At 41.6% G+C, this 72089-nt stretch overlaps 1 long non-coding RNA gene across 2 annotated transcripts; it reads left to right on the top strand.

Annotated features, from left to right (window-relative positions):
• The first annotated feature begins 48355 nt into the window (after positions 1 to 48355).
• LOC115252011 (uncharacterized) lies at positions 48356 to 66016 on the top strand. Of its 2 annotated transcripts, none has more exons than XR_003890458.1 (3): positions 48356 to 48498; positions 64006 to 64115; positions 64203 to 66016. It is a non-coding gene; the product is annotated as an uncharacterized lncRNA (long non-coding RNA). The 2 variants fall into 2 exon arrangements; XR_003890459.1 differs by lacking the exon at positions 48356 to 48498 and adding an exon at positions 57367 to 57434.
• Positions 66017 to 72089: the final 6073 nt, after the last annotated feature.

The raw sequence follows: 72089 nt of genomic DNA, 5'->3' as shown, positions 1-72089 counted from the left end.
TGACAGTGCCGGCACGTCCTCGGTTTCTCTGCTGCGGACAGCAGGAACAGGTGGACGTTTCCTTCCAAAGCTCCCAGATGTTGCACATCCTCTCCTGTTTCATTTCCCAGCAGAATCGGAGGCAGCAGCTTTGCTCTGAAGCCCTCTCAAATAAACACAGCACCGAATCACACAGCTGGAAAATCATTTTCTACAGATGCTCTAGACTGGATCAGTGTTGCCTTGTCAATAGGCAGGAATATATTTCTCACTTCACTGACCAAAAACACAATAACAAACAATCTGTTGGACATCCTCGGCCAAGACGTTGCCACAGTGAGCAATATTGAGGCAAACAGACATATCAGCATAACAGATGCAATTATACATGTGCACAAATTAGCTGCTGGCAAGTTCCTCTGAAACAATCATCATGCACTTGTTAAGCTCCACAGGACCATAAGTAGGCTGTAATATTTGGGAAACAGCCTGGATAGATTGTTATCTCTCTTTTCCAGAATAATTCCAAACACACTGATGCTATCAGGGTTTCATGCTGGATGTTTTCTGGGGACTGCTGAGGTATGCCTCTTGCACATGCTATTTTTACAAGCTCTCACACACCATGATGCATTTGGAATAAAGATTTTTCCCCTCCAGAAACTCGACCTGTTGTTTGGCAGGTGCTCATTTCAGACTCCAGTGTTTCCTAAACAGTCAGTTCCATGGCTAACAGACTTTAAAATACATGCAGTAACAGGTTGGAGTGTGTATTCTCCTCCTGCAACATGCATCAAACAGTTTTATTCTCACCTTTTGTGTTGCCTGGAGCAGATAGCAAAGGTGGACAAACTGATCAGATGTGATTTCCTCATCCTCCGATAAAAGAAAAACTGCTCTTTCGTCAAAAAGTGCTTTGAGAGAACAGCTCTCTCCAAATGTCTTACTGCCATGATACACATCGGATGTCATTTATGAGTCTGCTCCTCTTAAAGTATGTAGTTTTAGCATATCCAGCCACCTGCTGGTTCTTCAAATATGGTTGTAGGCAAAAACTTTCCGTGATGTGAAACCTCCAATAGAAGGTGACTGTTGAGGTGATGAAAAGTCCAGCTTTTTCACAAAAGTCCAGCTTATTCAGAAGCAGCAGCTTAATTTTATCTCCAAAATGATGGAGCATGAACATAAACATATGTTAGGGGCTGTTTTTAAGTTATAATATTTATGTAAAATTTTATTCATAGTATTTTTTTCACAATCTTGTGCATCAAGTCACAGTTCTACGTAAACAGATAAACACGGATTTCACTAAACTAGTCATTTTGTATCTCACTACAGTTCCATTTGGACCACATTGAAGCTTCCAGAGGGAGACCATGTGTACGTCTAAACCAAACGACTGCATATGACGCTGCTGCACAGGTGCAGCTCATCAGTGACCTGTGTACGGGCACCACAACAAACAGGCACAAGGACATCAGTAACACCAGGTTTCTATCTTCATGGCTAAAGTCCAGCAGAACCAGACACTCCACCTATAATCGCAAATCCACGTTTCAAACACCTGCCTCAAGACAGAGCGTCCTGCTCTGGCACACTTTATAACTTCCTGTTGATAACTTGGTTCCACACATGATGTGACTCATCTTGTCCAGACATTTTGTGTTTGTCCTGATTAATCTGACGTCCAACAGCGAATCCAGTCTGTGCAGAAAGAGCAGCCCCATCACAGCAAAATAAGGAAAAATGTCTCCAAAGGGTCTGAAATCACATGACTTGCTATGAAAAGTGGATCAGAACACTTAGATGATGTTAGAGTTGGAGCACCGTGGCGTAAAAGTTAGATGGACTAGACTTCAGTGAGAAGATGTAGGCTCAGAAACTAAAATAATATTTTTGGTTGGGCTGACAGAACTATAAACCAGCAGGGTTTCTACAGAGGATTCTAAACCAAAGCCATCAGAAGCAAACAGACTCTTTGACAATCCAGCTGACTAATGGCGTCTTTGAAGAATGGGCCTTCAGAGATGTGATCTCTGGGAGCGTCAGGCAGAAGCCAAACAAAAGGATGAAGGGTTTGTCCTTGTAACTGATGCCTTGTTAGGAACCATCTGCCTCAAACGTGTCCTGGCTGTCATCGCTGATTGTAATCCAGCATAACTCAAGCCGATTTGAGCCAACGCTCAGGCCCAGCACGGCTCTGGTTACTGGGCCGACAACCCAGTTCAGAGAGGTGATGGGAAAAGTGAAAACAACTAAAAAAATGTTGGTCAACGTCAGTCTGCTGACTTTTAACCGTCGTTACCAGCTGGTATTGTGAAAATGGGCACGCAGACAGTGGTTAGCCAACACATCTGGATCTAAGGAAAACATTCATTTAGAAACTATTTTGCCCCAAGAGGCTGCAAATGCTACTAATGTCACAGGTTTAGTTGTATGTGATGTACCTGCTAAATGAAGTTTAAATATTAGGCATCAACAGAACTTTTAAGCAGAAAATGAGATGAATAATAAATTTAAAAAGAGTAACTGCTAATGTAAGAAGGCCAATACTAGAAATTAAATCTATTCTACCATCTTTTCCTTCACGCTCATTATTTATTCACCCACCATGTTCCCTCCATGCTCTAATCCAGGAAATATGATCCTTGTAATTAGGTTATACAGTAAATAGCTTACTTGCAATCCAACCTTTTTTTTTGGCACAGACAACACTGTCTGTAATTAGACCGAAACTAAAAATGGCATTTTCATTTAATTAATTCTACTTTCCTCTTGCTTTTGTTGCTAGTGTTGTTAGCAGGAATATCAGCATAAATAATAAAAAGAACTAGAGTAAGTAAAGTTTAGAAAAGAGCAGGAACTGTAATGAAGGCTCTTAATTGCAGAATTTAATGATGATGAGAATCTAAAGAGACTTAACGATGCGGTTAAAAGAGCAATCCTTTCTATGGTTTTTATCAAACTAATTAGTCTACAGAGACAGATTATATCTGAAAACTCAATACATTTCAAACTTAATTGTTTCTGCATGTGTTTTTCAACAATAATGTTTTACACCAGTGTTGTTGCTACCAGTGTTGCTGTAACTCGGCTGGAAATGTCATTGTTGCGGGTTCGAACTGATCAAACTGCTGGAGCAGCTTCATGTTGTCTAGCTGACCCGGTCGAGGTCATTTGGCAGCGTCTCAGTCGGTCAACGCAGTCGTCATGCCAAAATTATAGAATCATTTAGTTACAAATTTTAAAAAAAGAACAAATTTCTCTCTCAGCTTTGTCTCTCTTCCTCCAAAAGCTTCATATTTTAGTCCAGATAAAGGTACCATACAAGGTCAGCCGATTTGAAACCATTTGGGCTGCACTTGTTAAAATAAACTCGGCAGCAGGTGATCCTGCTTCATCTGGTTGGATGGCCTCCAGTCTGATAACTGAGCTCTCTGTCAAGTAACAACAGGTTAACTGCCATCTGCTCCCTGTCCTTGGCCTTTTTTTTCCAAAATAGTTAGAATTCTCAAGGCGCACAGTCCTCTAAAATCACATTTCGGTTTGCACAGCCTCGGAGGCACATTACTCAAAAAGATTTTCCAAGCACAAACTTTCAAGGCAGTTTTGTGAACTCTCAATATGCAGGTAAATTCAAATCTTCTCCATTGAAATATGTGTGATACCTGCGAGCTAAAATGGTGTGTTTCCTCGCAGCCGATATCTTCGCGGTCGCAGCAGAAGTCTGTGAACCTTCTAAGCAGTTTGCCATTTAACACTAATGCTTTCAATCACTGAGTGCTGCTGAAAACCTTCCCTCTGTGAGGAGTCCTGGCTAAGTGGATGCAACTGCTGATTACCTGCAAATGCGTCGTACAAAGGCACAGCTGTTTACTCTTGATGGGAGAGACAAGAAGGCTGATCACAATATAGGCTGAATGCAGCCTCCACATTATGGAACATGCATATTTTAGTCCAAGATCTGGTGTTTCTCCACACAATATTTGTAAGAACTCTTCTTTATTGCATTGTTACTTCTCAAAAAAAAAAAGAAAAATTCTGTGTGTAACCAGCTGGGCTGAACATACTGCAGATCCTGGGTAGCCCCAAGCAGTAGGTTAAGAATTAACTTTCCCAGAAGAGCTTACAGAAGTGTTCTTTATGGTTGTTTTGCTTGCGGAGAGATTCATTTTCCCTGTGCTGTATTCAAACATGAGTAAGCGGCCTCTCCAGGGAGCTGATGTTTATCCTTGGATCTCAAATTCCAACCTTTCCAAGCAGGGCATGACTGACCTGGAATAGTACAGATGCCTCCTTTATTCAGCAGCTTCAATCTCTCAGGAACGTTGCTGAAACAGCTGAAGAGATGTTTGGTGCTGCTGTTTGCATTTTAATAACACGTCTGGCTGGACTAGATCTGATGAATTCCCTTTAAATCGAGCAGTTGTTCCTCCTATCCATCGGGTTAGTGCTTAAACAAAGAATCGGTTATAAGTAACTATGCTTTTGCTCAACATGTGTGAGTGGATAGCTACTGTGTGCATGTGTATATGATCTGCCTCTTTGTCTTGAAAGCAAAAGCAACTCTTGTCTTTAGCTCACCATGCTGCTCATTTAACAGTCCTTCTGGCTGACTGTAACTGACTGGGATGCTGAATAAAGTAGCCAGTTATTGTCATGGCCATGTGGTTTATAGACTGCAATTTGCCACTGTATTCCAGAGAGATTTGGGCTGAACACAAAGATCCCCCCTGCAGAGAGGAGAACAAAAGGGCAGGTGCGACTTCCTTCTCATTCACTGCTGTTTAAAACTGACACTGCACCAGCCACAAACGCACAAGCTCTGATAGCAGGCAGCACAGCACCGGCGTCCGTGTCATCACATTGTGCAGCCAGACAGAGATTTGATTGAGCGAAATCCCCGACGACCACGGTCTCACGGAGCCTAAAAGGTGTTCACAACTTCTCACATGGGGCTCTGACCTGTTCCGCTGATGTCATCACCCTCAGGTCACGCTTGTTGATCAGACAGTCTGGCTCATGATGATTTATTCTAATGAGATGAATGGAAGAGAGCCTGTCTACAGGCTCCACTTTGTGCCGCCTACATCTCAGTATGCTGCTGAATTTCTCTTTGTAGGCTGTTGACATCTTTGCATATTTACATATATAAATCAATCGGAGGAAATGGCTGAAAACACTTTGAATTTGTTGGATTTTCCATTGTACTCCTTGTACTGCTGTGGCATCTTTAATGTGTCTGAAATTGAACTAAAGGGCAATATTAATGACAGATTAGACTGGTGACATTTTTTTTACTCCCGCCTGCCTCAAACAATCATGATGATTCCAGCTCTTAACCGGCCCACTCCAAAACTCCACTACTGCAGGTGAGAATAATCCATTTTTAACACACAAATCTGGCCCAGCTGCTGAGCAACATTTTTGGTGTGCTGGTCAACAGCCAAAGATGTTCAACATTTGAATCAAACCAAGTAAATAACTTGGGAGCTTAGGAACAGAGCTCTTGTGTAACAGCTGGCCATCCTCGGAGAGACAAACTTACAGTTAAACTAGCAAACAAACCCCAAAAATGAGCGGAACTCATCATCAGTTATGGAGGACATGTGGGTTTGGATCCATGATTCACAGCACTGGTGAGCAGCAGCTCTGTGAGCGACACTTGAGGGCTGCTGTTTTGTTTGAACAGCAGCAGGTGGTTCACGTCCTTGGCTTTTTGCTGACTGTGAACTGGAGCCTTTTTGGCTCATCAACAAACTCCCAGGAGTCTTCAGTGATCTGGTTCAGGTTGCAGCATTCACATTTAGTGGCATCATGAAGTGGCTGGTGTACATGTGACCCACCCATGGCAACAGGAGCAAAACAAAGCCCATTATCTGCTTTTACAGTATTATTTTGGCGACTGAAAGGTCTGTCTGTCACAAAAGTTGAATGTTATTCTCTTCTGGATGCAGAAGGGGCTCTGCAGTCACACCGGTGGCAGCAGGAGTTGGTTTTATTTGACAAACAGAAGCACCTCTCAGGTGCAGCCTCTCAGCATCCAGCCATCGCAGCTGCTGCTAAAATGCAAACATCTGCTTATTCGGAACCTCAGGCATGTACTTTAATTATAGAGGAAATAAAATATAAATATGATAGAAATGTGCAACATCTAACACTGGGTATACCTCTGAGCCCCCTCCCTATCTCTCCATTCATCTATCCACAGAGAGAAGGACATGGACACTTACTGTAGATATATAGATAAGGACATACATAGACATTTGCAGAGGACAAACCTCTGTTGTGCATCATCACACACTCATTTTACAAACATGAGGGGCCATCTAATCTTGTTCATTGTCAACAGATGTGGGTGAGAGTGTTACTGCAGCCCTCTCTGAGAAGTGGTGCAATTGTGACTCAACCCAGCTTTCTATAATTTGCATAGCTTTGTGCAGATTGTATTTTTCACTCATAAATGATGCAACACTTGTATGTAATAAAACAAAAATACTTCATTTGTACTGCTCCCCAACACCTCCCCCCCCCCCAGCTAACTCAGCCTGATGACCCATGAAACAAACACACTGCTGCTTGTATCTGTGATAATACAACAGCTTGTATATAAACTTCAGAGTAAGTCATTTTTCTTAATTAGCATTTTGTCATGCAGTCAGAATTAGCTCACATTTATATCCTTTCATGGAGTCTTTTAAATGTGCGTCACTGCTTTCGCCTTGTCTTCTCTTAATGCTGCTCTCTGATAAACTTGATGAACTTCAAACTTGTTCTTTAATGTTCAAATCTTCTTCTCTATTGAAATGGCTGGATTTGAAACTTGCCATTATTTGTCATGAAATGTCATTTCAGTCAACTGCATTTTAAAAGAATGAATTGAATGAAATTTATACAGCTAAAAATCCATTTTAAACAATAATGTTTCACGAATGAGCCACAGATCAGGCCCGTTGTACCAAATCTACATGGTCATCGTCATCATTACAACTGTCGGCAGGAGTTTGTGGTCGGGAACATGGTGATCAAGGTTTGTCACACTTCCCTCCTTCAGCTCTGACAGATGATTATCACACTGGGAACATCCTGACGCTGCACTGGTTGTTTCCCAACAACATAGGTGACATAACATCATTGAACTGGTGAACATCAATTTTGGAATTGCTTTTCCTAAACAACATAAAGGTGCTCACTACATTTGCCGCATCACTGACTTTGCCCTACTAACGGTTACTCATTACAATCCAGATCTGGGGGAAGCTCAGATCCAGGCGAATGATATATACAGATGTCATCATATTAACTTTACTTATGCATTTATCAAGTCTAACTTAAGCCTAATGATAGAATTCCAAGCAGTGGTCAATATTTACCATTTCATGCCTTTATATTAGACCTTACGTTAGTAAACCCACCATTATTGCTGTACATTATGGGGGAAGAAAATGGCCTCCTAACAGTGTGTAAGGATATGGCTCGCTGTTCAACCTCTAATCTTTTGTGTTCATCTGGGCTATTTACATTAACATGAATGCAGTCTCACAGCAGGAGCCTCAACTGGGGTTCACTAACACCACATGTGCTCATCTGTGTGCTGGTAATGAAAAGAAGGATTCTTTTCACTGTCTGAACCTTCTACTTTAACTATAATAATGTTTCTGTTAGAAGCACAGGCAGTTGCGCGGATGCTCCCACAGCTCAAAGAAATTTTTCATCCTCAATTGAGTATTGGGGGGGGGAAGTGGGTCACAACAAACAGTCCTTGTTAACAGAACATGTAAATAGATAGACGCATGCCCATGCTGAACTAATCAGAAAAACAATTACACTCCCATTTAAAATCTTCCAGCGCGCTGCTGGGAGGATGACAAGTCATTTCCCACTCTTTTATTTTATGTCCCTCAGCATCCAGATGAGAAGATTAATGATGCCTTTCACTGGGATTTACGGACGCCACCTATCAAACACATCTGCCATCATCGACAACAACAGTTTATTAAGTGGACCAGTTATTAATTCAATCCGTTTTCCGAATCATTGCAGCCCATAATCTCCTGATCTGATAAATGTAAACACACGCTTCAGAGAGACGACAAGCTGGTGCCTTTAGAACTTAGAATTGGAAAATATACTTCTGTGCCATAGGCTCTGTAATATTCCATTGTTTGTTGTCGCAACATCAAATAAAACTTCACCACATCAAATGGAAAAAGAAAAAAATCAGCGCGCCATATTCATCAAAAACTCAAAATCAGTTTGGGCTTTAGAAGCCGCAGGAAATCACAGCATGCTAAATCAATTTCTGCAATGTGATGAGGTCATGAATTTCAGCCTATATGAAATTGTCAGGCAGTGAGGATGCGGTACAATGTGGCGATAAAGAGGGGAGGAATGATGATCATGCATTTTGACTCGAGGCTGCCGAGACAGGAGAGACCCTCGCAAAAAAAGAAGGAGAGAGCGAGAGAGAGAGAAACGATAGAAGCAATGTTACCTCTTTGCCCTCCTTTTCAGCAGGGCAATGAAAAATCCATCTGCATTGCAGCACATCAGTTTGCTCATTTTCACTCTGCATCTTTCACTGGACGAGACGAGCTGGGGGAATATTACCAGCAGGCCGATGCGAATACCTCTCTCTTTTTTATAAAAACTTTGATTTAATGTGCAACTTTTCTAACTATTCAAATAGTGCTTGTTTATTCATTATACATCATAAAAACAAGACCTTATGGTGCACTTGATCAAAGTGCATCGGCATAAGTTATGCTAATCATTTTATACATATAATGAATGTAAAGGTTGTTTTATTGCATATGCTCTCTATGTTGTTATTGCCCTTTTCTTCCTCTGGGTTGTTTGCTATATAAGCAGGCGATTCCGATAAAGTCACGTTGCAGTTCTCAATGGACTCCTTTGGATGTCAGGTATGTCTGAGACCAGATGCAGCTCTTGTTAAACTCTCGATTACACGCTCCATGTTTGTCGGACTTAATTTACCAGCGTGACTTTCAGGGGAGAGTTCACTGGCATCTGGCCGAACAGCTGCATCTATATAATTGCCTCTCCAATTAATTAGCGGCAAAGACAAGACTTGAGCATTATGCATGCACTCCAAGAGAGCTGAGATACAAGGGAAGAGCTTTATTGTCCAGACATGTGGGCCTGTGATCAACTCTAATGGATGGTGTGTACTGCACAACTGCTTTGATCATTTCCTGCACACAAAAATCATTAATGTGTCATCGCCACAACCTCACAGTTTTTGGAAAGCACGCTACGTCCTCTGTGCAGTTCTCAAATAACTCCATGCATTTGAAGTGCAGTGTGATGGATTCATTGGGAAATCAGCTGCAGTCTGTTCAGAGGGCGCCTGTTTACTCCAGCAGTGGCTCCTACAGCAGAATCGCTCATCTACCCTAATTGACACATGACACTGACTGCGCGGCCTTATCAAAACATTAAAAGCAAATTAGCTGCAACCTCATTAAAAAGAAGTGTAGCTCAAAAAGGATGACATGAGGGTTCATCTCTCTCTCCTTTTCACTGCTTTTCACGGCCTCGTTATCATGCACAGTGTTGATGCACATTAAATCATTGTTTTCAATAGTCCTTTTCATAACAGCAGTCAAATTGAGATGATTTTACAATTGACACAGGTGTGTTTAACCAAACAGAATAAGGTTGCGAGTGAGGACAGTGGGAATGTCGCAGAGGCATGTGTCAAGAAATCATTTATCATTAAATTTAGCTTTCGTATTTAATGCGATATTTTGACAATTATCTTACTAAAAGCTGAAAATATTTATGATGTTAATCTATTTAATGTGATTACTATGCTATGAAGAGATGTGTGTGATTTCCAGATCGAGCTGATTATGTTAAAGAAGAATGAGTGTTGTAGACTTGGCTGTTACATAAAAACTAAAATAAAATCCAGCTTTAAAGGAGCCATTTGCACCTTTGTGGCTCCACCCACAGTACAGGTTGCCAGTTAGGTTGTTGGATCCGGCAAAAACATCTACGTTTGATCAACTTAATGTCTCAATTATGTTTCATTTTGCCATAGTGGCCGAGGAACTGCGTGTATGCTAGTACATGTTAACATTATTTATTGGCTGACAATTCACTTTGGAAATAATATTCTGGCTGGATGACTCTTGTCAGTGATATTTATATTATGACATATCGGGGCCATTTTATGATTAATTTAAACACATTTCTTTTTGCTGGACAAGACTCTCTCTTTGAAAATTGTGGCTGCAGCAGCCAACTTACATAATAGCACCTTGAAAAAAATGATCCTGCTATAAAATAGCTGTCGACATTATCAGTAACACTTGCTTTTGTGCATTTTAATTATTGTTCTGGGCCACAATGAGAAGAGAAGTCAAAGACTGTTTTCAATTAACCTCTGCTGATGAAACGGTGTGCCGTCCTGTTGTCACTTCAGAAGCAAGACGGACAGGATTACCTTGCTGCACAAGCTTTTTAATTGTGGGCCTTTTGCCTGTGGTCTTTTTTCAAATTTAAAACAGTCCAGTTTTATTTGTAGAATCCCCAACACCTCATCATTTGGACCAACCAGAGTTGTAACAGATGGTAATCTACATGTTCAATATGGAGAAGCTCATTGGGAAAAACACAAAGCTATTTTCTAGTTAGATTTTAACAATCTTCAAGGGATATCTTATAGATCAATACAGCAAGGGTGTGCAGGCATGGCTGCGTGCATGGTTATCTAATGCAGTGTGTCCAATAAAGAATAATCCACCATAATAACAACTGACACTGCAAACCCTGAAGTCTTCCAGCAGGGACGACTGTTTCACCTTGAATTTTTTTTGAGAAGAACACCGGTCATTTCTGGACCAGCTGCCCTCTGCAACAAAATATGAAAATTATAGTCAGAAACTGCACCCCCCCCCCCCCTCCTCTCCTGATTATGAAACATGCAATCACATGAGGCCCGCTTACCTGAGTGAGAAGCATCCAGTGGTGTCCCATTAGTCCCGTCCTCCCTATTGATGCTTTCACATAAATGAATATGTTGAACGTGGGCAGTCACAGCAAACTGCAGGTTTTGTGCTGCAAATCTCCCTCCTGCACAGGTCTCAATAACAGCCTAGCACATGTGTGTGCGAGCGCGTGTGTGTACGTTTTATACCTTCTATTGCTGTGATGGTGCAGTGTACTCAGAGGGACGCAACGCTGCGATGGACAAAGGTGGTCTTTGTGTGCTGTGGCAGTTTATTTGCAGATGTGTGACTGAGGTCACCTTCTGGAAACAGCTGTGTGATTATAAAGCTTTTCTCATCTCAGATCAGCAATGGCGGCCATCACTCTTCTTCTCTGGAGCTGAAGCCGACCGCTTATGTCAACAGCACAGAAATGAATGCTAACAATTTAATGACAGCAGGTTTACCTTTTTATTACTTGTAGTGTTAAAGCGGAAGATTATGACCACGTTTTAGACAGGGAAGTGTTGGTTCTGTGTCGCTGCTCTCATTCTGTGAGCTCTTTGTGCCATCTGCCAGACCCATATATCAATTGAATTGTTCTGGCAATTTGTTGCATTGCTATGTTGTTTGATAATTAGAATTAGCAATAATGGGCACTGTTTCCTGAGGGTAAAACCATGTGGATGAATTGTTGTTCGATTGTTCAAATTACAGCCCCATATCAACAAATGGAATCCCATCAAAAATAAACAAATGCTGTGCTCAAATATGAATTCATCAACTACACATATGTACAGCAGAGAGGGCTTTTTTCGACATGCATTACTCTATGTATCTCTCTCTCCTCTCTCACACCATTCTCGATACTAAATGTTTGTCTCTACCAGAGCGTCTTTGTGTTTTCGTGCTTTCGGCTTATTTTGTGTTTCTTTAAACTGGGGAGCCACGACAACACATGTCAAATCTCCCACTTTATATGTGTGTTTGTTGAAAGGAGCATCACCATGAGTGTGATAAAAGGCCCTTCATGCTAAGTGACACTACGCTGCTCACCTCCAGGATGGAGACAGCAACAATCAGATCATCAGCAGACACATTCTATCGTCGTTATACAACTACCTCCTAAATGTGCACTCTCAATGAAGCGTTGTTCCTCCATCCATCCAAAAATGACCATAAGATGAGACTTTATTGTCATACTTGTAGCAAAATGGAAAATACATTGAGCTCAACTGAAGTCTCCATATATTTACTGCAGGGAGTCTCTATCGATTGTTCAGCCAGGAGCAACAACACAATAACAGCAGCAGCAGCAGAGCCAGGCTGTGTGAATACATAAAACATATAGATCTTAATGTCAACACACAGTTCACACCGTGTGATTAATGTGTTACATATTCAGCCAAACAGAGTTGAAGATACACATGATAAATGTAAATCAAATACAAAGATTCTGGGGTGGGATAGAGATTATTATTATTACTATTATTATTATTATTATTATTATTATTATTAGTAGTAGTAGTAGTAGTAGTAGTAGTAGTAGTAGTAGTAGTATGTTGTTGTTATATTTGCCCGTTCGCTTCTTTATTCATATTATCATGATGAGCTCATCTTTGTTTTAGATAACCATTGATCACACGGTCAGTTTGTAGCATGTTTGTGTCACATTCATGTAGCGACACACACCTTCACACACCTTCTTCACTTCTCTCTGGAGCTCATTACATTGGAACAGCACTGTAAAACTCTGCCACCGGCATCTCTCACTGCTTTACATTTCGCTCAGGCGTAAAAATAATAAACCATTTAACGGAATGATTTTTTCATGCAAAACAGTTGCCAGAGAAAATATGAGCTTTCATCTGCTTCTCTCCAGACTGCTGAGACATTTTGTTTAACAAATGACGGCGGAAGAACAAATCCATTTGCAAGTATCAGCAAGACATTTGTTGGTTTATGTATTTATTTATTTTGAATCAACCCAGTTTTTATCCCCTCAACCCGATAAAGTCTCTATAATGGTTAATTAACAGGAATTAGAAGCATTACCGGTACTTAGAACCAAAGATATCTCTTAAGTTAAAGTGATATTGAGCTTTTGAAATTTCAAATGATGACCAATGTTCCAGGAAGGACCTGATTACTATACTGAAAACTTGTTAATACTCAATGACACTCATGACAATAATGTGTCTAAACAGGGTGCTTTTCTGCCGTCAGAAAATATAATAATTGGTTCTCTCCAAAGCATCAAAACACGTTTTCAGTGTTAAATCCTTACTTCCATGAAGTTAGCATGTGGCTGTAGTATGACCCTGAGAGTAGCAGAGAGGCATCTTGTCTCCACATCTGACACGTGTGCGAACATGCATGGTATGCCGCAGTTTTAGCGACTCAAACCCGAAAACATGTTTGATCAGAGGATGAATTAATTAACACGCATTTGGCAGATGAATGTCAGTAAATTTGGCCCTGGAGAGGCTGAAGCAGAGAAGCCTGTGGTGCCTGAAGTCCTCCTGAAGAACAAGACTTTTCATGCTGGAATGTTTGACAGGAAGTGTCTCTCCAGTTTAGCGTCTTCCCTCAGTGCCAGAAGCCTTCCTGCATGATACCAGGTCAAACCGCCCTGTAATCGGTCCGCACCATCATGTCTCCCTGTCAGAAAATCGGCCTTCAAAAGAGACGAGGAACAAGAAGAAGTCACAATGAGGATATTAGAGAGAGATGAAACTTCAAATGTTGAAATGTCTATTGGTAAGTATCCAGTATATATGTGGGTGAGAGGAGCAGGCAGTCGTCGCATTAATACTGTGTCTGATGTAAAAGGATGTATGCAATGTTGTTTTCACTCTGATGGTACTGAACAAGGAGAATATCATTCCAATCTCAGCTCTGTCTTATTACTTGTGCTGATATCAAAGCTGAAATTTAAAGAGAAACTCTGACTGACAACTTCTGAGCCTGCTTTGTAAAAGGCTGAGTTGTTCCTGTTTAAATTGTCACATTTAAAACAACCTGCAGATCCGACTGTGCAAATAATTGGATGAAAATGTATAAATTCAGTGTCAGTGTATTGAATTCCATTAAAATGTATGGTGACAAATAACCCAGGAGACAATTTTCTTCTGAAGAAATAGGTCACAGATTCAATTACAGTCACTGAAGCATGGACTCAATCTATCATGCCAAATTAAGTCCATTTTAGCAACCTACTTTTCTCTGGGAATTTTATAGACACATTCAGTCAAGTGGAGAGATTCTGCTCAAACTAAATTATATCAGCTTTTCTTTCTTTTTCCAATTTCTGCTGCTTTTAAACGGAATAAACCCCGTTGAATCCTTTTCTTCCTCAGAAAGCTGAAGACTGCTCCACCTCTGTTCTGCCTAGTTGCAACAGTGAAATATAAGATGGATATTTCTGTCGCTATGTTGCCCATTGCAGCATCAGACTGTTTTAAAATATGCTCTTCATCTGTTTACATGCACGCTAACACAGATGAAACCGGATGTAATCCTTCATTCTGTTCATAGAAACATAAAAATCAATTTGATTCAGTCAAAGTGAAGCACTGAGCATGTTAAAAAGTAATATTATAGCATGTTTCGGGGAATTTTATTGTTAAATAAACAACGTTATCTCCAACTACACTAGATAGCAATTTGAGGTCACTTTAATTATGTCCAAGATTGATATTTAAATAATGCTTACAGTAAATGATATTAAACCTGGCCCTTGGTTTAATTTTGCTGTTTGCAGGTTTACAGTGGAAATGTGTGTATTGAAGTATGAGCCTAAATTGAAACGCTGCCTGCAGCATTATGTGATTCTTAAAACTATTAAAACTCAATTTCTGTAAGAGAGAAAGCTGAAATGAAAGAATTTCTGCAACACTGATGACAAAAACCTTATCTCACTGTTAGAAGTTAATTGGGAAATTGAGTGAGAATTCAAGGAAGAGAGAATACAAGCTGAATACTGTAATTAAACAAGTCTCATTTAAAGGCCACAACTGGCCCTTAAAAATCCACCTAGTTTTCTTTTATTTGAATACATTTCCATGTGATATTGGTGCACAGTGTTAAATACGTCCTTGTAGCTGAGCTGGGGATTAAAGGCTTCAGTGTGGGTTTTATTATTCAGATCATATTCAAGAACAATATATGACCAGTGAATAACACACAGGTTGGATCATTTAGAAATAAACACACTATTCTGGTGATCACCTTAGCGCTGCTCAATGTGATCACAAGTAACTGTGTGATGTGCCTCAGTTATATACACAGTTCTGGCATCATTAACCTTTATCTGTTAAAGAGACATGATTTTTCTTCAGGAGTCAGTGAAGGATGAAGAGGAAATTCTTGCATCCTGAATAAAACCAGTCATGTATGAAGACTGAGCGACTGTTTCTGGTTCCACATTGACACGTATACCTACAGACATGCTAACGCACATCAGCTTTTTACCGCTCGGTTAGATTTTAGCACAATGTTTGATAAAACCTAGCCGGGTTAAAGCAACATCAGTTCTGGTCGGAGGACTTCTGCGTGGCTTTAGATTTCATATTAATAACTAAAATCACTGCTGATCTCTAAAACATGAACACAATAAAAACAAGTCTGGAAAAAAGAACAGGCTGAACTTTGCCAAACTACAGTATGCTAATGTGGCCATTCCTCTTCCAACCAAACAGTTGGAACTGCTCTCTGCATCACATTTGTCTCCTCTTTCTGCTGTGTTTGATCTCCAGCCTGTACTCTACTGAGCAGGATATTCTCCTCTGAAGAAAACTCCATAAAGAGAGCTTTAATAATTCATAATGCCAGATTTAGACTTGTGCTTCACTGCGCAGCTACTCAAAGTCTTCCACTGTGCTACTCTGCAGCCCTGCAGGTCTGATGTACAGTTCAACCTGCAACAAAGGCTTGCAGCACTGTTGATTACATAAATACAAGACTCACGTATTCAACGGTTGATTTATTGATGCTTCAATTCAGGCACGTTTTAAATCAAGAGAAATTTTATTTGGGCTATTTATGTATATGTACATTTATTTATTTACTTATTCAGTTTTTTCATTGAGGCATTTTATGTATTTATATGCATTTTTATTTATTTAGTTCGATTTTCTTTGTTGTTATATGCTAACTTCATGTTAGGCAGTTCTGAACTCAGCCTGAGAGGGTTTGTGGGCTGTAGGACAGCCAGGGCAACCAGACTGAAACAATCTTAACTTTACCCCTTGTTAGCATAGATAGACCGTCGCTAGCTACTTATGCTATCTCCAGGGATCTTAACTGGTGAATGTCTTGTAAAATAACGCCATTGGAAACCTACATAAAAGTGTTCAACCACTTTATTGAAGATGCGATTGTCACTCTTGCATGATGTCACTTCCGTTGGCTAACGTGAGTATTTATATTTATATCTAAGCCCCACCCCCTCACCAACATTCTTGTCGGTGATTGGCTGGGCCGTAGGTCGTTATATTTTGGCGTACAGCTTGTCCCCTCCGTGTGTGTTTGTTACGTTTACGACCCCCTGTTGTCTCCAGACACAGGTGTTTTTTCACAGTGGCTTGGAATAGCGGAGACCATGCATGTAGATCCCATGACCGACTTTAAGTTGTTTTAGCTAGTTACAAGCAACGGAGTAGCTCTGCAATGAAAGGCAGCAATAATGGAGATTCCGTACTAACCAATCCTGCTTCAGATTGGCTTCAGCCCACCTAATTAGCATAGAGCGACACAATATTAGAGAAATAAGTGAAGAAATACGAAAACAAAGAAATTGATGAACAAATAAATGCGGGAATAGATAAAGTCCGAAAAGGTCTTTATATATAAATAAATGTAGACATACATGAACACTCTAAATAAAAACTCTATTGTCTATGTTGTGTGTTTATGTGCATAGGCCTGTGTTTATTTACCTGTTTATGCTTAGGTCATTTATGGTCCTTCAAATTTTACAACTGAGAACAATATACAAAACAATGTTTATTCCTGAAATGACTTTCTACAGGAAGCCAGATAAAGGCTGGCTAGTAAATCAAAAGCAGCCCAGCAGCAGTTATGTCTTACGTTCCCTGAACGTGAACTACATTCTGGTCAAACACAACATTAAGAATCTTATCTGAACCGTGGATGATGCACTATTTCATGCCAAACTGTCAGCGCTAACCATCCATGTAAAAGGAACTTTATCAACACTAAGAAGTCCCGCTGCGTTACCCACCTAGGTAGATGTTTCCTTCGTACTGGCACTTGTGTCCACGCTGTGACGTAACATTAATCAAGTTACAGTCCTGGATCTATGGACTGTGCATTCAGCATTTTAATAAAACAAACATGATTGAGGTTTCCTGTACTAATATCATGTAAATGGAGCAAAACAATTTGCAGTGAGTAATGCCTGTTTATGTATTCATCATGGCTCCACTCTTTGGTTTGCCTTGCATCCAAAGCGTTACGTAGGTAATTGATTTTGCAAGGTTCATTAGGCACAATTTGTATATCAGATGGGCTGGAAAAGAGCGTTGTTGATTGGATAGCACTTGCTTTTTTGGAAATAGCTTCTTTTTTTTTTTAAAAACCCAAAACAACAACAACAAAAAAACAACAACATCCTTATCACACTAGCTGCCAGAACAGCACTTTAGCTGCCATGTTGATAACAGGTGGATCCCAATCATTAGCTGTAGATTCACAGGGGGGTGTCAGGTGGGTGCTTTGCCATGTCCACCAGGGTCATATCGACATTATTTTAACCGGACTAAATATTTGCTCGGCACTTTTGTGTTGACGCCTAGCATCCATTTTTAAGTTAATTTCATTCTAATGCTAAAGGCCTGATATGTGTGGGAAGAGACTGTTATCACCATGGCAACATTACCATAGTTACTTGATCTGATATGAGAGCTGAGCACCAGGTCAGTGACCTGCTGCTCACTGGGTCAGCACCCTGCTTCACTGATGGAGGGACCGACATTCAATAGATACACAGATAAACCCCAGTTTGCTCGGCCAAACTTTCTTTTAATGGGCACACGATTTATTACACATTTATTGATGATGATGGTGGTGTTGGGATAGTAAAGTTGGTAGTCAGTTAGACTCAGACCTGACTGGACTGGACCAGACCTCAATGACATTATCTGTGCTCTATCTTCTCTTCTCTAACTATACTCTCACTCACTGTCAAAGTTCAAGAGCCCCTTCGATCCCTCACCGGGGAGAATAAACGCACGAGTAGCTGGTGGATATTTCTGTTCTCCGGACAAAAACAAACCTCACAGCCAAACTGTTTTTTTTTGAGTCTTTGATTAAAAAAGGTGGTAAAATCTTAGAAAGCTGATGTGCGCGGACACAAAGAAACCTTTTTTCTCGAAAATGTGGTTTCTTACCTCCATCTGGGACATCTTAATGACCTTTCTCTCTACTGTTTCTCTACTTGCAAGCTCAATTGGCTGACTCATGAGTCAGCTTGCCAACCTAATGTTCTTTCTTTCTCCAATTATTAATAATAAGCACGACTCTGTCCCTCTGAGCTGCTGCTGAAGCTTTGTACAACAGAGTAGAGGACCCACACAAACCCTGCCTGCTTTCAAGACAGCTTCAGTAGAAAGAGTGAATATGCTCAGAAAAATGGTGGGGAACATTCTGTATAGAGCAAATACAGTACATGATGTGTACCATGCACACTGCTGCTTGTTTTTGAAATCACTGAAGGCAATGGAAAAAAAAAAAGCAGGCAGGCTGTTTTGTATCTTTCAGCCTTCAATAAGACTGTATGTTCATCTGGAAGGCAATTTTTCAAAACCATAGGCCCGCACAGTCACAACACTCTGGCGTGACAAAGGCGCCGTTGGCCAGGAGGAAGAAAAGGTTGTTTTTCCAAAAGAGATTGCAGCTATTTGAAGAAAGTTTTTCTTTTCCCATTGACTATGTTTTGCACTCCAATACAAAGAGGAAAGAGAATTTTGAAGTTTCATAATAACATACAGTACAAACATACACTATAGGTTTGCAACTATAAGGCTGTTGCATATGGAAAAACCATAAATTGATCACAACAGTTGGGTGGAAAAGTTCCTGACTGAGATCATACAAAGATTGTTATTGTCTTATCAACCTTTCGAAGCTTGCTGTGAGCTCACATTATAGGAAATTCCCCCATTAAAGTTTCACTATGATGCTTTGCTGACCCATATCTACATATATAACGGAGCCACAGCAGCATCCGGTGGGACGCTCTCGCCTCACAATAAGCAGCACTTTTAATGGAACATAGTGGCTGGAGCAATCGTGCACTGTCCCAGGTGTGGGACAAAGGTTTTGGGTTCAAATCCCAGCTCAGATAATCTCCTCTGCAGGCCCTGTGATTATTGAGTCAAAGACAACTGGACTTCCTTTAGGTTCTATAGGGTGTTCTGCACTGATGTACACAGCACACATGGAGCCACACATGAGTCAGCGTTGGATCATTTAGTCCTTTAGTAATAATTTCTGTGTTCTATCAAAGCCCTGAAGAGAAGCTTTATTTGGAGCATTTATTGACGGTACTGTACATGAGCATATTACCACTGGTGCCGCTGAGTGGAGCGTCTTTATCCACTGTCAGTTTGATGAACAGCACATGAAACTTAACTTGACTTTATTTTCCTCTCAGCTATTTTCGTCAGATTATCTTGTCCATTTGACGACGCAGGTTAATTGTCTCCTCGTTGCGGCCCATGCATGTGGTGCAACTTAAAAGAGACGTGATTACAAATTCAAATGCTAATTTCCTCTGAGGCTCAAGAGGTGGGATGGCACACATCTTGGTAACTATTTATATGTGAGGTTATTAGAATAGAGAAACAAATTACCCAGACATCACTCTGGATTATGTTAACATGACAAAATGACGCGGTGGGGCCTTGCTCCACATCCTCACGCCGCCGCCAATGCGAGCACAAGTGCAAGCGTTTCACCACTGTGGGATAAGTACAGAACACTGAGGTCACATCCCAGAGCTGCGACCTTAGAATCCACGGACACTGTGCTAATCCATTAGTGGGATCAGAGCGCCGCAATACAGGATGGACAGAAGGGGAAATGTGCTTCTACTGCTTTTTACACTTCTAAGTGGCACAGAGTGTAAAGATAAATAATGTGGTTAATTCATGTCTGCTAATCTGCCAAAGCTACTGCAGTAATAACACGTGGTCTACATTCATATGATCATCTGGGTCACCGCTGACATCTCTTCTTTCTTGTATAGTTTTTCTGCTCCCCCCTTCTCTATTCATCTACAGGTATCGCCACCTTCAGAGCTGGATACTGACCTCCGACCCCGCTAACCCACTCAACTCGACTCTACCGGCAGCTTAATTTACTTAATGTAATGTATTTCTGTATGTATTTTCTATGAGCTATGCGGCCTATGCCTATTGTCTCCTCTACCTGTCCTCCCCCTTCTCCTCTCTCTTTACCCAGCCGGCCATCAGCAGGAGGGTTCCCCTACATGAGCCTGGTCCTGCTCAAGGTTTCTTCCTGTTAAAGGGGAGTTTGTCCTTGCCACTGTTGCTTGTTTGCTTTCAGGCCCTGGGATTCTATAAAGCACCTAGAAACAATTTTGATTGTAAAAATATATATAAATAAAGATTTTTTTTTGATTGATTGATTGATTGATTGATTGGTTGACATGTGTGAGATGTTCAGAGACCAACCAGAAGTTGTCATGTCTCTTTTTTTTTGCTTTCATGTGCTTCCTTTTTTATTTTGCGAGTGTGTTTTCCTGGTTGTGTTTGCTAGTTTGACCTTCTGTTTAAGTAGTTGATGATTTTCACCTGTATCTGGTTACATCCTTCCTGCTCTCGTGCTATTTAAGCCACGCCCTCCATCCCTTCTGTGCCAGATTGCCTTTGGTACTTTTTTTTTTAGTTCCTTTACTGTTATACCTGCTTCCTTGCTGTTTTTTGTCTGCCTGGTTCTGACCTACTGCTTCCACCTGGATTCAAGAGCTTGTTTCCTGGATTTTGGTACCTTTATTTTGTAGTTCTCCACACTTTTGGGTCCCTTTACAGACCTAGCTGTGGTAGACCTTGGAGAGACTGTAGGACCTCTGCACATTGTGGATATGCAGACACAAACACACACCTGCACACACACATCAACACTGAGCTCTTCTGCAGCCTCTTTGCAGGAAATTTAATGGTCTCATGAACATCAGCCAGGGTCATGCTTGGGTCACAGCCAATTTATCTTAGAACAGCACTGGGGGAGGAGGAGGGGAGAATAAAAAGCATCTTGTACATTAGCCAGGGCTTGTAATTGATTAGCTAGTTTGTGTGCGTAGAATAGATCGCGGTGGTGCTATGAAAAGGAGAAGATGTGATCAAATTGAGTCTTATTCCCCTGACAGGATATAATCATTTGCTGTGAGTGGTTCATTGTTTCTACGCTGCATGTCCTCTTTATTATGCAGATTCTGTTGGAGCCAACTTTCTATTCTCTCTGGCTCTTTAGCGCACGTCCAATCCCCCGTTAAAGCACTTCCTGTAAACACAGAACAGTGGAGCGACTGTCGAACAGTCTTGAGATTACATTATCCAGAAGATCCGATATTCTTAGAAGCAAGCTTCAAAAATTTGCTTGTTTGCCAGCAGCATCTCTTAGACTGAACAAGCGATGTTACAAAATTACGTTTACGTATTTGTCTAAAACTTCTGCATCATGTTGCGTTCATGTGCTTGGTGTTAGATGTTTGAACCGTCTGGTTATAGATCAAACTGTATGATTCCAAGCCATAAAACCCATTTCCGAGATAATCGATGGTGTGATGGATGATTTTTTTGGGGGAAGATGCTCTCCTGAGGTTATAATAGACTTGGATGTTGCTGTATTGATGCCATCGGTATCACTCTGTCTCTGTTCTTATCAGCTGCTGGCTGGACCAAAGCTCCTGCTCCATCTTTATTTGGTTTCCTCAGTTATCAATTGCAGTGTGATGTTTCAGCCCTGAATGCAAATGCTGCAGACGGCATAAGAGCGCTAGACCGGCAGTTTCTCTCTGTATTTGCCTCTTTTGTCATTGTAAAAGCTTCTTCATTGTTTATTCTTCTGGTATCATCTTGGGTTGGCATGGCTAGTGAAGCGTCCCATCTTATCTGGGCTTGGACAAAAGCCAGCTGCAGATAGTTAAGGGGAAAGGAATCGCATTAATTAAGTTCCAGTAAGCTAATATGTGGAAACACAATATGGTAAAATCAACCATTGGCATTTCCAGTATGCGGTTGAGGCTTCAGCATATTCCATGAAAGCATTCCTGGAAACATCCCGTTGGAGAGAGAACAGGCCTCTGTGGTGACAGACTCACCACAAGGTAGGCTCTCCTCCTGTATACTGGTTTTCTAATGACTTCTCATTTCTCCACACTGGTCTAAATGCATTCCCATCTGTGAAATGCCAAACAAATTAAATCTAACGCACAGCGATTGGATTCAGTCATACTCCTCATTATGGCCATTACAAGCCAATGAGGTACTGCAAATATTTTATTGCCGAATTTAATGAAGCTTCGGTTCTCCATTTAGATTTCACTGGTATTTGCATAAGCCTGCTCCACACCACTAACTGTAATGATGCTATTTGGCAGACCTTGATCCACTTTTATGACATTGGCCAGGTGTCTTTAGACCTGCGGTGCGTGCACATCAAACGTGGACATTAGATTACAAGCTTTCTACTGCTGGGCTGCTGATAGTGTTAGCAAACAGTGCTGTCTCAGGACTGAACAGCAGTGCTTCAGAGAAATGTGAAGTTCACATCTTTCTACCCCAAAGCTCAGAATACACCGTACCTAATTGAGCTGCAGATGTAATACATATTTATGTGCTGAAAATCTTGGTGGGATGCGTGTCCAAATGGCCCTCACAGCTCCAGATGCATTCTGTTTGTGCAGCGTTTGTTTGTTCTGCTCAGTTATGTTCATCTTCTCAAACACCGGAGAACACCGTGTGCTGATGATTTATGAGTAATTAATCACTGTTGCATGTTTAGCCAGTGCTTTGGAAAAGAAGTGGTAGTGACTTTACCAATGCCAGCCTTCACTGGGCGGTGGCACTCCAGCAGTGCCATCTAGCGGAAGTTTCCTGTAGGAGACAGACAAACATGTTACTCTTTTGAATTATGTCAACATGTGACCTTCTTTGAGAGGAGACAGAAAGATCGACCCTCTCTTAGTTACATACAAGTTTTTGTTAATATATATATATATACGCAGTGATGTAAATCAAATGTAACTAAACACATTTTTATAACATTATGCATTCAAGCAGGAAACCGAAACATTTATTTCACCCCGAGTAATACAGTTTTAAATCTTACACGAAACAATGTCGCCATCGTGTGGTCACATGTGAGTACAGCATAATATCATTAGAGTCTATGGGGAAACCGTACAGAATAAAAAAGAACGTATAGAATACACAGATGTGTGATGTATGTACACCGGCAGACAAAACTTTTCTAGGCCTTCACAATTGTGGCATTGGATAATTTTCACTCGTGGTCTGTCCAGTCAGCTTTATAGATGAACTATGCCATATCTTATCAAATGATTATGCTGACTGATGTTTTTTAGATCCATCTTGGATGTAATCATTTGAATTTGAAAAGGTATAATAACCACACTGAGTGTTAATTTAAGTGTAACACGCCTGTTGATTTTCCTGACGTTTGTCAGTTATGAACCAGCAGCTGGACCCAGCAACAGCTTCTTAGCTTTACAACAACATTCCATATATTGCAGCACATACAGTTAACGTGTGCTGAATGAAAGCAGTGCGGTAAATCATCCCTGCGTCAGCTCTCTTCCCTGAAGCGCTGCTGTGTACTGTATCAACAGCAGAGCAATATATGTGTCGCTCTGCCTGCGTCCTGTTTTCCCATCAGCCAGCAGAGACGTGTTGTGACTTTCCTGTCCTCAGGTAGGTTCTACATCATCTCTGGTTTGCTGGATGCACTTCCATTACTCTGAATTTAGTCTAATGTTACTCCAGCAATGTGGCCCATATATTGGGTTTTTCTCTGCACAGAGGAACATAAAAATGAATGGCAATTGTTCTCTCCTTTCTCAACAACTCTCCCCTTGATGCCCCGGAGCAAGGCACTAAGGCAGCATGCTGCACGGTTAACACCAGAGGAAAAAAAGCAGCAGTGAGCAAAATTTTCCATTAAAGATCAGATGAAGGCAGTAGAGTCTGGAGTGCTGCTGGGAGACTGGATGAACCTGAATCTGCAGCCACTCTGAGATTTACAGGCAACCATGTGAGTGTGTAATGTTGCACAGGTGGCTTGGGTGTTACTTCCTGTATGTTTCTGATATCACACCAAAGGATTAAGCTGAAAAAGGCAAACTTATTTGGCTCTTCAGCCTCTCTGAACAAAGGTTTTGGGTTCAAATGTTTCTCTCAGTGTGTGTGAGAGGGTGTGGGCGTGTTCCAGCCTAACATCTGTGGACTGCTGGAGTCTCTGATCAGGAGCTATGAATGAAAAAAGAATGTTTAGATTTATAACACATAATTGTACCTTTCCTATTTGAGAAGAATGTTCTTTCCAAAGTTTGAGCTCTGCATCATCCTTCAGTATATAAAAAAACCTGCTGTAGTTGCAGATCCACGTCACAGTCATATATTTTAGCAAATGAAACATTGATGTTCTCTCTAAAGCAGCCATTCCTCTTACTGCATGTTCCACAGACAATAGCACTTTGCCAGCAATTTGTTTCAGCCAAGATGTATGGTGTGATAAATATTTAAAATCAAATTTGGCAAAAAGACACAGATGGATGTGGCCCCCCAGGCTGTCGCGGGAGCCTCACACAGGAATACAGGGACGCTCCTGCCAAAGCAAAGACACACACACACATCTTTGTACCTCTATCTTTGTGAGGACGTTCATAGGCATAATGCATTTCCAGCTCCGAACTCCGAACCAGCCCAACCGCCAAACTAACCCAGTTCTAACATCCACCTTTAAACTAGGTCTTAACCCTCAAACAGCCCTTTGAAGTTGTGAGGACCAGCCTAAATGTCCTCACTTTGCTAGTAGAATGCAGATTTTGATAATCAGTATGTAGCAAGTACAAGAACAAAGAGACACACAGGATATTTATTTGAATATGGGTTGAGAGAAATTAGCCAACAAACCGCACAGAGCCTCTTCATGGTCACAGATTGAGGACGTGAAGTCCTTCATGCTGGCTGCTATCAAGAAAAGAACAACATGGCCCAAAGACCCTCCTGCTTGTATTCTACAAATGGCGTAATTTTTGTGTATAACATGACAGATGGGCAAGTGTGTGGTGAAAAAGTCAAACTTTTAGAAGAAACACATCTTCACTACCTGCAGAATAACTCGAATATGTGCTTAGTAAGGAATAATGAAGCATACATTGTAAAAGGCAGGTAGTTAATGGTGAACATGTAATGAGCATCCTGTTAAAATGCTGTATATTGAAGCTAAAAAGGAAGCTGTGGAATTCCCACTGAACTACAAAAGACTTAATGATTAATATCAGTTTTAATCAACATAACTGTGATGCAGTTTCAGCAGAACCGGAGCTCTGACTGATTATTAGCTATGATTCTGAGAGATGAGAGCTCAGAGGCCTGAACCTGCCGGGCTGCTCTGTGATCGATGGACTTCTGCTTGGGTCATCATCATTCAACAGGAAGTGCTCTGTTTCAGCAGCCTGCTGGGATCTCTGACGGTGGCTGGGCGTAAATAATCTCCTTGTGCACGGATGATGTCCGCTGTCCTGTATCTGCTGCCCTGAAGCTGCTTTTCCAAAACCATTGGGGATTGTTCCCATTTTAGAGGTGGAAAACAAAAACTCCAGTCAGGAGTCACATTAACCATGGAGAACAAGCACATGTTTGAGGGGAGGGGAGGGCTTTATAATTAGTATCTGTCAATGGTCAACGGTCATTTGGGGGCCTAAAAATGACCATCAGGTTTTGCCACTCAGAGTGTTTATAATTCACAAGTAACCAGAGTCACAGGGCTCCACCACCCACGTCTCATAAGAACAGACTCATAATCAGGTTTGAAGTGAAACAAAATCAGATGATCTGCATAAAAGAGAGCCAGGAAGAACATAAAAAATTCATTATAGGGAATGCTAACATAACTGAAGTAACTGCTTCTGGCTCAAGATTTGATTTCTGATCTACTGATGTCGCAGTTGCAGGTCAGGTGTTGGACAGGCAGAGCTAGACAGGTAGCAGCATTTAACAGATGTGGAGGCCCTCGACCATGTTTGCCTTGGGCCCCCAAATTGCAAAATCAGCCTGAGGTCTCTTCCAAAGAACGACCCTCACAGTTCTGCTTAGCTCAGTTATTTTACACCCAATGCTGCATTTTCAAATTCTTGAGGGAGCAGCAATAATCTGCTGCATCTGAAAGGTTCAAATCTTTATAATCTAATAATCCATCATCTACCACTGTGGGACATTCAGGCACACGTACCCCATCTCAGCGGTAAAACTGATACAACGCTTCACACTCACAGTCTCACCCAAGGTCAATCCGAGGTCAAATACATGTTTTTGGACTGTGGGAGGAAGTTAGAGTTGACCGGGGAGACCATGCAGACCCCATAAGAAACAGCCCCTGGATGCTAATAACCTTGTCGCATAAATTTACGTTACGTTATTATTTTATCTACTTTTCTTCTCATGAAATATCCCGTTTATGAGAGGTAAGACACCGATAGAGGAGGCAAAAATCAGAGGGCTGTAGCTCTGTGGAATGATTTGACCTCTGCGTGGCTGCAGGAGGCCGCTGTACGGTAATTAATCACATGATCACTGACGGCAGCAACACAGCTGAGTCATAATTAGCATCATTAAACACACCTGCAGGTTTTTTTCTGCTATGAGTCAACTGGAAATGTCTGTTTGAAAAGGCCCACACGGTCAACGTCCAGTCTCAGAGACAGAGTCGGCTCTGAGTCCAAGGGTTAACGCTAACAAGAGCGGCATTATGTCGTGACCACGGCTGCTCAGACCAGCGTCACAATACTTCACTTTCTAAACAGACTGTTAACATTTAAGGAAATGAGTGTCAGACGCACTTTGTTTCAAAATCTGAGCTCCGACACTCACGAGTTCCTGCGCTGAGACATTTTCCTGGTGTCTGGGCTGGTGGTACACACAAGCTGCCACCATCACCTGAGCACCTCATCCCATTTAGTCTAACTGGTTTGTGTTCTGTAGCTTCTTCTGTTGTTACTGGGATTGATGTCACGTCTGAACAAACATGGCTGAAGGTACCTCGAACACCTCAACACGAGTATTTCTCAGCACGTTGTTGTGCCTGTTGTGAGGGTGGAAGCGGGAATGCTCACCAGATTAATGACTGCTGGGTTTCCTTAGAAAGGTGGAACGACCGCAAGAGGTGAAATTGTTTTAAAAATGCGTTAAACTAAAATATTCCTCTGAATTCCCATACGATTCAAGTTTATTAGTTTCTGAATATATTCAAACACCCTTTGCATTAATTCATCTTCAGTGAAGACACCTTTAACTAGAAGTTATTGTCTCTATGAGGTTAAAGTTGTCTTTGAAATCACTTGATTAGATTTAAAGTCCAACAATCTGTTGTAGCCAAGCAGCTTTTTTGTCTTTTCTTTTCATATAAAACGTTTCCAGCAAAAGCATCGGCGGGCTCCTGGACGGCTTTGGAACATCCGTACAGAGTCCCACATGGAGGAGGAGGCAGGTGGAAACAGCAGAACGATGCCTCTAAAGCACTGGGCCACCAGCAGCTCCTGCACATCTCTCCTCTTATCTTAATAAGTAATGAAGCTGCCACAGGGCTGACAATGAAGTATTTTGAAAATAGTTTTAATGTATGGCTCTGAAAGGAGCATCCAGGCATTGATGTATGGCACAAACAGGCTGGGAAACAAGTGAAATATTAATGGGCTGTTTCCCAGGAGTTAATGTGGGATTTACCTGATTGCTTTGGTGTGTGTGTGTGTGTGTGTGTGTGTGTGTGTGTGTGTGTGTGGTTGGGGGGAGGCTTTAGCAAGAGGACTGCGAGAAAATACATGTGCATGTGAGTGTGTGGAGCGTACTTTCCTTATTCTGTTCAGATCACATCCATCAAGGACATAAATACAAACCAGCATCCATCTATGACTCATCTTTGTTTTCTGCTAAATTCAAAGAATAAATTGTTCTTTTTTTCCAGTTGTATTAAAAGCTGGTTTAAATTCTTTAAATGAGGTGGGGGCACTGCATTTATTCCCCCCTCAGATGTTTGTCAAATCATATCTGAATGTACCAGCAGGGAGCAGCAGAGCAGAAGGAAGAGCTCAGACTCCCTCAGTGCATCATCAGCAAAAGAGGTCCAGACAGGCAGCGAGCACATTTAAAACACCTCAAAGTTTATACAAATATGAATAAATTCCGGCTCCGCTGGCTCCTTACTGATGGTCCTTTGTAATGGTTTTCACTCAGCTGTGTGGGAGGGGTCCAGCCTTTAAAAGGTGAGTAAGAGAGAGGCTCCACTAACAGTTTTAATAGCTCACCCAGGAGATGAGGCCTGAAACAACACCGACGTGCCGAATTAAAAAGTTCCGTTCGAGAGCAGCAGTGGCATCCAAGAATTCCTAGAAATGCCATTCAAAGTCTGCAGAGGTCAATAGTTAGAACAACTGTTGTGAGAGGAAAAAGAGGGTTTCTGTACTGTCCCAAATTGCTTCCAGATTCGCCTTTTTTCTTGGAGCACGTTATTAGCAAAATGGAGCCCAGACACTGACACTATTTTAACAGAATCATACTTTGGCCTTTGAAGTGCAAAACGAGTGGGCGCTGCACTAAATCTGAGGCATGACTCGTCGTCTACTTCCTATTTGTTACACATGTGAAATCGATGCTCCTCTGCTCTTTCATTGCACGGGAGGTTCTGATATATGAAGAGCAGCCGAATATTTCAAACACTGCTGAACTCATCTTTGCTTTCTGCGGCCTTTTCTGAAGGGATGAGTTTTGGTGAGGCGTCGCCACTGATAGCTTTAGACCCGATCACAACTGTGTGACATTCTTCCATGTATTTTAGAGGTTTTTGCTTTGAGGCGGCGTCGTGATTGTTGTCATGATGACAATCAGGATTGTCACAAAGCGGCCTGCTTACAGACTGTTGCTGGAAGCTTCTGAATTTGACAACTTCATCATTGTGACAAGTTTATTTTTATATTTATGGTCCTGATTAACACGGAACGAGGGCATACTGTATCTGTAGACGCAATGGTCAGGGAGCCCTGCTTTAATAATGGCGCCCAGAGGTGTAAATCAGCCATTGATTCACTTCCCTGTGATGTTTGATGGTGTCGTGCACATCCTCAGCTCTCCACACAGGCCCTATTACTCAGATTTAACCTCTCTATTTAGAACCCAAAGTGCTTCCACTGTGCAACAACTCTGTCACGCTGTGATTGTTCTCTTTGTGACTGGAGGTGTAATGTTGGCTGTTAAATAAGCTCTCCTCAACACTTTAGCGCCGCCACTTTAACTAGTCAAAGACACATGGTCGCAGTTATGGCGACTTCAAGTCTCCTGTCAGCGGCGGTGACAGGCACACGGAGGCTTTCGCTCACGCTGGCATTAATGAGACCTCACATTGTGCCTTTTCACACACATCCATGTATTTTTAGTTACAGTAATCTTCTATTTCATAAGCCAATTAAACATATTTGGTCTCTATAATATCCTGTGTGAAGGCCTCATTCACCACAGCCCCTCTTCCCCCCACCTCTCTGAACAGAGCACTACTGCTGCTTCAAATGAAAAGCAAATATTAATATTCTCTGGCATTACTGGAAGCTAAAGGGTTGGAGGCTCTGCGTGGTGTTGCACATTCCCCACTTAATGACCTGCTCACGTCCCCTGGACAGGTCCAGTCACAACTGTCCCCTTATGTGAGACCAGTAAATGCAATAAACTGGCATCAAAAATAGAAACTATTACTGACAGAAAATAAATAGCATTTATTTTATAGGAACTTTAATAATAATTCATCGATATTCAGCTGAGAATCAAGAGGAAAGGGTCATCATTGTATGCTCTTTTTTCCTTTTTCTAATTCTGTGTGGTTCACGCATGTAGGGTGAAGATGTGCTAGTACTTTGTTATGCAGATAACATCTTTAGCTCAACTTGCACCTCTGCCAACCGGAACCAAGTCGGCTATTTTCCTAGATCTGAGCTGCAAAACTACCATCTGTGCTCCTCGAGCACCTCGCTTTAGATGTGTGAAGAACCGGAAACGCTCATTAAAACCAGATCCTGATGATGCTGCGCTCATGTCAGGAGATTTAATTAATCAATTTCTGTGCATAAAATCTCTCTCTCTCTCTTTTCCTTCGTCTCTTTCTGAGCTCTGCTGGATCCATTCCAATTAACAGTAACTCAAGTTATAAATCATACACCATAAGCAGGTTATCTCTTCCAGAACAAAGAGCTAGTGAGTTATCCCAGCTGCACTAACATTTTCAAGGATGTTTTTGCTGTATTAAAGCAATTTTTTAATCAAGACGCGACAGCTTTGCACAAATGATTTAGAACTGTTGCTTAAAGCTACAATCTCCGACAGTGAAAAGCTTGTTAGTATTGAAGCGTCTTTATGAGCAAAAGTGAGAGCATGCTGGGTAATTTCCGACCGATGGATGGCCTTCACACCAGTGCTCCCACATTAGGAGGCCAATTACTGCATGGGGAGATGAAACCCTCTCAGTAAATATGAAATAGGTTGTCCGGGGCGACGTTAATGGAGTTAACCCGGGGGAAAGGGTGGGATCGACCATATTAACCAATCTGTCTGTGTCTGTGCAAACAACGGCTGATCGAACGTAATGACAGGGCCTGTCATCAAAAACAAAAGAAAAGCTCTGCTCCCTCCGTCTCCTCCTGACTGAAGAACAAACCGTGTTGCTACGGTCGGCTCCCTAATTGGTGACTCTGGTAGGGAATAGTCAACTGTAGCGGATGCTCTTTTATCAGATTCAGTGTTGCGGTTTGTTTACAGAGACATCAGCTTGCGTTCGTACTGACATGTGACACGTTTTCCCCTCTGCTTTCTTTCAGCACAACCATCTAAATTCAACATCTTGGTGTTGATGCTGTAAGGAGCCATCATAGCCCACAGATGAGGGGTCTGAGCCCTCTGCCTCACAGAAATAAGCAGCAATTTGACCATCTGCTTGGATTCTTTTTGTCTCCCTGGAGACTCCCATCTGCCTTTAGATTGTCTATAACACTATCTATTACACTGCAAGTTAATCCCCATTTTAACATACAGTTTGACATATATCACCCTATATCCCTCTTCATGCTTTCAATTCTACTTTTGTCCTTTTGCCAAGTTAAGATAGTAATGGTTATTAAATGTAATGACTTGCGGGATTTTGAAAATTCTAGACCTTTTATAAACCACCGGTCGGCTCTAGGTTGTGACTATAAGGAATGATACATTTAAATTTGACAAGCAGAACCAGTACAAACTACAAAATAGAAAAGGTGATGCAAGCTGACCCTTAAAATATAACACGCGGCTATAATAATGCCTGCATGTGGCCATTTGCTGCATATTTACCAACCTTTTATTAGCCCATGTTCCATATTCTGTTTTTGATTTTCCAAATCATGATTGGCTTTGATCATAAAGCACGCTGTTGGTTAACCTTGTATTTCTACTGCCTGTATATGATGTACACCGTACATTGAGAAATGAGCTGCTTGAAGGAGGTCTGAGCTCTCCCAGCACCTGTTTTCTAGTTTTTGCCGTGACGCTGAGTGTACCAGTTAACTAATAGTATGAATACTTTAAAACACCAGCGCGGGAATCTGAGGAAAACCAAGCTCCTCTTGTTTTCCAGGAAAAAGAGCCTGATTCTCGGGGGGCCCAGGTATGTGTGGGAATGGGACCCTCGTCATGTGCAAGATGCCTTATTAATATGTAGACAGGTACTCTTTTGATGAGTTCATAAGCAGTTCAGCAGCAGCCTGGAAGTGGTGCACTTTACAAGGCTGTTCAAAGATCTTTGACATCTGAGGAGAACCAGGGAAGCCAATAATCCTACTTTCAGAATCTGAGTCTTTCCGCTGAGATCAATCCCAGACCGAAACATCAAATAGAACTGCTGCTTTTCTCTTTTTTATGCCCCCTTCTCCCCCTTGAAAAACCACTTACTACATTGTATTAGACAAGCTAGCTAAAGTGTCATTACTGCTGGGAAGAGTGGATTAATTTCTGACAAAATGTGGAATATTCCTCACTTCTTTCAGCCTGTAGTTAAATTTGCCGCATTATTGATAAGAGCATATTCTGGGTCCAGCACTGTGGGCCCAGAAAGAAACAATCCACGGGAGTGTGCTTTCATGTTCATCTATGTACAAGAACAAAGCGAGGATTAAGTCTTTCATCCGCAGAAGGGGAGGAGTATCTTTATTTCTTTACTCCCCCTTAGGGACTGGCCCCCGCTCCACTGAAGCCATGTCAGCAGGGCCATAGTCCCAACTGTCACGGCGCCTTTGCAGAGATAAGTGTGGGAAAAAATTCTCACACAGATGGAGATGATGGTTGCTAACCGTCGTTCGTTGTAATGATATTTAACGTAAATCATAGCATAAAATACATAGATTTTACTTGATAATTCACACATTCATTTGTCCAGTCAAAGAAACATGGTTGCCAAGTGACAGTAAACTCGGTTAAGTTGATTAGATGTATTTAATAGAGAGACCAAACAACGTCCTACTATAGATCCTGTCATTTCTTGAGGCAGAACTGTGCATACAGATATGTTGGAAATCATGTTTCATCCGTCTCTACGGTTTATAAGTAGATTACCTTTTGTAATTTGTTTTGTTACACCAGTCAATAAGCATCCAATGCAAATGTGGTTCATTTGTATTTGAATTGATGTCCTGTCCCCATTAACTTATGCCTCTAATGCATTCTGGTACATTAGTAAATAGACCTGCTGGATTAATCATTAGTTCATTGGGATCGTTTGCTTTCCTTGTGCTTAATCGAATCTCTGACATTGGTTATAAGGGCAGAATTCACCTGCCACCCTCAAAAACAAGCCAGACACCCACACACCCAAACCAGAAACCCACAGTTCTGCCCTAAATTATCATTAATAGTCCAACAGCCCCCCCCCCCCCCCCCCCCCCCCACCACACCTCTCCAGTGTCTCTCATAATTAATGACTTTCATGTCTTGTGAACTAAACCTCTAAATAGATTAACTGGCCAAGCCATTCCTATGAATCCACCTAATAAGCGCCTCACCTGCTGCAAAAGTGACTCACCTCTGTAGAAATGAGGGGGGAAATGGAGCACCTGATATCAGTTCAGACAGCTTTTGTCATTTGCCCTGACAGCAATATTTGATCTCTTCACATTGTCTGGCAGATTTGTTGCAGTCACACTGACACCGTCTCGTCTGAGGGTTACTGTAGAGGTCGGGTAGGGATGCTTTAAGGGTGGACCTGTGTGAGAGCAGCAGCCAGAGGCCTCAGTGGTATGTTCTGGACACATGCAGGACGCAACAATTGGTAAAGGACCTTGTTTCAACAGTAAAATATATATTCAAAGGTATTAAACACAACGGGAAACTGACTGGTTCTGTGTTGGACAGGCCTGGATGAACCAATATCATACAATAAGATACTTTCACAAGGGAGGGTGTAGAACTGTTGGATGTGTAGGAGGACATGTAGGTTATGATAAATAGATGCAAAAGGCAGTTGTTGTGTCCAGCATTTAGCAGCTGTGGGTCCATCCACAGCGTCTACTTAAATATACCCACACAAACAGGACTTGGTCTTCACCCGCCCAAGAAACCCCCAAATACACTGATGTCCCTAACGGACATCATCGTCATAGACAACCTGGTTTTGAATGGTGCAGGACTGGGCCAGTGCCATCAGAGCTGGAGTCGGGCCACACGGGCCTTTAAAGGGCGAGATGGATAACCCAGTGTAGATGATCTCATAGTTAAGTGTTTTCTGTTGTATTTACATGTCCGCCTGCAACGTCCAGCTCCTGCTCGTCCCTGACAAATGAAACCGACACATTCTGACACTAATGCATGGCTAGAAATATCCAAAATGAATAAAGCTCATGCTTTCGAGCAGGAGAGTCATTACAAGCACTCCATTTGACAGTGACACAATGGCGCCACTGCTCAATGCAAATACTGTTATTCTCTCCAACCATACCCCCCCCAAACCTACCACCCTCTTTTTGATGGAGGAGTCACACAGGGAGAAATCTCCAGCACTCGATGGAAACTAATGAGATATATTAATGGCATTGGACACTTAATTCAATGCATGTATAATTCATAATAATTGATTGCTCCAGTTTGAAAGAGTACCTTTGGTGAGAAAAATTATCCCATTAAGCCAGGTTTAATCCAAATCTAAGCTGTCAAAACACCCGGCTTTTATTGCATCTCGCACTGTTAATTGTCAGAAGCATTTCAGATTGATTATCCTTAGGTTTAGCGAATGAGGCTTCATTCATGATTTTTACCGAGGCTATGCGCATTTTTCACCCAAACGTGTTCTCTCAAATGATTTTTTCCCTTTTGCTTTTACATAACTAAGAGGTGTTATTAAAAAAATCAATTTTAAAGATAAATATTTTCACCCTACGAACTCGATCCGAAACATCAACTCAATATCTTCCTGTCATGGGAAATGAATGTTATAGTAAGTTTCCGGCGATCTCAAATCTTTTATAATGCTACAATATAGACGCCCACAGACATTTCATCTAATGAGTTGCAGACTGTAGCACATTTTATTTTTAAAAAAATCTACCTTGAAGCTACTGGAGATGTTAAATATAGCTGCTAGTTTTTATCATCTTTTCTGATATATTTTTAAGTGTTTTGGGGAGAATAAATGTTATGTTCCTTTTGACTATATTTGAGTTACCAACACTAGGTGTCATTTTGTTAAAAATTAAAGATTTAAAAGAATTAAAATGAAGTGTTTGATCTTGCAATTGAAAACTAGAGCTACTTCATCTCTGTGACTTGTTTTTGACGCTTTCCTCCACTGTGGGTGGCAATGGTTGGTAAATGGGCAGCAGTAAAGATTTGACCTCTTTCCCAGTTACCTATAATGGCACAAGTCAAGAAAGCTTTTATCCGAAAACAGAAAATGGATTTCTCCCTCAGGCCTGAATTGAAGGTGCTTCTGCAGCACGATGTTCATCAGACCGCATTGTTTCGAAATGAGGGGTTGAACCTGACCTCTGATCCGTCCTCTGTCAACACAGCCGAAATGACAGGGTTAGGAGGAGATTCACAGGGATGAGAAGTAATAATTGTTTAGGTAATACAAGTGAAAGGTTCACCTCTGCGCTGATAACCACATATTTTCCTCCATTGTCTGTGCTCCAATACTGAAAGCAGTAGATATGAATACCAACGGCTGGCCCAACTCTGAATACACAAACTCATGCAATTCAAATGAATGCCTCGTCCCGCGATAAAGATTTCAAAGCAAAGTATTTTGGTCATGAAATCCATGCTGGAGAAATGGATGCTCGTTGCTTAGAGAACTATTAAGGTTGCTGCAAAATGTTGCTGCATAGCATTTAAAGCAAGCAGAGGATTTTGATAAAAAAGAATTGAGTTTCGTTCCAGCTGTGACATGTTGATTGATCAAAAAGCTCATGGCTACGGCCTCCCTCCTCTCCTGTCTTATTTATTCTTTGTCAAATGGTTTCGGAATCAATACCAGCCTTGTACACAACCTTTCCTGCTGCAGGCACTCAGGGAGGGACGGCAAAGAGAAGCAAAAGAGAAAAACACCTGCTCTCTCGCTGATTGTTACTAATTTTTCCTGTCAAACATTAGAACACGGAATAATTATTTACCGTGTGGTTTGGGGGCACAGCAGATTATTGTACAATCCATTTAGATAACTTCTGCGAGAGGTTGGAAAATGAAATCGCCTGGAAGCACATGGGTCGCGGCGAGAAGGTCATCTATCTGAGACTGCAGCAAATAACTCAGCTTAAAGACGCTGCGGTGTTGGATGATGTGGATTCACAAAGGAATCACAAAGCACGTGTCACCAAGGAGACCTAACTCGGGACATTTTGGAGCCATCACATTGACTGAAGCTCCTGTGTGCCTCCCAACTGACAATGTGAGTCAAGTGAAAATGAACTGATACTATTTTGTGTATCGGGTTGTGTATGTTCCAGTAACTGATCATGAATGCAGCTTTACAGGTTTAGAAAAACAAGACTAAAATGTAAATACCTGCTGCCAATCAGAGATTTTAGTCTTCTATAAAGACGTGTTTATGAGTTAATTGCACAGAAAGAACTTGTATATTTTACACTTTTTACACATGACGTGTATGATTTTGTGAGCATTTTTTCTCCATTTTGATATTTTCAAGTACAAAAACTCCTCCTGCTGATGGCTGGGAGAAAGAGGAGGAGGAGAAGGGGTGGTGGGGCAGAGGGGAAGGACAGAAAGAAGAGGGGAAGAGAAGCAAATGCCATAAATGCAATAAATGCACCCATATTCGCAAAGAACTGCCTTTTGATTTTGCAATAAAAACACAACTGTTGGTGATTTTTAGTGTGGAAGAGAGCTCTTGTTTGTTGATTTAAACCCATCCATTACTCCTTCAGCCTGGCTCAAGGGCTGCTCCCTTTAAAATATCAGTGCACGAGAAAGTAAAGTTTATTTGCTTCAGAAGAAGGAAGGCAGCCAGAACCGGGACACGATCATCTTGCACGCGTGTGTGTAGGTGCACTTGAGGTCCTCGGTAACGTCCACAGGACGAGGTCTGTGTCCTGTTTTACCTTCGTCTCCGTTTATTTTACTGTCATCTTTGTTGCCTCTATGCAAATACAAAGACAAGAACCTCTTCTAAGTAAGTGTCCCTCTGCCAGGCCTGCTGGGTAACTGACCCCAGTGTTTATAAAAATAAATGGACATTTATGAGCCATTTACAAACCACTTGAATCAAGTGGACTGACTGGCCTCAAATTTGGAGGAGTTTATTGTAATAAAAGTTGAAGCTGCTCTATGATATTACCATTAACCTGTCTGTATCGGCTCCACAGCTGTAACCCAAGTACAGGCTGTTGACTCCCACCAGGACACTGCTGTAGAGATCTAAGGAAGTGTTTATCACATGGGGTGACTCTGCCCTTGAGCTTGTCCCTGCAGTTTCATTCACCATAACATTGTCTGTTAAGTGATTTGTGGATTGTTTTAAAGACATATATCAATTCATTTTTTTTTCTTTTGAGCTAATGGAAACTTGGACAGCTTTAAACAACAGGTTAAAGAAATATAACAGTCTAATAGATGAACGTTGTTTAATAGTTTGTTCAGGTGTGGTGGAGACTAGTTTCTCAGAAAAAGAGACGTGATCAGGAGATAACAGCTGTGGTTTATGTGAAGACCTGAAAGGACACTTTCTGACATCTTTGTGCTGTTGAGATGTAAAAAAAAGCCTTACTTGGACAGCTGCAGGACATTATTTTTGCTTTAAAATTTTCCCCGTCCGTAACTATTAATGGGGAAGCTCCAGGATGTTGCTCTACCTCTTAATTAGTCGGAATGGAGGGCAGGCTGAGCCAAACCGTGTCCCACTCTGATCAGCTCTTGTAATTATTATTGTTTTAGAACTCCATTAGAGTCCAGATGAGGGAGCTGAAGGCTGCTGCAGACCAGCCATGTCCAGGCTTTGCAACATCTTCTGGTGGTCCAGCTGTGCGGTTGTTATCAATGTTTAGTTGTTCACTGCAAAAGCATTGATGCCATATTTTATATTATATTGTTCTCCATACTTAAAAACAACAACAAAAAACTAGGAAAAAGTCAGAACTCTACCAAGCACATTGTGACTCTTACACCTGTAGTATAGTGTGTGTGTGTGGTGTGTGTGTAAGTACCAGTAGTAGTAATACAAGGTTACATAACATAGCAGCTTGACTTGACTTTGATTTGATTACTTATATTTTGAACATGTTAGTGAAAATAAAGATAAGAAAATAAAGAGCTGGACAAGAAATTAAGAAAGAAAAAACAAATGGTTCCATATGTGTTGTTATGTATACCAATATATATGAACATACTATAGGTATATGTTGCAAGTTGATCTACGTGATCAGGAAGATCAAAAGTTAATCCAGAAAATCTACCAATTCTAACCCTCTCCTAGTATCAACATTTCCTAAAGATTTCATTAAAATCCATTCAAAAATTTGAGTTATTTTGTACAGACAGACGGACGGACGGACAGACAGACAGACAGACAGACAGACAGACAGACAGACAGACAGACCGACCCACCGACCTATAGGTACTAATCAGCCATGGTTTAAATTTACACTGTAAATGTGGAAACATAACCAACTTCATTTTGATAAAAACCAGTAAAAAAAAAAATTGTAATCCAAACCTTGATGCCCTAAGAAAAGAATTCCAGGAGTATTTCTTTGTTCAATTAGTAGAGTTGATTATTCATTTGAAAGCCATTGATTATAGCGGATGAGCTGTCAGCCTCCTCATTATTCTCTCCAGGGGATAAGAATGCTTTAAGGTGCATGATGAGCAGATGATATGTACCTCTTAGCAGTGCGACGTCTTCATCCATCACGGAAATTTGGGATCTCTCAATCTAAAGACACGTCCCTCTCAATCATAGCGCCTGCTGCTGCTGCTGCTGCTGACACACAGTCACTGTAACATGCACGCGGCGCTGCAGATGAGCTCTCCATTAATGAAAAAAATAACAGATCGCACAATACAAATGGATGCGAAGAAGTGTGAGCACTTCAGAAATGCCCAGATAATTAGACTGTCCGGCAGCAGATTGATGGATGCACTATAATTACCTTTGTGTTATTATTTCAGGGCCAGACAAAGGAAAAAAGCTGCTTTCCCTACTTTGAGCTGCGCTGATTCATTAATCTCATTAATGTGTGGAATTAATATCATTTTATCAGACATTCCAGAGCTGCTGGTGCTGCGTGCAGCCAGAGCAATGCTTCAGAACTGTCAGTAAGAGGGGAGGCATCAGTCTAATTCAACACGCCATCATCTGCTCTGCCTTCCAGTCACGAGATGGTACACAACAAACACGGGGCGTTTCTTTATTGTCACAGTTCAGTACACAGGCTGTACAGCAAATATAATCCCATATCAATACCGTGAACCTACATAATAATGAATCATTTGATTCAACTATCAATTATCCCGACAGTCTCAAGTGACGCCTTCTTCAGAAGACCCTGCATATTGGCGTTAATGAGGAACAATTAGGCAGTCTGGCCCGAGCGCGCAACCACACTGACACACACACGGAGACTAGGAGGACGACCTAATGGCACCACGTTCACCGGCATCGCAGTTGATCCGCTTTGACCAAACAACATTTCAGCCTGTCAAAACTTGCTGACAGGCCGCGCCATTGAAGCAGTATGACAGAATATCAATAGAGGCCAGATATATCAACGAGATCATATCCCTCCCCGCAGGTGGTTCAGTTTGTCGATGAGAGGAAATGGGATCTTTACACCCAATTTGAGGTGAAGTGACTCAGAGTTTACATGTAGGATATCCCGTGACCCTGGAGTAATGGCTTCCAGACTGCAGGTGGTCCAGCTCTTGTGTGTCAGTGATAGGACTCCATAAACAGACTTAATCACATTCTCTCTGCCCCCCCTCCCCCCAGTCTCTCGCTCTCTCTCTCTGTACACGCCTCCATGCACATGCAACTGCTTGCCAATATCTGAATACTGTTTAGTTCTTCTCCTGAATATATCCGACACTTCACATGCAAACGCACACGTTTTATGGCTGTTGTGTCTCCACCCACAAACGTTCTGATACATGTGGCTCCCAGGATGGTGGCCTTCTGTACGTCTGCTCTTTCATATGTGCACCATATGAGGGAGGAGTGTAGCGCCTTGCCAGGGTTGCGGTGATCTAGATCCTACAGAGGAAAATAGTGGTGAGCACCATGAGCCGTCCCAGAAAACAGCTGTTCACGCATCCTTTCTCTTTTTAATGCTACTTCTGTGGCATCTTCCCGCTCCTCTGGGATCGGAAAACAACAGCCAGTCCTTACCAAAGACAAATGCGGTTTGTGTTTAATTGTTTACAGATTCTTTTCCCCCCATCCATTGAAGTCTCTTCCAAGCCTTAATAATAGAGTGGTTTCTGGGAGCAGAGTCAGAGCTCCATGAACAGAAGTAATTCTTTCAGGCCTACACAGCATCCAGCGGGCAGAGTGTTGTCCAAATGGCTAATCGTGGATCATAATGCTCATTAAAACACGCGGATGTGTGAATTTAAAATGCAGATCAATCTTTCCATGCAGACTTGCGGTTACTGTTGCCAACAAGGCAACTCTTATGCAGTGAATGGTAAAATATAATTACAACAATCAGCTTACATAAATAAAACATATATACACAAATATTGCTCTCTTCTTCTAATGAATCTTCTCAGTGAGGATGTGGTTCTGCCTCCGAGGATCTATCTTATCATATTATCTTATAACAATGCTTCATTAGAAAATGGAACAAATGTGACACACAGGGTAACTCCTCCAAACCACAACAAACTACACCATCCTTAAGGAAAATGTGCCTGGTTCCTGTTTGGAACGTGCGGCGCCTCGTTCCAATTCAGGATGTTGTTGATGTAGGCGAGTGAGCTCTTGAGGCGTGCCTGAGAAAGATTAGCGTTGGTGTAGGGGGGCAGTGTGGGCAGTAGGAAGCCATGAAACCTGCCATCCAGGCACTAATTGGAAGTCGTTAATCATGTGAGGCTGTCCTGTAGCGAACCGGCCTGTGTTTCTCAGCAGTTTGGTCATCGTGTGACACGGAGTCCAAGTCATGTTGGGGAAAGTTTGGTCATCCTCACAAAAAAAGCAAAAGCAAATCAGGCTGAGTTATCCTAATCCTGACTATTAGTACCATCGTAGTCTTAGCAGTTGGCTACAGTTGCAAATTTGCTAATTATGTTTCTTTGCTAAAACATTTCCGGTTTTTGCTGGATTTGGCATAAACGGACATCTGCTCTTCATTTCCTGGGCCAGTTTCCATGTTGAAGAGCCTTTATGCTCGACCTATTCTGAGGTCTGAGCTAAAACTATTAGCTATTTAGTGTGAAATACACAGCAACTATTGTGCACCCTGAAATGATGTCCGCACACGCACACACACACACACATACACGCACAGGTGCTTAACTGTTCTGGCTTTGTCTTTTACATAAAATGATCCCAGCTCCCCAACGGATGCTTTACCTCCAGGATATGAAATAACAGTAGGAGTATATGTGAAAGCTGGAAATCATGACCCCTTCCAGCAGCTATTGATCGGAGTAGCAGAAAATCCATACTGGTTGATTTGTGAACCATTAAGTTTTGAACCCAAAGCTCATAATGTTTATATTCACAGCTTTACTCTTTGCTGATGAGGGTGAGGGTGGATAAAGAGGCAGGGGGTTAGGGCATTAGATACTGAGGGGTTAGATGCAGGCTGTTAGAGGAAGAGGGGAAAGCGGTGGAGGGATTGAAGATCGTTACGCAGATCAATTAAACTCTATCTGGTAGATTGGCCACATGTGCAATAAAACAATGAGGGAAGTGCACAAGAAGAACAATTTGTTACTATCATATTTACAAGTCTCTTGTAATTTATCTTGAAATTTATTGGCAAATGTAAAACAGGCTAAGCAGGAGTTCCTCAACTAATTCCTCCTCCATGGACCTACATTTATATGGTGAATAAAATGGGGCAGAACTTTTTTTCATGTCCTTTACCTTTGCTCTCGCAAATGAAATGGGTGTTTTGACCAAATTGCAACTTCATAGTTTCATCATTTCTGACTAAATCCAAGATGTTTTTTTCAATCCCGGTGGTTTTGTGTAACTTCAAGTGTTGTCAGCCGATAAAGCACCATCCATGCTTCACACTGTCGGCGTGAAGAACCAAGGATGAAAATTGTCCTGAAACGTTGAAGCTGCAGGCTATATTTTCCCAGTTCCTTTCTTGATGTGTTGAGCGGCATCCTAATCAAAAATCAATGTGCCCTCTTGAGCGAGCCCACAAGGCTTCTGTAGAGGGTTATGTAATCTGATAATATCAATCATAACTGTGTTAGAGGCAATCCATCTGACTTCCACAAGACTGGGGTCAGTGAGCAGGCCTCGGCCCCTCTGTGCCATCAATTACCACTTATTATAGGGGGGGATCACTCTGCCATCTAGCTGTGGAGCCCCCCTGCCATAAATAATATTAACAGGACCCACCTCATCAATCAATACCAGCACACTTGTATTGCTCCAGCCTAAATGGCGGCTTCCATTGCTTTCCAGCCTCGATCAATGACCAAGGCTCCTCCAGACTAACACATAAGGGTAAATCTAGCTCTTTTTCAGCCCTGGGGTCTTCAGCATGCCTTCTGCTGCTGCCGCAGCATCCTTATCCCTCAGTCGCATGACTGTTGTCTCACTTTTCTTTTCTAGGGTACTGAGACATCGTTGCTATCTGATGCTGCTGCTAACTACTGCAGTTGCTGAGCTCATGCAGACTGGCTGGCTGACAGCATGTAGCTCCCACTGAGGTATGAGAAATTGTCTAAGGGAGCGAAGAACCACGTAGAAATAATCAGTTCCATCAGTCCTTTACTTTTGGTGTAGGACTTCCTGTTGGATTTACTGCGATTGCAAAAGAAAACAAGATTTTAACATCATTATCAATTTCATTTGTAATTTCATCCTCTATGACTTCTTTCTTTATGGATGGGAGGTCCTGGTGGGCATTATCAGTTCAGGAGGGTAGTTTGTATAAGGGACATAATTGCGGAAGAAAATAATTAGCGGCTAGAGTGCAAAGGAAGATTAATTAGCCTCATCATCTGCCAGTGACCTCAGCTCTCACGAATCATTCCCTGATTGACCAGCTCTTCCATAAGCAAATCATTCACATGGAGACTGAGCTCCTCATGCTCACCTGTCAGAGCGAGTCAGTGGTCTGGACAACCTTTGCCTTGTAGCCGTTATTCAGGTGGTAGCAGCAAATTTCTGCACATGAGATATGAAAACACTTTGTTCTGTGCAGCCAGCCGCTGCAACCACCCAGAAATACAAACTGTTTGCTTGCTTCATAAAAGATCCACTGAAAAATGGGAATAAGTAACTTCACTCAACCATATTAGAGTCATTTACCAAGTTACCACTGCAAAAAGTAATTGGTTAGTAAGGAAATGAAGTTTAGTCCCAATCTTTTAAAATTAGCACGATGTGGACAAGATGCTGAGAGATGTTTCCAACTACATCTGACAGTCCTAACACTTTGTGTTCAGCTGACTTAGAAACTGTTAAACAGGCTTTGATTTAAAACCAAATCTTAGTTGACTGGCAGTGCTGAAGTCAATGACATTATCAGTACTGGCATTTTTGCTATGTACATAGAAATGTATTAATGGGTGAGTTGCTTCCCACCATTAGATTGTGGGTTGTTGTTTCTTTTGCTGGGGACACAGCAAACTGACAAGAGTTCACAACGTTACAATCTTGTTCCTAACAGCACAGGGTTGACAGCATCTTGACTGGCGTATGACTCATGCCAACAGGGTCAAAGACTGTAACCCTAAGAGGGTTTTCCACAGAAATGACCCAGTAATATGTTCATTTAGGGTGTAGTAACCTATAGAATTACAGCAAATGACACATGTTTTAATTTTAAAAAATCCAGAGGTTTTATTTTGCTTCTCCAACCAACTAAGGACCATCTCCAAATCAATGAATTCAGACAGCACAAGTACTCTGTGCTGATTCAAGGTAATCCTGTGGGGTGAGGATTGATGCTGTTTAAGATAGAAGGAGAAGCAAAACCTTCCAGTATGATGCATCAACTTTTTTCAGCCACATAGCAGTAATTTCTTCATGGGACCACAAGCCCAGACCTCAAGGGAGGCTTGTGGGTTAAACAGCATCAGCGGAGAACAGAAATACGTTGTAAACATGATCCAGGTCGATCTGATTGCCGGTCTGGAGTCTAGATGTGTAAGACATTTGAAAAATGAACAAGAACCTTAAAAACATGTCAGGACTTTTAAAATGCACCTCTAAAATTCAGTGGAAGCCACTGAAGCAAATCAGAAATTGGCAGATGTGTTCAAGACTTCCACTCCTGTTTTGCAGCCAAGTAGCTGCAATTTGAACCAACTATAACCAGCGGAGACGTGAATAGTCCAAGCCAATATATATTGCACAACTACAGTAGTCCAAACAAGATGTGATCATTCAAATTCCTTTTTTAGCTAATATGACTTCAGTTAAGCCAAGACTCTCAGTTAGAAGAAGATTCATTTGACAACGGACCAAATTTAACTAGAAAACAAGAAAGGGCCTAAAGTGGAGCCTTGAGGGATCCCAAAGTCCACTGGAGCTGCAGCAAATGCCAGATATAACCATGTGAATGTTAAATGAAATGAAACCTTAAAGGTTTAAGCATACTTACAAAAGTAAACGCTAAGAGGTCAAATGAGGATCTTAAATGGAATCCTCTCCATCTCTCTCACTGTGTTACTGAGCAAATAAATTCAATCATCATATGTAAAGGTTGATCCTTTTCAGTAGAAAATACACAGTTGAGGTACATGCATGATACTCAATCCAGCCCAGCTGAAGCACTGCCTTCAGAAGTTGGCCTTAAACTGACCTGCACACTTCAAAGCTTGATCAATCCGTCCAGACAGGAAAATCTGTGGTTCAAGCAATTTGTACAACAGGAGAGAGGTTTAGAGTGATTTGGCGTGAGCGAGTGAGAGGATGCTTCACTATAGTCCTGGCTAACCTGGATCTGATCCACTTAGGACCAGAAAAAAGCCCTGAATCCTCCAACACAAGACAAAACTAAAGTTAAAAGATTGCTTTTGCTGTGGGAAGGTAACTTTATTGTGGCCAAACAGCAGCAGAAGCCGGATATTCCCTTCATGTGACCAGACGTGTGTGGTTTTTATGTTCACTGTGAGCTTCACTGACTGTGAACATGTCACCCGTTGTCACGGTAAATGAAACTTTCCCTCGATGTTTTGTTTTGAAATCGGAGATCATGAGTCGCGAAGCAGCCTGCAATGCAAGAACCCAATTTTCAGGCCATTCATCTGTCATCATTTTCAGGAGAGAGAGCTCCAAACTGCTCCCTCGATGAGTACTGCCTGACATAAGCACTGTATTCACCTCCAGTAATTTTCATAGTTGGCTGAAAACTGTCAAGTTAAGATATATGTGCGGGTACATAATTTCATGGTAAAGATGGAAAATGTTATTTCTGTTTGATTATTGAAGCCTTTGCTGCCGCTCCAAATGTCTATTTGCTATTTTCTCCTGCACACCTTATTTACGTTGTTTTCAAATCTGCCTCTCCCTTTAACTTACTGTAAACAAAGGCTATCAATCATAATCTAGGGCATCTGTAATTACTACCAGAAATGGCCTTGCAGCGAGGTCGCTGCTACATTAAGAGCTGCATTGGTCCTTTGCTGTTTCAGTCTCATCAAAGAAGTATTGTGTTTAAGTGTGTTTTCATTTGTGTAAACCTTTGATCTGTTATCTCTTCATTACCACCACTTTCCAAATTATTGTAGACTTTATGACCCAGTGAAATAGAGGTTTCAAAAGTCTTTTTTTTTTTCCTCATGTTGAACTTTTTACTCTGCGTGAGCGTGACTCAGAACCAGTTGATCATCAAGCTCCGGTGGCCCATTAGAGAAATTCAGACTTGTTTTTCCATCCAAATCTCTGAAGTGACTCTAAGACATCTTCAATATTGTTTCTTCATTTCTCTCTTATCAGATTGGGATGTTGATCATAGCTCAAAGTTCTCATGCAAACAGCATTTTCGCCCATTATTTTCCCTCAAAAGTCAACTCACTGCGTCATATTGTGCATTTCAGTATTTAGACAGCAAATAGACAGTAGAGAAGTGGTGGGAGGGGGAAGCTGAGCACTCTCACATTAATGGAGAGGCATAGATTTTATGAAGCCAGGCTGTATTGACCTGTGGCTGACATCTACTTTTTAGTTTCATAACATAATCAGCTCTTGACACATGATTATAATAAACCGATGCAATTTACGGCATTCTGTGTGAAGGCATTGATTTTTCTGAACACCTCCCAGAAGCAATTACATTTATATCGTTGCATAATTAGTTTACACATTACTAAATTACTGACAGATTAAAAGTGAAATAGCACAGTTCATACCCTGCTCACATAACTGCCAGAGAGGAAATTAATATGGATTCAAAAAGTCCTCAGAGGTCTGAGCAGTAAAAGGTTGGGGGGGAGGGAAAAAAAGCAACAATCTATAAGTCATGTTTGCATGAGGAAATCCTCTCTGCAAGCTTGCCAGGTGTTGGTTTCACTGGGGTCATTTAGGCCAAGGCAATTAATATGGGCTTTAATTAGATTTGCATATGAACATCGATACTCTTTGCTTATGTGGGGAGGATTACAGTGCTCAGAGTGTGAATGAGTGTGTGTGCATGATGGTAACCTCCTGTTACCACCTCATTATGGAATCCTCCCTTTTCGGTGTCAATAAATCAAGACCTTTTTAAAATAATGTTAATGTTACTCACTTCAGTGTCTTTGCAGTCGAGTAATCAATGTATTTTAATGCTGAAAAGTTTCTGCATCCTCACACTGAGCAGCATTGTTGGTATGTTTAACAGGGTTTGATGATGACTTGACTGGTTTGGTGATCCAAAAAGGGTCCCCTCGTTGCTGCACCTCCACAATAAAAGCATGAATTAATGTGACGTGACCTCATATGTCCATCTTTATCCTACAACACTTACGGTCAGGAGGTTTGCTGTTGGCAGTCGAGGGCACACGAACTTTCCAGCAGAAATGTATTGCTTTGACCTTTTGAAATCCGCATTGATCCAGTGTACTGAGTGGCCATTTCCCCAGAAGAAAACATATAATTGGTATTGGGTTTCAATGGTGGTCTTTGGTTGTCTTGGGAATGCTTTGCAGTAATATTAATCAATTCACACTTATAGACACAATATGGGTGCTTTAGTGCTGACTGGTCATCTGAGGATTGCTGGGAGGACACAATTCAATAGACCCTGATCAGGCAAAAGTAATATGTCTTCTTCATGCCTTAACTTCTAATTGCACACAAAGGTTCAAGACCATGATAATTGATTGGCCATATTGTGTTTCTAAACAAGGTTCTAAAAAAAATAAACACTCCCGAGTTGTCGTCTGTTTTAATCTGTGCATGTGATTTTAATGCACTTGCAACTTGATAAATGATGATTCTCATGGCATTGCATAAATATTTTTTTTATTTTGGTCTTGTTGGACCGCTTTTACTATTTAGTTTCTCATCAAAAAGCATAAGAGCACACTTTGTGATTGATAAAATGCCAGTTTTGATCCCAATCTAGTTTTTTGATGAGTGTAGAGGAGACTGGGAAGTAGTTGTTACCTGCCTCATACACAACCCTGCTGTTTACTCAGCTGCGGGGTCTCTGCCTCCACTGGAAGGGCAAAAGCAACAGGTCACGAAATATTTCATTTCCCAAGTAAAACAGGCTTCTCTTCGTCAGCTGCAAAAAAGAAACAGATCACAGTGATGAATGTGCAATCAGGCTGATTAAGTCGTTATTAGTTGTCCACAGGATCCACTAAAGGAAATGAGGGCAAGGGAGAAAAGAGGTTGTTTATATGTCCCGTGGTGGAAGTTATGAATGTGATGTGAGGAAGAGGCCTTCTTGAACTTTTACCTCTTTGTGTCAGTGATTTGAGGGTGAAGCATGATGCCGACACTCAGGGTCATTCGCTCAAAGACTATATCTGTTCTTATAATAAGCAGGGAACTCAGACGAGTAAATGCTGGATGAGCAGCACAAATGCAGCAGAATGTGAAAAGAATCTCTTTGCCAACGCGTTGAACGCGTTTGTATCTTTTCTTGACCTGCTTCTTTGCCAGTAGATGGTGCTGCAGCCTCTTTACACACAACCACAGAGCAACTTGACAACATATGCTGTCCTGCTCTCCCACAGACATGTGTTCTACACTATTAAAGGGGGAAAAAAAGAAGTCTAGATTAGTTCCTGAGTTGGGGCAAATGTTTGAAATAAATGGAAATTTTCTGGTTTTCTTTGAGCTGGGGCAAATGAGGGGAAAAAAAAGGAAAAAGCCTGAGTTTCTTTATAGGATGAGCTTGGGGTGTTCTGCAATTACCCTTACTTGTGCTCCTGCGCTTGTTTCCCCTCACTGAACAGAAACAGACATTGTTTTCCATTGTAGTGTTCTCTTACAGTTGCTGGAAGGGTGTCGGTGGGCTCAGTGTTGGGATTTTATTGTTGTGGAACATGGTGGGTCGGGATGCCTGGGCCAAGTATCTCTACAAGCATGGACAGCAGGAGGAGGTGACGTCCCAACATCTTCATTTGGAAGTGGAACCACAGTGAGCAGTTTGCACTCCCCCTCCTTTGTTGTGCATGTGATATTATGTCTTCCTTAGTGATGTCATACATCAGATATTTAATACAGTATCTTTTCATTTTAAACTGCCAGTTAAGTGCTGAAATGTTATTTACTGTCTTGTGACCCAGCAGAGAGTGTGTAAGCTATTGAAAAGAGGAGCGTTATTGCTCACACTTCTTGTGAATGGAAAAAGGGTTAAACAAATGACAGCGTACAGTGGGTGGTAGGGCCTCAGTGCAGCCTGAGAGGAAATGGAATGGGAAAGTGCAGTCAGGCAGACCGCTCATTCACCATGACAAATGGGAGAGGCCTAGGCCAAGGGGATACCTGATAGCCCACGGTGGGCTGTGTGCACCTGCCCGTCCCCATGTGCACCGACGCAACAATAAACCTAAGCAACCGGTAGCAGCTCCACCTAGTGCAAAATTAGATATCAGATAAGACTGCTGATAATAGAATATTCGCAACAACGTAGTGATTTAACTTTTATTTCTCTCATTCCCAGTTTTACCGCTACTTTTTTATTTGTTTTGTTTTGTTGTGCTATGTTAATGTCTATTTAAGCTTTGACAGAAATGGAGAATCCACTGAAATATGATGTAAAGTGATGGGGAAAACCATTTTTATTATTATCATTGTTGTTGTAATTTTTGTTGTTGTGAACTGATGTTCTTTTTTCACCTTTTAAATCTTGGCTTTTAAATGTCATAAATACTCATTTTAATAATTATTGTTAATGCATTTATGTAAATGTCAGTCAGGTGGAGCTAGAAGTATTATTGTGTGTTGTTGAAAATATAAGACCGGACTCTTAATATGCTTCTTTACATGAATAATTATTTTCTTATCATTTTAAACACTTCAAAAATAAAGAGTGCTGGTAGAAGCGTCCTTGGGTGCAGATGTCAAAAGCAGAATTTTGTTGACACAGTCTACGGGTGTTTAAACAGAAGGTCACAAGTTGCCTGTCATGAGGATTCTATCTAAATTAAGTCATATATCAAATTCCAGTGGCATATTAAATCTGTGGGAGCTGGTGTCCTGCGATAATCCAATTGTGTGAGAGGACAGAGACCTGGTAGCTCGTAGGTAGCTGAAAAAGCTCTCTTCTGTTCACAAATACTCACATGTGCTGCTTCAGACAGTGAATTCTGGCGCTTGTGCCGGTTGTTCAGGAAGGATTACAGACCCTGATCAGCTGGGGGCTTCCTGACTCTGGACGGCTGCTGTAGGGCCCAATGCAGCATCATTGTCCAAACTGTAGACGAGCTGCTGGACACAGACGACTACAGAAAACATTTAGCATCCGAACCTTCTTCTTAGGTTCTCCATATTCCCTTCATATCAGTACCAGTGAGTGTGTCTATTTTCCTTTAAAATACCTGAGAACATGATTCCATCACACTTAACCTTGTGAAAATTAACACGTGCAAAAACCAAAAAAAAACAAAACACTTTCACTGGTTTGAATAATGAGATCAGTGCCTAAACTGTGTTAAATTGTAAGTGAGTTTAACCATTAACGTTGTGAAAGCCTCAGTTTTCTTAATATAGTTACAGTCAAATCACAGGCCTGGATCCCATGATAAATAATTAGCTAAAAAAGTCCTCAAACGGTTTCATTCAACACTAAAAAAAACATTTCATTTCCTAATTCACCCAGATTTTTTTGGAGCAACATTGAAAATATAGCGTGAGAATGTGAGTTTGACCAGAGGATTCATTTTGAGTCCGTTTCATACAGTCTTTGGCTGGCTGCTGTGTCCCATTCGGACGCTGTTGCTGCTGCCGCTGTCTTCGTGCACAACGTGTCAATGGCAACCGAAGCCCTTCATTGAACTCCTTTTCTAAAAAGAGCTATGTCACCTTTTCATAATTCCAAAAGACATAAAGATGTTTGTGGTCACGTCATCACTAGATACTTGCTGCTCTCTCCTCATTTGTTTAATTCATGTCTGACAGAATATATAATCAAGCATGCTGTCAGGAGCTGTGCGCCTTTCTTTTTATTGCTGGGCAGAGCATTTGGGTTAATCTCATATTAGTTAAGACGGATCATTCTCACAAGCAGACTTCGTTCTTGTTTCACAGAACTCTGGATTAAATCCATGTTGTCTCTGGATTATAGTGTATCACTTGAGATTCAATCATAAATTAATTTCCAGTTTATAAAAGATTAATATGGTTAAAAAAAAGAAGCTTGGTGTGTTACGACACCTTCAAGTGACAATTAAATATTCACAATGACAGCTGTGAGGGGGGCCGACTGTACCATACTGTCATTTTAATGCCATTTGGTGTGTTCTGTGGTTTGTGTTATTCAGTTACACATTCCAGACACACACACACACACACACACCCACACACGTTCTAAAATGACTTTACTTTAGCAGCAGACACCAGGACATCTGTTGCACTGATGCTCCACAGAGTAAACAATATGTTTTGAATTAAGATTTGACCTTGGAATAAGCCTTATCTAATTGATAAATCATAGCGAGCTAAATATGCTTTGTAAGTAGATTAGGTCTCCAGCTGACCCCCCCCTCCATCAGGCAGAGTCTCTCAGCAATGAGGATATCGAGATGTAATCCAGATTCATAATCCAATGATTCTCACAAGCTGTTTTGTGTTTTTAAATACTGGGTCTTTGTGTTGATTTAATATCCCAGTAATCTGCTTTAAACTGTCAGCGGCTGTCTGGTCGGTGTCCTTCTCCATCATCTCGTGTTCTCTGCTGCTCAGCCCATGAAATCTGACAGTTGCATCGGCTTAGCCGTGAGATATTCACGTAAAAACATCTTTTTGTTATTCCTCTGGTCGATACTTCCATTTCTAACGTTATTCAGAACTATACAAAAATATCTGTCACATTTTGCTGTATTTTCAAACACTATACGTTAAAAACATGTTGATATATTTACAGTTAATATTCTCCAAATGAGTCTGCTGTAATTAACTATCGTGTACCTGGCAAAAGTGGGAGTTTTAATATGGGTTTACTCTGGATTATAATTCAAAGTACATAAAACAGACTTCATATGATGACTTGCGTCTGTGTGTGTGTGTGTGTGTGTGTGTTTGTCACACAGTGGAATTTGGGATTAGTCTAACTTTAAGACATCTTTGTGTTCTGTACAGCTCAACGGGGACTTCTGAGAATACTCTTCTAATTGATGTTTACTGTCATCTCTAATTTGCAATAATTGAGAGGCATCATAAAGCTTAGTCCACCGTTGTCCTCGCTATTTTTATTTAGTTTCAGGGTAAGTGGATTCAGCTCTGCTCTGACTCGCATGTCCAATATTATTAGTTGCTATGAGTTCAGCCTGTGCAAATCTGTTAATGCATAAGACCATAAGAGCTTCTTATGTTCCCAGCCAGGTCAGAGTGAAGACACATCAGATTAATATTTGATCATGCAGAAGGCCTCTTAATCAGATTTACTTATTCCTTTAGCCGAGTGCTCTGCGGCAATTATCATAATTGTTGTACTAAACATGCTGGTCTTTACGTCTGCTCCAGAGATGCAAGGGTGTGCCGTGAGATGGAGATTCCAATACCAAACCCAATTAATGCAGGATGGATGGCTGGGCATGCAGAGGAAGAGGGAGGATACTGGTGTGAAGGCAAGAGGAAGGGGAGGGGAGTGGGCGGGATAATGGCGCGGCACACAGCTAATGACAGGCCAGGCCGCAGCGCTCGTCCACCTGGAGCTCCAGCACTATCAAGTGGGAATGTTAAAAAGTGCTTCCTTAAATATAAATACTATATAAGGAAAGTGACAAAATGGTTTTATGTATAATGGCCGAAACAAAGCAAATTTTAAAACCCACATTATTTAAAATGATTGTGTTCTACAATATACAAGCAAACTGTTATTAATGTTTCCCCATTAAAACCAACTTGAAACTTGTTCTAATAATTTGTGTTGGATAGATATATTACACATGAATTATAACTGATGTACTATGAATTAATTCCTATGAATGGGGAAAAAATAAATACATTTCCATTGTCAAGTGAATATAATAATAGTTTATAAGATTTTGTAATTTGTGAAGTTCAGTAACAAAATACTGAAAATAGAAAACAACAAGCATTTTACGTGATACTGAGTCCTAAACTGCTTAAAGGAAACCTCTGAAGGTCTGATTTAGGCAATTTAAATTGTGTTGAATTGAACCAGGAGGGTAAAAACCAGCTGGCTTCTTTTGATTATTGTCTGTTCACCATAATTTCACCCAAGCAGTTTGTCATGTACACGGATGAACGCCATCCATCCTGCTGGAGGCACTGAGCAAAGAAACACTTGCAGCGACGCATCCCTATTAATCTGCGCTGACTGGCTGGAAATTGCATCTTTGTAATGAGTATTAGGTGTGCATCTACATGAATTAAAGCTGAATGAGCCTCTGATGGATCACCCCCTCCCAAATGATGCTCCTTCCATGATCGTCATTGTTCAAAAGCGACTAAATCATACTGTGATGGCGAAGTTAGGACGCCGAGAGAAGCCTGATGTTTGTGAAGCTGCTCATGTACGTTCCAGTGGGGTCCCTCTGTGTCCGTATACATACAACCTCTACGTGTGGTTCATGGAACACTTTAAGGGTGAATTTATGAAGTAAAGAAGGACAAAATGACCACATGTAATGTCGGGAAGGGTAAAAATCCTGTGGGATTGTTTGAAGTTTTAGCCAGAGAGTCCAGATGTGTTTACAGACTGTTGTCTGAACTGACCGTCTGATGTGTCCTGCACAACATTGCCAGACATCCCTGCCAGGGATGCACTTACTTCATAAAACACTCCCAACAATGGGCAGCTGAGTTGTTGCAGTTTGATTCGGAGCCATAAAACCCTGGTTGTTGGCTGGACCGATTACGGTATCAGCACCTCTTCCATTCAGACCATTTTGCAGTTCTGTGGAAGTTCTTTTGGTGTCACCGGGGAAAGTATTGTTTGGTAAAAGTAACGGCTTGTTTATGAAAGATGGAGCCTCAGAAAGAGACCAGCCCTCACCACTTCAGACCTTGACACATATTTACTGTACCTGGACTCACAAATGTTCCTCTGTAATGCCTAACTAGTAATTATGTTGCCAGACGCCCTGCTGGGCTAATTATACTAAAAACACCCTCATTAGCAGCGTCGAGATGGAAAGACCCAGAAGCCTCACTAGATTCTTCCCTGTGCACCCTTGGAAGACAACTTCTTTTAACTTCCCTCAACTTATTGGCTCTTGCAGGAAAAGGCTGTGTTGAGTTTTTAATGTCATTGAAATGTAACAAAATAATGATGTTTTGAAACCAGCCGCTATGTTCCCCAATGCTCATTCATCTTAACTGATAATTCAGCTTAAACTGGTGACGTGTGGTAGAGTAACCCCTGACAACACCATGTTCCACATTATTCCTCATTCCAAAGTCCATCACAATGTGACAATGATCTCGGAATTCAATTAATGATTCAGCTGTGATCAGCAGGAAAACCTGTCTTACATGCAGTTATTAAAGTGAGGTGATCAGAAAAGTGTGTTTACATGGCAGTGTTTATTTGGAGTATGAGCTTATTAACTGCATGTGAATAGAATCAGCCTTTTATTGGGTTTATTTGCCACAATATGCCATCTGTTTGAATTCAGATTGTCTGTGAAGGTTATTAGCATGTAGCTCTGTGTTGCAATTAGCTTAAAAAAGGATGCTCACAGCCTGTCCACTAATTAACTAAAGGGTTTAAACAGAAGACGTAGAGCGTTCACGTGCACGAATAATGTAGACAGGAGTTCTTGTAAACTTAAAACAACTCAAAATCTTCCCCGTTTTTACCGAGGCAAAAATGTCATTTGAATGTTCGGCACAGTTGAATAAGAGTCAATTCTGTTCAGCAGGGATGGCAGATAGGACTCCATCCCACCCATAAATGTTCTGCAGAAATTTGTATACTGGGGGGGGGGCTTAAATGTGTACTACCCAAACATTTAGAATGGGGGACATAAAGAATGATAACGGGAAATGTGGGGAACATTGGGCTGTGCTCATGTGAAATGGACGAACTAGTCTCCAAACCAGAGACACTCAGGAATTACTGTCCAAAGCTGTGTATGGTCTAGCAATTTGCTCGCTTTAAATTATTCAGATGAAAGGCATTTTTATGTCAGCAACTGTGTTTCTCAGTGACAAAGCCTCACCTAATAGTTTCCCTGCATCTGCCATTTTATGACTGACATAGCAATAAGCAGATTGTCCAGATATTTATGCCATCTGCAGCTTGGAGAGATAATTAAAGTATATAAATTAATCAAGTGCAATTAATTAGAGGCTTTATGTTCACTGCAGTACATCTTTGGATGTATAATTTATATTTATTGATTTGTTTGGTTTCATTAGCCTATAAGATAACAGTGCAAATGCATTAGAGGGGAAAATGCACAATTAGCATGTGGCATAGGCTGCTGGTAATTGATAGATCAGCGAGCACTCCCTGCAGATATAAAGCTGTGTAAACTGTCATAAGCAGTTAGAATCGATGACTGATATTTCTCACCATATCTCTTGCTTGATTAATGATGTTTTTGAAAGCAGCTCCCCTCTTAATGGGCCCGTGATAGGCATGCTGAATTTACTGTTTAATCAGGGTGGAGAATTTATTGCGGTCCAGAAACTGTGTCGTTGCTGGTGCAAATGTATGATTGGTCTCTGTAAGAGCCATAGGGATGTTATTTGCTCCCGTCAGCAGCCAATATGGCTGAGCATTAAGAGCTTTGTGCTTCCCAGTTGATTTTTCATTGACTGTGCTGCCACCGTTCATCACCGGCTGCTTCTGCTCCTTTCCGCAGAGTCCAGGGAAGCCCGTCGATAGCAGCCTGTGTTTTCACAGCACCCGAGCGCATCATGCAGCATTAACAGTTTGTGAACAGGAAAGTCACTTATTTTACTCAAAATTGAGGCCGCCTATTTTTGAATCACATCGAACGTTTGTGATTTGTTGCAACATCGATCATTTTTCTAATGTTTCTCTAATCTAGTGTATGAAACGATTGAATGTTTTATGAGTGAGCTAATAGCAGGGTGGTTTAGGACAGAAGAGTATTTGTGTGTTTTTTATCTGCATTACTTCTTCACATTCCACATTTAATCCGGCTCTCACTAAACCTGGAAGCTCCCTGTTATTGTGGTTGACATATTTTTGAGATGTTGTCACCAAGGCTTGTGGAAACGAGCACACGCACGCCACGTGTTGCTGTGTATCCGTGCTCTTGCTCGTGTGTTCTTTACCTGCGAGCTTTTCAGAAGAGACGTGATGCTCAGGTGTGCACGTGTGTTTCCTTAACTTGGCCACACAGCTGCGGAGCAGACGTACGTGTATTTTTGCCACTTGTCTCAAGCAATTTCCTCCCCTCACGTCAGTGAAAATGCTTACAGAGGCACCTTCCAGTGCTGAACGTTGCTAATGTGTGCTGCAGCGAAGGAAGCCACATGCCTTCTGGTGAGGGGCTGAACGTGGCCTCTTATGATACACCTGCTGGTTCCAATCCCCCCCCACTCCCTCCTGGGCAGCTTTGGGGATTTTAAGTGAAGAATCAAATTTGGGCAAATTCACAAAATAATTCTCTGCCTCCCCTTTATATTGTTTTTTTTGACAGCTTATCCACAGATGATGGAAACGACTTTTCTCTTATTTGTTGGGAAATTTTGGCCAAAACGTTGCATCCAGATCTGTCTGCTACTAAGAATAAGACAAAAGGGCATTCCAGGACAAACGGTATGAGGAATGCTTTTACCTTTTTCTCCCCTCGGTTCCCTGTTGCTGACCTTTGCTAACACTCTGGGATGTCTTGTTCTTCTTCCTCATCCTCCCATCCTCCTGTAAGAACTGGTAGAACGCTGACCATATTGACACGGCTGGACCGCTTAGACCCACAACAGGCTATCCCATTTCCTTCTGAGGGATCCCCTGAGAGAATAAACTTCCATTTTTCTAAACTTCTGGATAAGTAAACTGAAGGACCTGGCTGGGAGGTCAAATCAATCTCTGCTATTTATTACACAGAAATGTGACACTCCGTCTTAAATGCTCCCGTCTCAAGTGATTTAGCCTCGTGTCTGCATTATGTCTGCAGAATGTGTGCTCGTGCTCACATGTGTCTGGGCGAGTCAGTGAGGTGGAGGGGAGCACAGCATTTTATGACCATTGTGCCAAATTGTCTTTTTCTCCTCCTTGTCTCTTGTAAACAAAGATGGGTTAATATGCTCTTTGAAGGCAGTTTTATGTAAAGCTTTTAGCTCTGGTGTATGTATCATATTTACTGTAAGTACACTTCAAACACAAGGGTCAGACTAATGCAACAAGAATGAGTAAGAAGTGTAGTCATGTGTGGGTCAACTTCTGAAGGCAGCAGCTAAATATGATCAGTATCTTGTGCTAGCTTGGGTGCGCTTTCAGGTTATGTCTCTATTAAATTGTGCAGACAGTGCAGGAAAATAGGACAGTGCTACACTCATTAGGCCCTGAAGGGGGATCCAGTCCTGTTTCTGTGGGAAGCAGAGCTCTGTTTACTGCGTGACAATGTGATATTGTGCGGCTCATGCTGTCTTAATTGGAAACAGTCTCACTGCACAAAAGGTGCATAAGACCCCTGATTTTGTGAAGTAATCTCACCCCTCCCCTTCCTCTGCCCCATCACCCACCTCCTCCTTCCTTCTGAAGAGCAGCAAAACCCCCCGAAGCATTTCCTTAATCCTCCGGAAGATCATGCTCTCCTACTAAATATGGTACCTGTGGACAAACAATGGATTTTTCCATAATAATAAGATGAAGATTTCATTATGAGTGGCTAATGGACGGATGGGTCTCAGCCAGAGCAGATACACGGAGAAGCTTCCTTTTGATCAGCAGCATAGGGTTAATCCATGGTAAGAAATAATGGAGGTTTGGGGGGGAGGAAGGAGGGCAGTATTGAGCTGAGCTGAATTTACAGCCGAGAGGGCTCAGTAAAAGGATGATTTTTAGAGCCTCTCGCTGCGTATTGAAGGGAAGACTGTCTGACAAGTCATCAATGAAGCCTGGCGCTGTACTAAACTAATGAAAGCTGCATTTGATCTTCTTCGGAGAGGTTCGATACCACTCCTGCTATTATTTAAGTCCTCAGCTTCACCAAACCTGTTTTCAGATCCACAAAAATCATTAAATTGCACAGTGAAGTAAACTGTGTTTGTAAGTCCTGGATGAGGAGGAAATATCTAAACTGCTTATAATGTATCCCTGTTGATAAAATCCAATAGATGCTTGCTGACTCGTTTAGTGCTTCAGTCTCGTCCTGCTGGTCTATATTCAGGTAATAGCCGTGGTGTGCTTCAAGTTCCTGATTTGAACTTTAATTGTAAATATCAATACATCTGGTTTATCGGCTGATTTCAGCATCTATGTTTAGCGTACGTGTACCAATGCAAAGAGCATATTACTATTATTCTATTTATTCACTTTATGGTGGAGATCAGATGAACTGTAACCACAAACCATGCCTCATCTGCATACATTTACACTGACGCTGGGATCTTCTGCCTGGCACGGTTTTTAATCATTAAACAAGTTTATAAAACTTAAAAACAAAATGAATCTATAGGTGATTGTTGAATGTCTGGGGCCCAGGGCCACTTCAAATGCTAGAGTGGAGCAGGCAGGATGAAAGATTGGGTCTGAGCCGGTGCCAAAGGGAGAGGGCAGACGTCATCTGCTCGCAAGCAACACAGGCCGCCAATGCACTTGAACTGCTGTGATTCAAGGTTATGCTAACTGAATCATGTTGAAGGAATAATATAAACACTCTGATAAACCAGCAGTTTAGAACATTTCTCTTATACATTTGACCTGAGAGAACCTGAGCGAAGCGTGGGATGGCGTCCGGTTGTTGTAAACTTAAAGGTTTGTCTTTATGCTTCTGCCACATCTTTCTAGCAGTCGTCCCAGAGCTGCTGAACTAGCAGAGGTTTACTCAGCTTTGTAAATAGAACAATAAAATATACAGGACATATACATACACGTAGTGCATATGCACATAATGAGGGCGGCAGAGCTGAAGTCTCACCAGCACCAGAGATGCTAATGGAGAAATTACGAGATGCAGTGTAGAAGGTTCAGGCCTGCTGATCTTTACCTATATATTCTCCTAATTAATCTTGATAACTGCTTTATAATCAGCCTGCTCAGGCTGCCCCAGAATAAGGTGACACTTCCTAATGAATTAAACCTGCAATTTGCAGTTTCTGCTCCGTCCCCTCCCGTCTCCTCGAGGCTCATGTATTGGTCCCATGTGGGAGCTACCAGCCTGTCGGTGGCGTGTGGTCTCACTCCGCACTAGTTAAACACTGCTAAATGCTTGGGTCACACCTGTGGCCTTTTATGGGACCTGGCAAACCAGTGGGGGGGTTGAAAAACCAGTGATCAGTCCAGTCAACCCTGCTGTCAAGCTCAGAATACACATGGAGTATTGGTTCTATATCAACTGTATTTAAAAAGATAGAATGAAGATGCCCCTGAAAACACCTTTTTCTTATTAAAAAAAATGTTTTTAGCATCAAATTTTATTGTTCATTATTATTAAAGGGAAGAACCTTGACCTCTGTGGGAGTCCAGTGTTAAATCTGCTGAAACGAGTTAAGGTGCAACAGAGGTAAACACATAGATTGCAAACCGCACCGTTACTTCCGGGTCAGTACCAGGTTGTGTCCAAGCGCTTTGAGAATGCATCAACAATGAGCTGTGTCCCCACATGGTTGGGCGATCTGCCTTCCTCATACGAGGGGGTTCATCCCCGGGAGATGGGATCCTGTGAAGCAGTGATTGCTTCCACGATTAGGTGGGGAAAAGTAGGGTAGCCGTGCTCGCCGGTCCCTCCCGTGGATTTGCTACCTCAACAGAGCCTGGACTGAAAAACAATAGCCAGCTGTCCCTGGCTGCTGATGTACCTTTGATCAGCCAAATGAAGGCTGCTGGCATTTCTTATGGAGTGGAGATTGCTTATCGATCTATATCAAAATATTCATGCTAATCCCAGGCAGCAGAGACTATTTTTCAAGCTGGGTTAGCAATCAGAGCTGCCGTCCTGTCTAGAACAATTCGCTCAGCTGGGAAGTCTAATCAGCTCAGGGTCCTGCAGTCAAATGCACTTTGCTGTATAAATTTGGACCACTGACATTGATGGAGGAGTCCAGTGAAAGGTGTTGACAAACCAAATTGTTTGTTCCAGCACTATTTTGCAAGAGATCAAGTCCAGAGTAATGTGCAGTGAATTTGTTCATTACTAGCTCGGTTTGGAGGGGAGAGGATAGATGTTCACCCCTGTTGCTCACTGCTGGATGCTAGTGTAAGAGGACTGCAGGTTGGAGCGGGTGGATGAGGTGGATGTCGGTCAAGTGGTGGGTGTGCCTGGGTGTGTGTCGTACTTCTGCCCAGTGCTAGAGGTGACACACGTGCACGGATGGAGCAGCTTGAAGGCACTGCCAGTGGGGTTAAACACCCGTTTTGATATAAAATAATGGTTGTCCTTAGATAACTGTCCATTTAGTCCAAAGCACATGATCCTGGCTTTTCAAATTAGGAATCTGTTAATGTTTATTGCTGGACCACTGTGTCATTGTGTTGTTGTTTTTTTAATAGATTATATAAGAAATTTATAAATGTGGGTCTAAATGAACCTTTTATCTCAGATTTAATGACAATAAACAGTCACCTTACATACCAACACTTCCTTGATTTAAGATTATGTTTCTTATGTCTTCTGGATGAATCCCCTTCTCCATCAGGTGGACACAGGGTGTGCTAAATCTGTCCCAGTACGTTAATACTTTCATGCAATTAATCTGCAAAGAAATCTGTGAAGAAAAAGCATTGCCAGAATGGAGAGCTTATCCTGCTGGAGGGTTGAAGGGCTAATGTCTTGCCATATGGTCCAGATTGTAATGTGCATGTCCTGCTACAGGGTCAATCATACATCATGTATTAGTGTCAGGTGGGGATTACTGCTCCATGTTCCCTCACCTCTGCCATGGCATACTGTACTCTACCTGCTCCTGCTACAGTAACACATCACATTACAATTATGGTGGCGAAAAGAACAATTTGTTGATAAAATGTGATTGCAGGAGAAAAGAGCCCCTCACTGAGTCTTCATCAGCTGGTTGCCTTTGAATCCTTTTTGTGTTGGTGTTGCAACAGAAAGCAACGATTAGTGAGATTATTGTTGACTGATGCAGGCTGTGCGTGCTCCCAGAGGGTGATTTACCCCACACTTTTGGGATAATGTTTTCTTGAAGGCAGTGCAGCTCATTGTTGGTGCGTGTAATAAAGATTTATCTTTCACTTTGCCCCATTGATATTTGCTTTATATGGGCGGTTATTTTTTTTATCCAATAGCCTGCACTGAAGTGTGCAAAGAAAAAGGGGCAGTAATTTGATGCAGAGTCGAGCATATTATGCATAACCATATATTATTTGATTATTGCCGCTGTTAAAAGCATCTTAGTGTTTCCTCAAGGCATTTCTCTGTCTCTTTAAGAGATGTGTATACAGTATTTTTGGAACATAGTAATTGCTATGGATCTTACAGTTGCCTCAAATGGCCCAATGTACCCGTCCACGCTTTGTCACCTAGTGGAGCCTTAAGTCCATGCTGGGGCATTAACCTAAAGACTATATTAGTAATTAGCCTGGTAATCCCTTTTTGACTGATTGAAAATGATAAATTCTTAGTTAATTGAAACAATTGCCTCCCCCAAATGAACGGTCGTTTTTTTTTTGGTGTGGGGGGGCAGCATGTTGTCTATTGTAACCTTGTAAAGAGTGGGTTATGGTTAGAGTGTGACACGGCAAGCTAAGATGTGAAATGTTTCTGTGTTTATTCCTGTGTTTGTGTGAACTTCACATATGTCAGACGGCAGGATGGAAGGTGTAGGTGTCGCCAGGCTTTAGGTGCTGCCTGTCACCTTGTGAATAAACAGCAGTTGTTCCACGGGAGGCGGGACTGATTCATGCGAGATTGGCGGAACATGGCAGATGGATGTACTTTTTCATATGTGTAAATAGTCACAGCTAGCTATTAACATACCTCTGTGCAGATGGCAAACTGTAATAAAGTACAGGCGATAAAACAAGCCTCCTCGACGATGGCTGACGCCCAACTGATGTTTGTTCATTTTTACATACAGTGCAATATGGTCTGTAGCACAAGGGCACAATAACGTGTGGGGAAATTGAGAAGAGCGTGTTGTTTCTGAATAGTAAACGGCTTTAATACTGCTGTAAAAAAAAACTTTAATTTAGTTCCCCAACCTCAAAACTTAGCTTGAAATACCGTGTTGCATTAGCCGGTTTTGCATCTAATGTGGTCATACTGCTTTTGATACTGGATTGTGCTTCCTGTTGTACCCAGAATACCAGAGACAGCAACAGCAGAAGTGATTATACACTGGATCACGGGTGGTAACTGACGTCAGAGACTTTCTGGTCCACAGCTGGTTCCCCTCCAAATAAATGCTCTGCTCATTCCTGACTCCAGAGACCAGAGGAAGAGGCTAAAAAAACCCAGACAGAGAATAAGAGTGGCTGAGACAGACGGGAGAGGAGGGGGGCAGAGTGAGCCAAAAGAAAAAAAAAACTGGGGGTGCATGGCGTCAGGATCCAGATGCATCATAGCCGCTCGTTGCAGAGATGTGTTTGTGGAGGGTTTGCATGCTTCTGAAGCCCAAGGACTTGTCGTCTAGCTGCTGCTGGTTGTGGCAGCCAGCTGTCAGGGGAGCTCAGGGAGAGAGGAGAGGCCAGGTAAAAGGATAGCCAGCGGCAGACGGGGGCTGCAGCAAGCGTTCGCTCAGTGCAAATGAATGGTGACAAGAGCGCAAGAGCCATTGATCCAGTGGTCAAAGCACCCCTAAGGCTGCAACCTAATGTGCTGAAAAAAGAAACATCAGCCTCAGTTGAGGCTTGGAGGGAGATAGTCCTCATCAGATGAAGCATACCCTCTGCATGACATGAAGGAGATCAATAGACACGGCTGGTGGAAAATGGTCATTCAATGCATTCAGACAAACAAAAACAAAATAAAATTAAAAACACACACACACACACATATATATATATCCCTAAATGTAAAATCCCTAAATGTAAAAACAAAATAAAATTTAAAAAAAACAAACATATATATCTACATCTATATATATGTGTTCAGAAAAATAAGAGAAGAAACAAATTAGCTGAAGCTAACTTGAGTCCATCGCACAAATTCTGGTTGCTTGCAAAAGTTTCCAGAGATGTTTGTTGGAATAATGCCTTAGAGCTACGGGCCATGTGTTCAGAGTTAAGCAGAAAATATGTGCAAAAAATGCATGTGAGATGCAACGGAGGAAGAGGATTCAGACATCTTTTCAAACAACACGCAAACAAGCTTCTTGTGTAAGTGCGGCCGTGATTGCGTCTCCTCGGTGTGGATTTCCTGTGGCACTCCACCTGCGTTTGCATTATTCATCTGTCGCACAAGTAAAATTACATGAATATGAAAGATTCCCTGAAATTTCTTTTTAGGCAGAGTTCATTAAGATTTATCAGCCTGTACTTGAATATTGAGTGTTGTCCTAAGTGCTCTGATATGGGGATTTGCTTTGTGCTGTGACACTTGATTGGCTGGTGTAACCTGATCCAGGAAGGCGCAAAAGTGGAAGCACTGGCGAGGTGATTGATTTGGGATGCAGGCTGAGGGAGATGATTGATTGATTGAGGTTGGTTAGGTGACAAACAATGCAGCACGTAGCCGCCAAGGTGCAGCTCTGTCAGTAACAATAATCCCTGATTGCCTCTGCTCCTTACAATCCCCCCTCCCACTTCCTCCCCCACCTTTCTCTCCCCTCCTCTTATGGAAACAAACACAAACTCTCAACAAACAAACACAAACATATTCATTGTGGTGCTCAAACAGTCGAGCAAAAACATCCTTTTCTCCCATCACGTTGTTATGACCAGGATAAGCAAATGGCTGTTTTTCTGCAGCCACCTGTGTGTGTTTGTGTGGTTGTCCCTCTCAGTGTTGACCACACAGTCTTCAGAGGGGGGCCGACAATGTCCCCGGGCCTTTCACGCATATTATTCATATTAGTGTTGATTCTAAAAAATTAGTCACCAGGATATCCCTTTGAGATTCAAGAGATTATCAAGATCAACTTCAAATCCTTCCCAGATTTACTCAGAACATCACTCAGCATCCGTAAGTAGAATATAGTTCCAGGGCAACAATCAGAAGTGGTGTTGCTAAGAGAACCCGAGTGTCTCGCTTTTCCTCTGCTTTTGCTGTTTCCCTTCCTGGGCACGGCTAAGACTCCAGCTCGTTTATTCATAGATATATTTGATGATATTTCTGCAGTAACTTCATTAAAACCTTGACAGCATCCTTTGTTTCTAATTTAACTATTTCAAGATTGTAACGTTTCTTTTTTTTTGCAGGATGTTTCCTACATGTCTGACAGCCTGGCCCGGAGCTCTTCCGCTCAGTGTGGGCTGCTTGGCAGGTCTGCTCTGCACATTTGCTTCATGTCCCACACATTTCCTATCTGGTGGGCATCAAAAGCATTTTGTTTTAATTGCAAGGCGTGCTCTGATTCACTGCAACTTATTTGTATGTTTGTTTGCCTCCCTGCCAGAGCTATTGGGAATCTATTCTCCCTTCTTCGAGGGTGGAAAAGATCTGCATTCATTGAACTGGCAGCAGGGTTGGTGCATTTTCATGCTGGGTTGGATGTGGAGGCATACTAGGCTGGTTCTCCTTGATTGCAGCTAAAGAGGATATAGATCAACTCCTCTACTTCTGCTGAGATTTACGATCAAATAAGAGCAGATGAAGAATACGAGGAAATCCCCTATTAAAGTATAAAGTATTTTTGTAATATGCATGATATCCTACACATCCAACTGCCAGGGTAGGAGTGTTTACATTAAAAAAACACCATGGATGAAAGCTGTTTGTTCATGAGATAAAAAAACGACCTTGGGGAAAAGGACATGGAGTTAGTTCAAGGAAAAATAATATACTAACTTTGATAAATAAACAAAACTGAAACAATAAATGAAGGTTCTTATCTAGATATACATTATATTTACAGCACTGTTACACACAAACACACACACACATACACACACACACACACACACATACATGCATACATACATTCAGCTTGTTTTTAACCTTGAAAAGCACAAGAGTACCGTAATAAGAGTAAATGACAAATTCTTCAAGTTTGTCCTGGCAACAAGTTGCATTCCTGATTGAAACAAGAGGAAAAGCAAACTCAAACTATCAATTGCCTATTGAGAATAGATAGAAACAAATAGATAGTCATGATTGAGAAAAGTGATGGGGTTGATGGTATAGACTGGAGCCCTGGATTGGCCCCTACCCATACATAATAGATAGCAAAAGAGGTTAGTATGACTGTGTATGACTGGTGGATGTTTGTTTCATATCCACGTTTCCCAGATCTATACTGACAACCCACCATAGCTGCAGAGGTGTGATGCTAAGTAATGTAACCTTCTACAGTATATCCAGCTGTGTGTCATAATGAAGCGGAGACCAAAGCCAACTGAGGCAGTATTATAGATCACAACTAAAGCATATTAGCATTAGATTAACACTGTTATGCACTGAGATCTCCTGATACCGACAGCGCAGTCAAGTGTGAAATATGTTTAGTAAGTGCATAATTATGACATCTGTTATCCTCCAGTGGAGCTCTTAGCACAATATTAACTGAAGAAATAACAAGTTTAAGTACAGTACGTGTTAACGCAATGATAGCACCTGTAATTGAAATATGAGTGTGCCGTAATGAAGATTAAATTAAACCCCGAGATAATCGCCTGACACGCAGATAATTGAGTTGCAATCCTCGGGCAATGAAAAATAGCTCAGGGAGAGAAGAAAGAAAGAGGCTCCCTTTACTAGAGAGGAATAATCGTATTTGTCTGAGGACATAAATTCACTCCTCAGATTAAAGAGTGATTAATCAAAGTGGTAATCCACCATTTGTGTGGAACCAGAATGACATATGTCTGTTTTATGTAATTTACTTTTGCTTCCCTGTCTGAGGAGGCGGGTGCTGATTGTGCCTTTTGTCTTTTGTTGTTAATTTCTTCTTCTGTGGAGATCCCTCATTAATAACTGATCTGACTACAGAAGAAGAGCTCATGGCAAAATGTGTTCATCTGTCTCCTTGTGGAACAGCAAACCCATGTCAACAACAACAACAACAATAATAACAGTATTATAACAGCATGATTACCTCTTTTTCCCTTTGCATATTCTTCAGATTTTTTGGTTTCTTTCATATTTCATTCTTGGATGTATATTTTTTATTTGTTCCGTAATGGCAATAGTGCAACTCTTATCCAAAGCATTTCTTTGTAATGTAATCCTTGTGTTTTATTAATTACGACAAATAAAGAACTTAAACTCAAACTGGAGCTTTCATGCTCATTTTATTTGGTCTGGAATTTGTTTCTGTGTTGGTTGTTATGTTGTAGCAGTATTTTTATAGACACTGGTGAGGGTTGTTTGGGGGGGTGGGGGGTGGTTGAGGACCTTTACAGTTTTATGGGACCTTTGACCTCAGCCGTCCAATGACAACATGCACCACCAGAGGAAATACTGTTACTTTAACAATGACAACATGGAACACACCATGTTTGGAGCCTCCCCGGTGATGAAATTGTCCAAGCTTTTGCCAGAGTAAGAAGTAGAAGATCATTCTGACATCTTCCGCACCCAGATGTTCCAAGAAACCTCAGAAGAGCATCTTCCTCATCTGTCTTTGCTGGAAACACTCTCCCTCATCAGACAGAGTGCAGAACCAATGATGCAAAAATGCGTGAATTCAGGTGCAGAAGACTCTGTCTCTACGTGATCTCTGAGGATTTCAGCGCAGCCACAAAAACGAGGAGATCCCAGCAGGGCCCAGTAAGGTCCCGGCCACAGAAACCTTAGTAATGTTAAGTGGTTACATCTGTATACAGTCACTTAATGACATTCATCTTTAACTGCAGTCGGGAGAATGATCAAATGTTTGCATGTTAAAGTTCTTAATTGTACCAAAGAGTCTGAGAAATGAATCAGGTTAATAGACTGTTAATATAATGTGCTGGTTAATATACAGTAGTTAAAGAAATCTCTTTTAAAAATGCTAATGAGAATATCAATTAAATGAGAACAAAGAATGGGGCATTCACAGACATTGAGGGACTCTTCACGTTTTCACACAGCTATTGTGTTTTCATTCAGCACCTCTTTATCTTCCACAGAATATCTACCAGTCCACAAATAGAAAAAAATATAGATCTCTCTGCAAAAGGACTCCAATCATTCAGGTTAGAGGTCAGGCAGCCTTTATACACCCAGGGGGCTGTTTTAGAGGGGTGAATTATTTAAACTGTGCTGTGATGAGCGGTGTAGAATTACAACACAAGGACAATGGAAAATAGTAAATCTCCAAGGGTAAAGGGCACATGTCGGAATCATCCCTCATGAACAATAAGCATAGAGAGGGACAGTGGCACAATGTAAAACCTGATTATCAACATATACTGAAACTGTGGCTGGAATAATGAACAAACTTGGATCACATGGAGAGAGCAAAAAAACCATAGAGCTGATAAGGATGCAGATTTATAAATGACTTTATGCGATGATTCAATTTGTCTCATTATGAAATAATGTTATTTTCCCATCACTTCCATCGTTGATGCTTCTCATGTATTGTAAAGCAAAATAGATGTTTAGGCCTTTTTTCAAGGACTGATATCATAAACAATCACAGGATTGAGGTCATAAACTCGGTATCAAAATGCTTAATCCCAAGTTCGATGATAACAGCTCAGTAGAAAGAGGGAAAAAAAGATGTTATCCGTGGATCGGCCTCCTACTATTGATGTTTGGTGTCATTATCTTGAGATTGGCTATGAATTAGAACAATGGCCATTTTGAGTACCATTTCCTCTTCCTCCGAGCCGACTACATGTGGTACGCATTAAGCCACTTGGCATCAGGCCACATATCTTTATTTCTGTCCTGAATCGTGCCTTCTCTTTTAGCCAGAATGATAATAACATTCCACCTAAGAAGAGATTTTTAAATGTTATTTTCCTATTCAGGTGTAAAATTCACAAAAAAAAAAAATTGGAAAGTATTGACAAATCCTACAATACTGTAATATATATATAGGGAGTCATAAAATATGCAGCCTTATTGTTTACAGTAGACTTAATTTTATTTACATCCCGTATTAATTGCAATAAAATTCCAGCAAAAGCCGGATTTTGTAATCTTCCTGGATGGAAATATGTCGGGTTGGTAAGAATTTACAATCCAACCTTTAATTTGTTTGCAGATGTTGCCAATAAAATTCAAAGTAAGAAGAAGGCGGCGCTGGGAGGTGACAGACGGTCAGCTGCTTTTTACTTCGGTGTGCTGGTTTTTAGGAGGAGCCAGGAGGACAGAGTGTTGTTCCCAGAAGCCAACTGGAGTGAGGCGGGGCGTCGTGCACAGAACACGAGCGACTCGGCCTTCCCCGCTGCTGGGAAAGATGGAGATACCAGCAAATCTGTGTTTGTTCAGCCACTCTACAAATATCCCTTCTCCAGATTGTGTCTGGCTGAGGAAACAGCTCTTGACTGGGATTCTGAAACGATTATTGGTGGCAGTGTCCTTCTGGGGCTGCTTTTATAAATGTGCCAATAAATTTCACATGTCCAGCTTTGTTTTGCTTTCATTAGGCCTCTAATCTCCATCCCAGGGCCAGGCCGATTCTGCCATGAGTGAACCCTCTGTTTTCACTGGAGCCGGTGATTAATGACTGGACAGCATCATTACCAATATGCTGCACTTACATATCTGCCTGTGTTCACACAGAGCAGCACGACTCAAGCTGCACGTGTTCATTTCCATATTTATGTGTGCATGTGTTTCAGAGCATTCCATTTGATCTGTTTTTAATTTGAACTCTGAGTTTTGCATGAATCAGCTTCTAGATTTATTTCCAGCTTCAGTTGCGACAACGCTCACGTTTCTACTCTCTGAAGCAACTTGTCTCAAACACTTTATAAGGATCGCTAATGGACTCAAGGAATCTGACCTGCCAATAACCCCACTTCTTTTACAACATGGGTATTGTTCATCTTTTCCTTTTAAAACTCATATGCCCACAGCAGCTAGCTATTAACTTGACATTTACAGTACTTTTATCGACTCTTGAGTGCATTGATTCATAACATTCATGTAAGTAATCATCTCCCAGGATATTAGTCACCCTGCCTCCTGATATTAATATCATTTTTTCCTCTCTTTGTCTCAGGTCTGTGCCTCGGGCATGGAGACATGTGCATAAAGCAACAAATTAAAGGGCCATAAACCCTGTCTTTGTGTTGCATTGTACATCCAGCTTAGCTGAATGCGAATGTGTTTCCACATGACTAATAGATGATGCACGCCGTCTGCCAGGTCAGGTTTTCCTGTATTTGAAGAGCAGACAGTGTGCGTTGGGAACAGGAAACCAAGCCTTTTGTTTTTGTGAGCTCAGAGTAACACGGAGTCACCTGTCCAGCACAGCCAGCAGGTGTTCTGCCTCTGAGGTCTCAACACCTCACCTGTCTTGGCAGTGACCCTGCAGCCCCAGACAAATAATTAAATAAATGAATGCCAGTTACACCTTCTGGGAATTTTTTATAGCCTAAACCCCCAAATTCCTCATTCTGCAGCACCGTAAATCTGCAGCATATATTGTATACAAAGGATGGACGAAGACCTCCTGTCTGAAAGATGAAGCCAAAAACAGACTTTATGCGCAATACCATCGATTTCCATTACAGGTGGCTCCAGATGGCCCTAGCTCCAACTGACCCCCAATAATTTTGTCAACAGCAACATTTCATCATCCTAAAATATAATCCAGTGGTGCATCTGCAAATATTTCCATGATTAAGTAGGCATCAATCTTTAAAACCTGGGCAATATCTGATTGACATGACTAACCTACAGTGATTTTGCAGTAGCTACCCAGCATGGCAGAGAGGCCTCCATCGATGATTTGCTGGAATGTTAAATATAGTTTGGGTTTTTTTATGACTTATTTTTCAGTGGACTACACTAACAGACCCACAAAGGCTTCTAGTTTGTGTTTATTTTAATTGAAATGTTTATTTTCTTATCAATATTTAACTTTTTATACAAAGTCTATGGTTGGTACCGGTAATGGTGGTACTATTGGCCTATGTGGTAGCAGCTTTATATACAGTAGTACAGTCTGTGGGTGGGCTGCATTGACTAAAGTCAAAGGATACACACGCCCCTAACTCCTCCTTCAGCCCCGCCCCATTTACCAAATATGGCTTCTTCTGGTTCCAAAACCTCAAGATGGCGACATCCTTTAAGCCAAACTCCTGGCTTCACAAAAATGTAAAATTTACCAGACGTTGTTTGCTTCCTCTTTGGTGCGATTTGTGCAACATGAATTGACATGTCGTGGAAGTCAAGCGGAAGCTGAAAAATAGACCTGGAGCGGTGCATCTGGGACACTCCAGTGATGTGTTGCAGCATTCACAGCGGAAATGCAGTTATTCACAAGAAGAAGAGTGTGTTTGCTGCAAAGTGTGCTGCATGGCACAGCGCAGATGCTCTCTGTGGAAATTATGGGTAATGCAGCCTGCAGTAGCGCTCCAGCCCCATAAAGAAATGTCCATCTCTGGTTTGATGGATGGTATTTTCTCAGCAATGAAGCTGCAGTTGTTTATCTCCCTCATTCTGAGTGTTATTCTTTTCATACCAGGTGAAGTATTTTCCTAGCGAGTGAATACGCCTCTCTTTTCCATATTAAACACAGCGCTGGTCAATAAATGGACGCCACCTGTTTAAACGGCCACCACCGTGTCAGGGTCCGGCAAGGTCCGTCTTGATTGGCCACATCGAAATCTAGAAACACGCCACTTGCCCTCTGCGGTCACTTTAAAAATTGTTCAGGAAGTTTGGTTCACCCTTTACGGCCTAGGACATTTCCTACTACAGGAGTTAAGCACTCAGGACAGGAAACCATTTGCTGTGGCTGTAAGATCTCTTTAATGACTGTCTAACTAGAAACAGGCTGGCCTAATTCAGTGCCTGGAGCCAGCAGGAGTGGCCTTGCATCTAGACACCGCTAGAATATTTACTGCTTCTTCGATGGGAGTCTTTTTGACACCGCTGCAATAAAATTTACGAGGAATCCCTTCTTAGTGCGATGCAAGGCAAACGTGTGGTCATGAGAAGAAAAACAACCGTGAAGGAAAAAGTAGCAGGCCATTAAAGTTATCATTTGTCTTTGTTTGAGCGGAGAAGGATGGTTGACTTTTAAACAGCACTTGATCAGCATTGTCCTCTGTTAGGTCAGAACGGTATTGGTTGTCAGCATCATCTGACGTTGCAGCGTGTGAAAGATGGTCGATTGTTTTCCTCTTAGGTAGAGAATGAATGTTCACTTTAAATACTCTTCAAATACTGCAGACCACATGTCCTGTGAAGGTCAGTGGTGGAACATGTTGCTCAGTTACTGTGGGAGTGGTTACAGATGAGCTTTTGGGAAATGTAACATGCCTAGGTGGTCGTCCACGCACCGTTGTTTCTCGGCACCCCCGCTGACTGAGGAAATTAGCTGGACCACCAAAGGCGATTATGCATGGAGCAGCAGAGCCCAGTATCAGATTGCTTTAACCTGCTCCGTGACCTACCAAAGATCATAGCCTCAACCTTTCTTTGAGCGGTGGCCCGTGTTTTTTAATAAAATGTGACCGTGTCTGGACAAATGGCCACACTTCAGTTTCACTGCAACACCTCTGAGTTCCTTTCTTATTCTTCCACTGTAGAATTAAACAAATGCCGTCAAACCCAATTAAAGGAGAGCGAAAGCAGTGCAGAAGAGGTGCTGGTAATAGTAACTTTGTTCAGCTGGTTCCTGCTGTGACCAGACTCCGTTTAAATGAGCCGCTTGATAACCCTCAGAAATACGATCCCAGTAAGTGAGGGAAAGAGGCAGTCTGTTCACTATGGGTCCCCAGTAGAGTGTCTTTCAACAGGTCCCTCACCTCTTAGCATTGAGAGGCACCACCGTGACACAGATGAGCTGGGTTGGACAAGGGAAGTGACATTTGTGCTTTTGTAAAAAAAACAACAAACTGAATTAGTTACATGTCCTGTGACTAATCCACATGAATTGCAATTAAACACACACACACACACACACACACACACACACACGTACACACACACACTGTCTTATTAGATATTTAAAACATTTTAAGCAAATAATTAAAAAGAAAAGTAAATTAGTTTTCATTATACTTAAGTTTGCACTGTGGTGTGTGGTATCACATCATCACATCAATAAATATTGCAGAAAATAAGGTTATTTGTCACACGTAAGCTTGTTAGTAGGTATTTAGCCTTGAAGATGCAATATCTCACTTGCCGTTACACTGAAACAAAATGCTAAACATCAGTTTGTCGTCACTTT

The sequence above is a fragment of the Takifugu rubripes genome, chromosome 13 (genome assembly GCF_901000725.2).
Source record: "Takifugu rubripes chromosome 13, fTakRub1.2, whole genome shotgun sequence".
In the NCBI taxonomy this organism is placed as follows: domain Eukaryota; kingdom Metazoa; phylum Chordata; class Actinopteri; order Tetraodontiformes; family Tetraodontidae; genus Takifugu; species Takifugu rubripes.
The sequence above is the reverse complement of the archived record's forward strand: the minus strand, read 5'-3'. Positions and strand labels throughout refer to the sequence as shown.